Genomic DNA, 72,089 nt, shown 5'->3' on the forward strand with positions numbered 1-72,089 from the left:
AAGGGGAAAACGGACACACAAATGTCATAACGTTGTAGTGTTATTAAAGTTCACTTTGATCTATACAAAAAGATATTTAAAATTAAATTTTTCGATTTTTGCCGCTGATTTTCGGTCCGCGTCTTTAGCGCAACGCGCAAGATATCGCAAATAACGAAAAAAATCATCTATTCCCACACCCCGAATTTAACTCACCTGATCGCAACAATATACTTACACCGGGTATGTCATCTTATTTCTTAGATATCAAGGTATTTACAATTGGGATATTAAACAGAGAGGTACATCACAAAAATTAGACAATCAGTGTGTGTGTGATTTGCTTTTAATATACAATGCAGATGTTCGAAAGATTTTACTAAATTCACGATGACGAACGACTACACAACCAAACAACATTGCCTCACAAATTTACGTCATTTTGACGTCACATGCGTGGTTGCCACTAGAGGGGGCTATTTATAGAAACCATGCAGTAAGGAGTAATAATGTCTTATAGTTTATGTGTTCGACATTGATTTTTAATATACGCATTGTTTTATCGGAAACTGAAAATGTTTATTTTAATGAAATAAATGTTAATGATCGGTTAATTCATAAACAATTATAATTATTGGTACGTACCAGTATATTAAAATGCGTTAATGTTTACGCAGTTGATTATTTCTTTGAGAAAATTGTTTTTTAATCGTTCATTGAACGCATTAAGTGTACACTCATCATAATAATTGCGTATATCAAAATAAAATATAGGATAAATATTGTTAACCCTACATGCGCCAAAATTTTAGTGCAATATTTGTATGTTTTTCTTTTTGATCAAATATTTGACCGAGCTACAGTTTTGATCGGAATTTGGGGAATTAAATTTACAAAATTATGAAGTTTTATTCTGTGAAAGATTAGACATGTTGACTTTTGCGCTTAAAGGGCGGTAGTCGTCGCTCCATAACACAAATGTCGCACATGCGCGGCGCGACGACCACCGCCCTTTAAATTGGTTTGTTATCGTCAGCTTGCATTGACCATTTCCATGATTGGAATTACGAGACCCTTTATCATCATAATTATTTTTTGAATGTACGGTAATGTCAATTTATTTCCAATTATATGGTACCATCGCAGGTGCCATGGCAACGAATAGCACCAAAGGAACGACGTGATCCAGAATTTGATGTCTTGCAAAAAAGCGGCAGAATCAGAGTCAATGCGAATCGCTATTTACAAGATTCTGACCGATTGGCTATCCAACCCTAACACCTAAGAGGCAGACCAATAGAGAGACAGCTTGTTTCAGGCAAACAGGAGTATTAAATTCTGTATATGTCTCCACTCAACTGGAGAATCATAGAAATGACACAAACCACTTTTCCTCTTTACTCCAGATGACGGTGATGTCAATTGGATGACGAAATGACTGAACTTTTCGTTAAATGTTAATTGACTCCTCGTGGCCGTTACGCAGTGACCGTAGTATGTGTATGTGCGTCCGTGCGTGTGTATGTATTTAGCACGATTTCCAAATTTATGTAATTGTCGTTTATAAACGTAAAGTTATGTTTGATGTTACATATGATCGTATTTATTAATAGAATGAATTCGTCTCTGCTTAGTCAACTGTTCCGACAGAAACGATGATAAAAAAACGTACGTAAACAGCAATACCGTCACTAGGGGAGCGTCCTTTGAGAGCAATGATGTTCGGATTAATCCACATTCGTGCGTAAAACGACGCATCCTTATCTCCATCAATAACCCAGCAATTTAGTCCCTGTTTTGAATAAACTCACTATGTCGTGACGTCACTTAGCGGATGACGTCTGCGGGCCCTTTACTTGGGCGAGGAACGTATTCATATTCACGTCAAATCGCGAGGCGGGCAAACTCGAACAGGCTAGGGGGTCCGTCTAATTAATTGTGGGCGTGGAGCAAGCATGTCAACGGATTGACGAATGTGAAAGTGTATCTGTCCACTGCGTGTATATATATACGACTGTCTTCGCTACATCTCCATTCACTTGTCAGTCAGAAAGTCAGTGCACAACCCGCAACGCCGTCACCTCGGCACTCACCGTACCGGTCACCGGTTTTCCAATCACCTGCATTAATTGATTTTCTTCCGCCGCTGATCGTCGCTATACAACTTTCACTTAATATAGACTTCAGGCAACTGTGATAAAAAAAAAACGTTGACGATATGGACGTCGACGAATACAGGAGGAGAGGTAGGATCTTTCATTTAATTTTATTTTAACATCCGGGAAACTGTCGCATATTTAGTCGCATCACACGGTACCAATTCTTCATCGGCCGGGCAGCAATGACACAAGTCTGTCCAAAAAAAAAAACCCGTATGTATACGAGTTACAACAGGCGCTAGGATGACTGAAACCAATGTTATTGTTTTCGAACAATCGATCTGCTCAATTGTTGAAACCTGTCTCGAGTTATTCAATAGTTCGTCAATGACAACGGTATTGTGTCCGCGTGTTACGAGTGTGCTTTGTGCGAAGCTCGAAACCTTGCCAGCTTTGAGTGGGGAGTGGCATTGATCCGTTGCGTCTCCGTTGCTATCCAATTGCGCCTCCGTAAAAATAAAAAAAAGATATCTTTGATTCTCGTAGTAAGGCTTTATAAGTGCTGAAGCACGCGTACAACTCGCCATAACGTGCGGATACCTGGCAGCGACGGATATAACGGCGAATCACCGAGTCAGGATACAACTACAGTCACTCTGTGATACATCTAAACGGTGTCGTGAGAGCGATGACCACGAAATCAACCGTGACACTCGCGTGTTACAATCGGATAGCTCGCGCGCGGTTCGAATCTAAAAGTTGCGAATGTTTTCTTTTTTGTTTCCGGGAACTGAAGGCGTCGATATCCCATCAGTTGTAAGCCATGATTACAGCCTGAGTTATTCCAAGTGAGGTTTAGATATAACACGATCTAAATCCTATGTTAATCCACGTTAGTACCTTCCATGCTTAATCCAACAAATGTTTAGTGCTAAGCTCATTTGTTAAGGTAGAAGCCTACTCACAATTTTTTGACAAAATTGGTCATAAATCTCATGACAATGTTCATTAGTTTATTATGTACAATCATGAAGCTAATGTCTCATGGTACAATGAAATAGCATTATTTTGTGTGTTACAGTTAAGTTTTTAGACAAACGTGTTCTAATATTTCTTGAAAATCGCTATTTTTAGAACAATTCCATAGAACACAATGTTAAAGAAAAATTTGTTGACACTTTTTAAAACCCAGATTAAAAAAAAAAATCAGAACAACAAAAAGTACTCCTTCATTAACAATATATGATTTTTTCAGCCTATGTCACCAGGCTAGATTTTGAGATATTGCATAATATCTCTGCCATAGGAACCTATGGTAAAAGCATTATGATAATGCCAAAATGGCGACTTTCCACTAAAATAAAACCATCAATATCTCGAAAATAAGGCTGGTGACCCCCAACTTTTTTTTAAGTCAATATCCCTATATTGCCTTGGAGTACAGTTTGTTGCAAAATGAATAAATTCTGAGTAGGCTTCTACCTTAAGTACAACAACAAATATTTTGTTGGTATTTTTCAGCTCTCGTGTGATTGGTGGACAGGTCTTCCAATACTGTGTGTTACTCCCTATTAATTTGGGCCCGGTAGACAAGGGTTTTTCTCAGGGGTTGCGTGCAAAGGAATGTGAGAGAGTTATGATGAGCAGAGAAAAAACTTGCAATCATTTTTTTAAACACAACTGTTTGATATTTTTCGATAGAGGTTTCCTATGCAGGTCATTGAACGCCGGGAACCTACACAATGCGCTGTGGTGCCTGGAGATGGTAGGTTTAGCAGTTTATTTCAGTTCGGCGGATTATATAAAAAAATTAACTTAAATGACACAAATTTTCCCATGAAACAGTGCATTTATCACCGACAAATAAATAAACACAAAATCCGTTACATACTAGTATATATAACAATTTCGAATTCCTTTTTATAATACTCATGGTGAAATTCATTTAGATGTTGCTTTAATATATATTTTTGGAGGTAGTATCGACCGAATTCAATAAACAGATAAAATAAATAAATAAAACAGCAGCGAGATATGAAAATGAAAAGTGAGCTGAGGAAACAGCCGCTTTATAAAAATCAAAAATCTCAAACATTTCCATTCAAATTATTAAAAAAAGCTGGGTTGTTTAGTGACTCATTGTAAACTACTAGTGCTTGCTATATGAAGAAAAATATAAATACTCATCAAAACCCGCACCAAAATATGTCTGACCGCTTAACTGTGTGCAGAGAAATAAAGCGTCCTTCCCATAGGTAGAATATTTCCCACCCACTATTACTTATAGTATGCACCAAAACATCTTGTTGTGTTCGCTGAAATTGACAATAATTATGTCTAAGTACCGAGTACATGTACAAGTATACATCACATTAGTTAATGTTGTGTTAACAAAGTGTAGACCCATGTATATTTTCCTTTTCAGCCTAGATAAACAGCAATCTCGTCGCTATTTACTAACTAATGTAGACTCGACACAGCATCACCCGGTCCATCACGTGCGACTCTTTTTTTCGGAATGATTTAAAGCGCGGTGGTCGTCGCGCAGCGCGTGTTTGAATTTCATGTAAATAAACAATGTATTTTACACGCGTTGTACACGTCGCTATGAGTCCCATATCGAACAGGACGCGGCACGACGACTTTAAACTACAGTGCTTATCCACAGTCCTATTATTTTCTCCCAACTCCTATCGTTTTCCGTGCGCTTTATCTTGTTTCGCGTCCGCTTCGTTTTGTTCATGATCCCATCAATTAATCTAATCAATGCGTGAAAACAAATTCACGCAGTACAATTTAATTATTTTGATAGTTCAGCGGGAAATAAACGATAATTGAATCTAATTACGCAACGGGGACCTATGCAATTAAATCATAAAACAACTAAGTACCCCTGAGAACAGTAACCGCGTCACGTGGTATGTCCATAGTGTTGCCACGTGACGGTGGCAACATTGTGGTCGCGTTGTGTTCATTCAGCGCTGAGCAACAAAGACACTTATACAAATTACTGTAGAACACGTTGAAATAGCTGCATGCTATTTCAGCGGATTTGACTCATGGCATGAATTAACAAAATTCTAATTTAGCTAAAGTGTCAACTATCTTCCTGTGATAATATACTTTCTGTTAAATTAGCTACATCTTGAATTAGCGACATTACAGATTAGCTAAAATAGCTTAAATAACATGCTAGCTAAAAATACATGTTTTACAGTAGACACTGTATTCGTTGACGTGACAATGTAACGCTGTCAGGGTAAATAAGGAGCGGTATTGTCAGGCTGTTCTCGCTGCGACGAGTGGAATCATTTGTTTCTCGGCCCACAATCGTTACATGCCGAGATTTACAAGATTTGGCCTGATTGGCTACCCGAACCTAACATCTCTCAGTCAGACCAATCAGAGGACAGCTTGGTTGTTGACAATTTTATCGTTTTGTTTTTGGCGTATCAAATTCCGCCTTGTATATAAACTTCGACGTAATAATGATGACAATGATGTCACGGAAACAAAATTATATCTTGATCGACTCGATTTTCATCTAAAAAAGCGAGAATTGAATCCCAAGCGACGATAACAACGCGCGCTAAAGACGCAAAGACTCATGGGTAAACGCCTGTTTGTAAACAACGACACGCTATGGCAGACTGCCGCATGCGCAGGTGACGACTCCCCCGCTTTAATCATGAAGTCGCCATTCCACTTTCGTGGATCGTTATTTTCCCTGCGGTATTTTATTAGTAGTATCAACACACTCGGAGTTAAATGGCTAACCAATGTTCAGCCTGAGGCCGACACGATCAAACGCGTGATGTTGTAGGTGTAAATGACTCTCCCTTATTTGCATAAACCAAGAATGGCGTCATGGTGATTGTCATTGACCGGACCAGACCAGAGACGTATAATAAACCACAGTCCCTGATAGAGGGACTGTGAATAAACACAAGTCCCGTACCTCTCGCTCTCGGCGGCCATTTACATCTAAGGTACATTGTTACATCATGTCACCGGAACCGGAAATATTCAATACTCATCGCGCATGTCACAATAAGGAAATGTATACTAGTATTACACAAATATTGCCCCGTGAGTTGTGGATCCGTGACTGTGTATTATTTGTGTGCCAAAAATTGCTATTTAATTGTTATTATGAAAACAATCATAAGGAATGCGCCAAAAATAGTTTAAACACACCCCAATGTGTATTCTTGTTATTTGTATATTATTGGTATCATAAATATAATAACTCCTATAAATTGTACTTCAAAATCATGTACAAATATTGTTCGAAAGGGCTGATAAGCTAAGAAAATAACATTTGGTTTGGATAAACTTTCTAATTATTTAAATTGAACTTTGTGCGTAATTGTTTAATATAATATGGTTGCATTACGGGAGAACAATTATTACAAGGTGTACACGCCATCCCATAATTTAGGACGAAAAAGTCCCAAAAACTTTTGCTTTTACGTCCAATGCTCTTCTATTTTGAGTACGATTTCTTGACAGTAAAAAACTGAATTAATGTGGTCCAAAAGTTATCTTCAAATCTTCAAAATTGTACAAAATATTTAAAAAACTAGGTTGAACATATATTTTGGCGGGAATAAACTGAAGCTAACGGTGGTAAGAATATCACACGACCGAGCGTGTATAGAACACTGCGAAATCTCGTTCACGTGATCACTTTCATTAATAACATCATAAAGTAAATATAAAACCAATTGGAAATCTTCACAATTGATTCAATATTTACTTCATTATCTTTCCGAGTGTATATTTGTACTTTGTTAATCTACAAGAACCTAAGTGAATCTCCTTTTGTGGCTAAGTAAATACGTGCCGTTGTGTCGTCAGGCATGTTTTATTATTAGTTTATCAAATCTCGCGGTGTGCAAACCGATGTTTTTGTGTGAATGGATTGTACTCCGGGGACGCGTAACGCATACCAATGGTCGCGCCATTTACAGAATATTAATTTAAATATTCCCGTGAGATCACAATCCCACGAGATCTCGCGTGAGTTGAACGACTTACTTCTTTCTAATAAGCATCGAGTCAATATTCCGAGAATATAGACGTGCTATTCATTCATCAATTAAAGCATGTTATTTTTTTTTAATTCTCGGGAAAATACAGTATAATAATTTTCGCGATAGTTGACATAATATTCTATTCACAGGCTGTACAAATATTAAAACATGGCGACGATTTTCGTTATTTGTTTGAGATGATTTGATTCTGACATTATGTGAAATAGAACGACAATCAAGCCAATGCAAATCAATGAAAATGGTTCGTTTATATAGACACTTTTTTTCCTCCAGGCAAAACGATTAATTATTTTATTAGCGGAGAACGTTATTTTTATTTCTAAATGTAGGGCGAAGCCGCTAGAGACTGCTAAAGGGGAACCGCTCAATCCCATGGATTGTACCAAAGAATCATGGGACACTATTGTTTATGTTGTTTACAATGTTAATCTATCTTTTGTTATCCGTTGTTATTTTAATCCAGAAAGTAAATCTGTTGTGAGATTAGGCTTAACTGGAAGGTGCCCCTTTAAACAAAATCTGCACCTTTCTGACCGGAAACTATGTACTTAATTGTTCATCCTTCTCTCCCGGAAACTTATACCTTGAAAATTCAAGATGGCTAAGCAATATTCAGTGATTTTTTTTTAATTGTCCAGGTATCCTGGCTTCATATTCAACAAGATATCTCTCATAATTCATTTCTTCCATGACAATTTAGTCGAACATTCTTCTTTTCCCACGTGGATTCTTACTCGTGCCAACATAACACAGTGGAATGTTTGAAAGCTTCAGATCGCCACGCCTCTTCACGCATGCGCGAACCCGTTTTCCACGCTACTAGTTTGAATGCAAGGAAACAGTTGTATGATACTTCCGTATAAATATTTAAAAAAATATAGCGTTCAGTCGTTTTATATAAAGTACATCCGGTCTCCACTGGGGCGTACTTTCTACGCTAGAATAAATTATTCTGTGGACTTTGTTCTGTGGACTTTGCTCTTATAGTGTATGTTTGTTCGACCGTGATTTGTTTTCTCTACTCCGACAAATCAGTCTTCTCCGGGAACTCAGCCGTAGTTTTGATGGCATTATTAAAAAGGGGGTTATCCTTTTATAACTTGATCACGTGGTTAAAACGGGAAACGAAGATTCGCGTGGGCAAAACCGCTATCGTGCATTGTGATACTTTTTAGTGTCCATTGAAACAAAACGAAATGGCTAATTAATTCTCGCGATATTTTCATAATCATCCAATTCTCGCGATATTTCAAGAATTCGGTACAGTGACCGTGTACCGATGAATGAAACCATAGAGATAAAGGGTAATGCAATCGGGGGGGTGGCTGAAATTAATAGAAAAATCACAGGCTCAATAATAAAAAAAATATTCATTCAACATAAGTTTTTTTATTGAGATAGAATAATACATGTAGTATAAAAAATAGTCATGTCAACAGAAGTTTTTTTTTATTGTAAGAAGAATAATAGTATTAAAAAAAATCATGTCAACAGAAGTTTTTTTTTTATTGAAAAAGAGTAATGTTCACACATGCTCTCAGGAAAATCCCTGTCGCGGTAGTGTGAAATTTTGACCGATATCCCCCCCCCCATATATAAAATTGGTTATCCCTAAGTGTAGCTCGTTGTGGCTTGGTTAAACAGAAAATCTATTATGTATGAGCATAAATGAAAAAAATAAATAAAATAAACGTTTATTTTCCACTTAGTCTCAGGATGTTAAAGGAAATAACGCAAATGGCGAATATGAATAATTAATTATGACATAAAATCGTTGATTTTTTCCTTTGAATGTTTATATTGTAAATCATGCGAAGCATAAGTTGAGTGCAATCATGACATCCGGTACTCACCGCCTGTATGGTCACGTGACATCCGGTGCGTACGAGTGTTCGAGACATCGCAGGCGACGCTGACAAATAGCAATAATTCGAATAGTTTATGGATATTGTCCCCACCGATTACTGACAACCCGCTCACCCACACGCCACTCTCATGGTGGAGAAGCGTTCCTATCTTGTGTTAGTATATGACTAAGTATATCGACCCTAATTTAGGTCCTTTTAGGTCCACGTAATTTGGTGGCGAGCTGCCGAACCCACTTGTCTCCGACATCTATTCAACCACATTAATCCAGTTGACTCGAAGCATACATACAAGCACAGACCCTCTATCGGATAGAGAGACTGTGATACAAGGCACTATTTGGTTCGTCGAAAAAAAAAAGTCAAAATGTAAGCTTCTCTCGGATTGGCCTGATTGGTTAGGTGTTGGGATTGGGTAGCCAATCAGGCACAGTCCTAAAAGTAGCCATAAAATGACTCCATTAGTGATTATCCACAAATAAAGTGCGCGAGAGAAAAGCGTGCGAAGCAATATTCGTCGAGTTTCAATCGAAATCGATATATCAATTATAGCATAATATAATGAAAGCACAATGGCCGAGACGTGATGCTGGATGTTTCAGAAAGGTCTTTACTCGGCTTTTCATGGACATAAATCAGAGTAGACGTCTGCTGTATGTACAATTTCGGCGATGCTGGTACGCTGCTGATTCAAGAGGGAATTGACAGTGATCGTTCCAGCGTGGTGGTCACTGAGGCATCTGATTCAATGTCACGCCATTACATAATCACGCACAATACACCGACCCAAAAAGTAGTCATATTTTATTTAAAATGACACGATGGTCATTACGCTCAATAGCATTTACGGCTGTTTGTATTCACGCTCCAATGAATATATGAGAAATTGTGTTAACTGTGTCAATCAAACAACCGCTATCATGTGACGTCGCGAGGTCTCCGACACGAGAATTGTAACACATTTGTTTCTGACAAGGCCTCCGCACATGTGTAGCGACGTTTAGGAACAATGTTTTTGCAAGACGTTCATTTTATTTCTAATGTCGACAAATACTGCAATGAAGCAAGCCCGGACAATCGAAGGTTGTAAAGTTGCGTATGCAAATTAGCGACCTCGTTCGCTGCATCGTCAGTAATTTGATTGACAGATATGTATTAGAAGACGAATATTTGAGGCATACGTTAAATGTATTACGTAATCTGGAATTCTATTGCAGCGGCGCTGTGGGTTCTACTAGAATCAGCCAAACATTTACAGTCAAATACTAGTATTTGTCAATCACTGATAGTCAACGGTAACTAGCGGTAACATGTACGTTGAGACTCCCTAAGTCTGTCATAGTTAGTCTTCTCATTTTAACCAAATTACATGATATATTATCCAACAAATTGATGTTTTCATCGATAAAATAAATAAAATAAATTGCATCGAAACTCAACAAGTTTGATATATTTACATTTATTATCAGTAATCACTATTTGTACGTCACCATTTGTAGTCTGATATTCGTCATGGAGACTGATAAGCCTATTCGGTTAATCTTCGCGCCCGAGTTGGCAGTTGGCTCGTTTGTTTGTTTTTTTATCTTGTAAACTTACAATTTCATACTGAAGAAAATCTTTGCCAATATTGAAAGTTGAAAGTAGAATAGTTTTTTTTCCAGAAATTATTCGCACCGTGCAACTAAGATCTCATGCACTAAGGCTGGTTTGTTGGTTCTTTCCTCACCATCGTTCACACAAGGTTCATCAAGAGCACCGTTCTTTCATAGTAGCGACAGAGAAAGGCAATTGTTTTCACATATTACCCAACATTCCAATTGTGAAAGCCTTCCGTCGGTAGTCACTGTAGGTGTGGTTGCTAAGCTACAACAAATTTTGGAACGTTGGTCTGTAACTCAACAACAGAGATTCCGGCATATTTGTCAGCTTGACGGACGGCACTTCATTTTAATATAGATATCCATGTACTTCAGTTTAGTTATATATGTATTCGTATTTTGATTAGTCGAGTAGGTTTTGTCGTATTTTGCCACGCAAATGAAATCGGCGGCGCCCACTAAAAGAAGTAGTTTGAAGCAAAACTGAAGTGACGATGCAGATTTGCAGTTCAAACGAAAGTGACATCCAAACCATTACAACGCAATGATCGAGAATGACTTGGTGTGTTTTGCCGCCCAAGCGGAAGTGACAACACAGATTCACCATCCAAAAGCAAGTGACCTCCCACTAGAACGCTATTTTGTTATTTCCAAGGGTTTATTTTAATAATTGATCAATATAATATTTACTCATTTTAATGCCAAAATAACGCCCAAAACCCAAAACTTGATTATGTCATATTCTGAAAGACGGAGCTACCTCACGATCCCCCAAACGTCACGGTTACCAGGACCAATCACAAACAAGAATAGACAATGGATTTTAAGATTAACACCTCTGTTTCCCCCCCACGCTAATGAAAAAAATCTTCTGTCTTCTACCACGGTTACTTTTTAGTAACCGTGCTTCTACTGACCTGTTTCGGACCGTCTTTGCGAACTGTGTTATATCGCATAACCCGACACTTCAACGCCGGAAGTCACCGCAATCACGCGTTTGCGAATCTAACGGAAATCATTAACGCTTAAGAGCGTCTTCCGGTCTCGTTCAGTTTTCGAGTCTATGTTGACCCCGTCTTGATTATTCAGCGGAGGTCTTCGACCAGAGTGTTTCCGCCAAGGTCACAAGTGGGGTTGAAACTCAGCGCGTTCATTTGAGCGGCGCGAGACTCATACAGTAACGTCTCCTAACTGTTAACGGTTCAATATGATATCTCGCATATAATTTTTTTTTAAAAAAGGGGGGGTACTTTTTGGAAAACAAAGCTGGCGTTTGTTATTGAATTAAAGGTTAAATTGTTGTAATAACAATTTTTTGTCATCTCATGTCAGACGCACTTTAACCTTTTTACCATCAGTTCTTTTCATCACAAATTCACAAAATAGTCCCGTTTATAGTCTGCACTTTCCTTCAGAAGATTGCAACAAAAATAGCCAATTTTTTTGATTTAAAACTGAAGATTGACCCAATTTTTTTTGTTAAGAAAAAAGTTCAAAAAAAATGGGCGAGAAAGCCTGGTGGTGAAAAGATTAATGGTGAATAATCAGAGAAGATAACTTAATGACTAGAAAATTGAGATTTGCGCAATTGTTAGCGAGACATTGTGGCAGAATATATTAAAATATAGGTGTGCCCCAAATCACAAGCATGTCATGTCAGCCAATAGCTAGGTCTGTTACATACCGCGTTCGGCAAAACTGCTCAATGTTTAGTTTTTGAGTCAAGCGACAGGGATTTGAGCTCGGGGCCTTCCGATTAAATCCCGAGACTTTCCGATTAAAATTCGGGACCTTCCAACTTAAACAAAAATGGAACATCCCGATTATAACTTGAAAGCAACAACGACTGACCAGTCGGTGATCAGAAATAACGATTTTCTTGTTATTTTTTCAGGCTCGTGATACACTTCGGGCCTAAATAGCTTTCGAAGCCAGAGAAACTCAAACGTCTATTGAAATGCGCAATATTAATGACGTCACGGTGTCAATAAAACCTATTTATATGATTTTGAGTAAGTTTTGTTCAGAAACCACAAAAAATACGTTATGGTAAATAATAAGAAGATTTGAACACCTGATTTTCGACAGCGGACAATGTGTATATAATGATCGCTGTTCTTCAAGTACGGGATAATGAAGTCAACGACCAGAGTAAAAAATAGCCTCGGACTGCCTTCGAAGTACACGGTTGTCCTAACAATGTTGTTTCATGATTTAAATTCTGTACGCTATTCAACGTCATTCAATATTCAACTTGTCAGTTTTGATCAATTTTTATGAATTAAAAATGTCCCATTGATATCAAAATCAAATCATTTGACTTTTGAGGCAGACTTTTACACGGCACTATTCCAGATCTCACTGACAGTCACGTGGAGATGCCCTACCATTGTTAAACAAAATATGAAAAAAAAAAAACATATTTGTTATATTTTCGGTCACGATGTTTGGCTAACCATTGCTCATATCAGTGGATGAACGACCAAGTGTAATTTATTTCAATTTTCACCTCATCATGTTGTCTGATTACCAAGCATTAAAGCGCGTTCTGACATTGAACATGACAAAACATAGTTATTACAACAATTTAACCTATAATTTAATAACAAACGGCCAGCTTTTGTTTCCAAGAAATACCACTTAATTTAAAAAAAAGATATGCATTAATAAAATAACAATTAATAAGGAAAATTATAAGATTTCGATGTCACTGTCAATGACGTCACCCAAGTCTTTGTGTCTCTGAATTGAATTAAGAGAGAAAAGACGTACACTGGAATAAGAACTAATAACGGTAATACTATTTCGTGTTTGTCGTCTGACGTGCACTTGGAAATGTGATCAAATCGAGGGAGTCGTCACCTGCACATGCGGCAAACGGCCATAGCGTGTCATTGTTTACAAACAAGCGTCTACCCACAAACTTTTGTGTTTTAGCGTGTGTTGTTGTCGTTGCTTTGGACTCAATTCCCGCGCATGCGCAGGTGACGACCCCTCCGCTTTATTATGAGAGCACTAATATATTCACTGAGTGTTCCGAGTTGTACACACACAGAGTTACTCAGAAATATTATAAAGTGTTTATATTTGGATTTTTTGCATTTTATTTTTTTAAACAATAAACGATAGTCTGGCGTGATCATAGAATTTTTTTATTGAAACCTGAAATGACACCACATCGCGTGATCATCGTTGCGTTTTCTTTGAATCCGGAAACAAAGTTATCTTGCGGGAAACCGAAAAAACGGCGATGTTTATTTTTGTTGTTGAAGATTTACAAAATGATTGCTGTAGATGTTTGTGTCGATGCCGTGGGAGAGCACATTTCTGCCTGTCAAGCGAAACGACATTTATATTGGAGTAATTTTCTGATTTTAAAAGTTGATTTATTTATTGCAACTTTTACTGATTATTCGTGCACGAAGAATTGGCACGTCATCATGAATATCCTTAGATGGCAGGATCACTACTTTCCTTATAAGGCTCGCGTTAATGACGTACTGCGCATTATAGCTGCGCAATAGTTCATACTAGTAGGAAACTGTCAAAGAACCACTGTGACAAAAGTAGAAATCTGAGGTAAATGTCAAACGAGAATATGAATGAAATATAATTACCCTGGCAACCAGTGATTGTTGATTGAATGGAATTTAATGCCATAGCAACTGCCTCTCTCTTCATTTTGCCAAGGACTGTGGTAAAAGAACACCTCATCAAACTCAATTTTTGTAATCGTACATTGTTGAAACGTCATTCTCCTTCGTTCTTGGTGTACTCCAGTTCAATGGCGCCTCACTCACATCATTAAAATCCATACGCCCATGGGCGACACTGTCAATGAACTGGGTTGGGTGATCTATTAAGCGGAGGGATACAGGAGTTACTGATGTAACACGGTTGGACGTACAAGTCACATTAAGGGACGACGTCAAAAGATTGATGTCGGATGAAAAACTTAATTCCTTTAGTTTTTTTTCAACACCCCCCACCCCCACTGAAACTTAATTGATAAATATTGGTCATGGCGTCAGACTACATTCACCATTAAATACAAATTGATAACCGGACAGTAGTATGGCATAGCAGTAGGTTGTCGGTGGGTGTAAAAAGACTTTACAAATGCACCCCATTTGACGCACATATTTACACTCGGACCAAACCGTTTTCTCGTCTTGGATGTTTGTTTTTTTCATTTTCTGTTATTTCTGTCCATGATTGGATAGAAAAAAAAACGAACTACAAATACTCTAAGATTTTTTTTGACTTCATTAAAAAATAAAATCGTTTTTGTAGGTTGGAAACTTTTTGAGGTCCAAACCCCCCACCCCCAAACTAAAGCAAATAAGTTTTTTTTATCCGACATCGATCTTTTGACGTCGTCCTTTAAAACGATACCGGAAAACGACTCATAACATTACTGCGCGGTGGTCGTCGCGCAGCGCGTGTTCGAATTCCATGTAAACAAACATTGTATTTTACACGCGTTGTATACGTCGCTATGAGTCCAATATCGAACAGGACGCGGCGCGACGACTGCCGCCCTTTACGCTTTGGGACCCGGTTTGGAACTGCACAAGTAGGCCAGTTTGGGTGGTTCTCATCTCTTAAAACACGATCCTACCAATATTGTATGTAAATACCGTGACCATTGTTTACGGTTAGAAAGCAGGAAGTTGGAATATCTTGTAATAACGATTTTAATATTAATAAGGGGCCATTCACGATGTGTAATCAATTGAAATGTGAAAGTCAAGAGCTGTATAGGAAAACACCAAATTAAATGTTGATAACGAGCCTTAAATCTCCGTGATAAGAATGGGTCAGCAACTGGAAATTAATTTCTTTGACATTCAAACTACAGCTTTTAAAGTGACATTTCAGATAGTCTAAGTGTAGACAAAAATGCTCTAGAACTACTTCAACTATGTAACAAATTATAAGAGGCTCAATATTGAGAAAAAAACACCAACAGAGAGTCAACACAAATTTGGATGCAGAAAAATTATGTACATGTATCTTGATGAAAATTCGTCATATGATCAAAATATTACTCACTTATCCGAATCAGAAAATGCAAAAAAGAAAAATAATAAGAAACGCGGGACAGCCACTCTGGACAATATGTCCTTAAAGTTGTCTGGGCGAAACTCGCTTGCCGCTACCGATCTCTCGTATAGCTGTGTAAACGTCACATCTCCCTGGCCGACGTCAATTGCGTACTAGTCTACAACAATCCGTCCATTTTTTTCTCTGAACTATTATGCTCACGTGTTTTGGTGGCGTGGTCGCCATGTTGGAATTCCCGGCAACGCAATACGCATGTGCAGAAGATCATTTACAACAACATTTGCACGTTTTGAGGTAGTCCAAAACGAGTTTTACGACAAGCCAGCGCTTTGCGGCAATATGAGTCGGCAAGTTCCGGGCAGAAAACCGATCTGTGAAGACTCGTCGTTGGAGATTTTTTTTTGTGTGTGTTGAGAACAGGCGAAAACTAATGCGCGCGCGGATGTCACCCATAAAATTAAGTCGGTGTGGCCTAAAAAGGAAAAAAAAAGACACCTTTTTAAAAATAATTTTACTCGAGTTATTTTAACTCCCTGTGGTTTGCCGGATATAGGGTATTAAACTTACACCGTAGAAATACTGCATGACCCCCCCCCCCCTCCTCCCAAAACAAACAAACAAGTTTCCTCACATAGAGTGCAGCTTTATTTCTCCGTCTTTACCGTCGGGTGATTACAAGTCTTCAGATTTGAATAAAGAGTACACTGTGATCATGGAGGTAATTCTTATTACCTCCATGCTGTGACGAAGAAACGCGTCGATCATTGGCCGAAGACTGCAAGCCACGAACATGACCACGTGATCGCCAGATCTCGGTATTCATGGGAAAAACCTTGCAGAGTCGCTATGCAACTGCAGACGATATAGTAATGTAACACGATACAATACAGCATAATATTCATCGACAACATTCGTAATGTTGACAATAAGTGACTCCATAACACCGGAGTAACTATCGGGAATACGTGCTTACCGCGGTTTACCCACAAACCGCATACAATATGGTGAAAACATACTACAGTTATTGCCTATAAGGGCGGTGGTCGTCACGCCGCGTCCTGTTCGACATGGGACTCATAGCGACGTACACAACACGTGTAAAATACATGTGTGAAATTCGAGAACGCGCTGCGCGAAGACCACTTTCTCTTAGCATAAATTGTATATATATTGAAGGACCTTGATGTAAATGGCGCTCGACAAAGTGCACCAAGGCCATTCCATAGTGTAAACGAGATGCAGGTTGGAGGGAGAAGCACCACAAAGCGTGGTGGAGCAAGCTCAGGTCACCCACTGTGCGCAATCAAGGCCCTCTGACAGACAGTGAACTATTATTTCCGAGCTTGAACAACCTGACAGGATGAAACACAGTCAGTAGTAATGGTGCTAGTTATTTTTGTAGTCACCTACTAACTCGTATAAGTTCGTATAAGTTCGGAAAACCCCTCAAAGATGGCACGTCGTGTGCCGTACACAAAGATCTACTGAATGAAAGATCACTTTGATGGAAATCTTTAGGGAGTCGCACACACCTGCTACACACAGACAATCTCTGACAATAATAACATTCGATATTCGAGTTGAATTGAAGATTATATGCCATCTTCTACGTACTTTTATTATTTCGAGTTAATGCGTTTGGGATGTCAAAAAAGAAAAGAAAATTGGACATTTGACACAGAAATATTAATCCGAAATGTTATAGAAAAATGATCAAAATTTTAACCGGTCTTCTATAGCGAAATTATTTCTTCATAGCTCGAAATTCTGCACGGTGGTTTGGAATGAAAAAGTCGTATTATTATTTATATGAATTCTAATATTATGAAAGATCTACAAAAATTGACATTAAATTTATGGAGTTGTCAGTGACGGATTTTCATTACGTAAAACAGAAAGGTCTATCACATAATACATTGCAGGTATATGTGCAGTGACATGCTCGGAAGTGAAGTATTATTCACAACGCGTTAAGGGATGCGTGTCCCGCAAAGACTTATGGGTATGGAGCAGATGGTTTCTGTAGCCAATGAAAGGCTGATTGTTTTAACAATATTTGCACTGATTTCCATGAAAAACATTCACGCTTTTATGAAATTCACTGTATATACATGTAAATACATGTATGTAATTGTTTGGTTAATCGTCATGGGTGTATATTGTGCGGCAACGTCCGGCTCTTTCTGCGCATGCGCATTTGCTGATGTAATCATACATGATTAGACATGCGTGGCTGTTACATACACAGATCTTCCACTTTCCGATGGTAGGAAATGAAAATCCACTCTGCAAATACCAAATATATATATATATAATAAGTGGAGTTGAACTGTCAATAGAACGAGTAAATGTAATCATAATTAGTGCCTTATGATATCAACAAAAGCTACTTGCAAGCACAGGAGTCGCCGTGGGACGCCATTTTGGTCACGTGAACAATGCCTATTTCTGTCTTTCGCGTGCACGTAAAATGTCGACGATGGTCTCCACTGCGCGCGTGGGTTCTGGTTATGAATACTTGAATCCATATTCAGAGTGATACAAATTAATCGGCAAATACAAAATCGAATCGAATGAGTAGGCTGAAAATGTGAGAACCACCTTGACTGATGCAGCCACGATGATTGGTTCTACCAATAGTATCATTTTGCATAAAACGCTTGGATTGTCGAGATTCGATTTTACGTTAACTATTCGAGTCCCTTTCACAAAATTATTCTATGTACCATAAGTGCACATTGATTAGGTAATTTGCATATCATAATCGAGCGCGAACGTCATCTTTCAAGAATTTACTTCTTTCATGTTTTTTTTTTTTAATATTTGATCAGATTTATGACGATGGTAGTGAATACAGAAAAAATGTGAACTCGAAAACTCAAAATTATTCTATGTACCATATGTGTATATTAATTAGGTAATTTGCATATCCTCATTCACAGAATTAACTTACTTAATTATCTTAATTATGTTTTTTTGTGTGAATATTTGATCAAATCTATGGCCAATAAATAGTAAATATATAAACAATTGTGGAAAACTCTCCACCCAAATTTTGGCGATGAAATATATGGCATTAAAAACGTTAAAGGTGTGAGCTTAACTAGAACACATATATCGAAGACACATCGCATACAGTCAAGAACACCATTCAGCTAATTTGATTACACTGTGTCACTTGTCATCTACGTCACGTACCACGTGATGTTATGTTTCAATCACAGCGAAAACGTCAATCAATTTACAACAAAATACTGCGCAAAATATAATGTCATTTATTTATATATTTAAAACAATTTTGACGTCACGTGGTCTATAAATAGTTGGCAACATTTTAAGCATGCCCAGAATGGAGGGTGTGTCACGTGATCAGCCAAACGTGATACGGGGCTTCAAACCTGAAATTCCAACTTGAAACATAATAGTATTCTCAAGGAAAAGGCGCCCTCTCGTGTCATGTGTATGGTGCGTAGCTTTTATTTCTATCTCAAGCAAGACATATATCTTTTCAAATCGGTTGTATACTACACATGTTGTTTAAGTTCTAATGTTAACCATAATGAACTTACGTCACATACTGGGTCAACCTAATATTGCGGATCACGTGACTTAAAGTTAAATATCTGATTGGTTACCAGCTTACTAGATGGCGCCATTTTCACATTCAACGCACCATAACTGTGTGAGCGTGCAGATAAATTAAAAAAAAAAATAGAGAACCTATTTACCGCAAATTAAGGCGACATTTGCGACGACAACGAGTTACCACGTTTGTGATTTCGCACGATATCCATGATTATCGAATAAGGGGGCTAGAAATGTCGACAATTAAATATGAATGATGATAAGCGCACAATATTCATGAATTATATCGAATAAGGTGGCTAGAAACGTTCACTTTGAATTCTGATTGATGTAAGAGCACGATATCCATGAGTATCGAACTAGGGGCTAGAAATCATGAATGCCCACCTTAGTTTGTTAAAGTCACTGCATAACCCACCAAGAGCTCACATATCCGGGCATTTTCTGGGACTTGTTGCAAAGTAACAGCAATATTTTGTAATATTGTACATTTTCATGTTAAAACATTTAGAAACTTTCATTTATAGAGAATGTGTTTACCTTCAAAAAAGTACCCGGATGGATGACCTTATAGAATTCCTGCATGCTGTCTACGTAAATGTATTTACTGTGGAATACTTTATTTTCGATGGAATTTATTTTCGCTGAAAAGGCTTTTGGGGCGTTTTGCTTGGAATTTATTTTCACTGATTTTTAATGAGATTAATGTAAAATATAGGAAAAAATGTATATTCACCGGATTTTATTTTCATCCCTTCAGCGAAAATAGCGAAAATAAATTCCAAGCGAAAATAAAGTATTCTACAATATATGTAATGGTTTGTCGGAGCATGTAAAGCTGTCAAATTTGGTGTTTTATGCACGGCGGTGCAGAAAAACGTACAATGAAAAAAAAAAAAGCTTTCAATTCTTGCAGTTGTTAGAAACGACTTTACTGATTCGCCAATCCCGAAGCAATTGTCGCCGAACTCACTGAATAAACAAATAGAAGACCACGTTGTAAAATTACTTGAAACCAGCATAAACAATTCATGATATTTTAATGGAATCCCTCGGATGCAGACGCGACTTTGGCCAAGCAGCTAGCATAGGGAAATATTAAAAAATGAAATGTGCGTCGAATCGTTGTTTCCTGATCTCACCGCGATGAAACTCTCGCGCTGATTCAGCTTAGTATTCAACGGTTGCCTAGCAACACTTGATAATGGACCTGCGGTGAACATTCACCAGTGTTGCTAAGAAGAAACTGTCAAAGAAAGCGTTTTCCATTCATTAAAGATAAGCCTTGGGGAATTTAGTCATCTTTATTTAGAAAGAACCTTACATTGACATAATCTACAGTCAGAAATGTATATCTATTATAATCCCAAATACTAAATATTTAGTCTCCGAGAACTTACAAAATAATCTAACAAGCGCTCCCACGCGCCCCTCGCTTAGACGTTTGGTGTTATCCATTTGCGGAATGTCAAAACGTCTGACACCAATTATGCATATTATCTATTATGCAAATCAAAATATTTGTTTGTAAAATCTCACCTCGGCCAACCCGAAGCACACAGTCATATTGTCACGTGTACGCCTGTGTACCATTCACACCTTTGCCTAAGCACAATTTCAACGATTTTTATCTCCCACGCGCCCCTCGCTTAGACGTTTGGTGTTATCCATTTGCGGAATGTCAAAACGTCTGACACCAATTATGCATATTATCTATTATGCAAATCAAAATATTTGTTTGTAAAATCTCACCTCGGCCAACCCGAAGCACACAGTCATATTGTCACGTGTACGCCTGTGTACCATTCACACCTTTGCCTAAACACAATTTCAACGATTTTTATCTTCACTACATTAAGTAAAATGTTGTATTTATTTTAAATTATCGTTTTAATTTTGTGTGGGTCACACATCACAGTTTCCGACGGTAGTATCACATATAGTACGTCATGCGTACGCGATAATGTGAGATAACGAACACGCGAGATTTAATGAATATACAGATTTAACTACGAACAAAAACACCGAATCCCGCAGATGGTCTATAACAAATACAAGTTTCTGACGACTGCTTAGAAACACGTGTAACATACCACACTGCCCTCGATTTAAGGACAGGTGTGGAACACGTCAAACAGATAATGAGCAGACGACAGTTGCATGCGGTCACAATTTACAAAAGTAGAACATCTGTCGAATTTGTTAAATTGAGGAAATGCGTTGATTGAGCATCAATATTTAATAACACTCTTTCAAAAGTCATATTCATTCATTGTCTAGATATTCCTCACTGAACCTCGACGAACCTGCGTTAGTATCCGCCGCCATCTTGTATTCCATACACGACCGGAACTACGTCAATGAGGCGGCAAACGGAAGTAATTGTGTAGGCATGCTTTCACTCGAAAAAAACACGTGCAGTTCGGATATAAGGACTGAAAGTGCCCGACGGAAATAGTTACTTCTTATGAGCTTGAGTGTACACGGAAAGATACGATATGCCATTGTTTAGTGGTAATTCAGGCCCGTCGATGTGTGTTTTATTATAGATTGGACGACTACTCAAAGCTCGTCTGATTGCATTTATAATTAAATATATTTCACGGGTAAATATAAAGAAATCAATTCAAAAAATAATTTGTATAAACAGGTGAATCGGTGATTCGTGTTTTACAAACCTTTAGTGGTTACACACTGGTAACGATTTGGTTGTAACAATTTCTTTGCACGTGACAGGTTTTGTATGAAATGAATCTCGAAAATACTAGTACACCTTCCTTATAGTTCGCCCTCTATTGACAGCACGATACTAAGACGTAAGTGGGTGACACAAAGGCCATTCAAATCACATACAGTTGGCGCACAAGTGATAATAAAATAAAGGTGAGACTAGTATTTACTAAATGGGGCCGCCATCTTGAATACGACATGGAACTAAATAAACGGACAAGTTGTGAAACACGTTTTTTACATTCCCACAAATCGGAAAAAAAATACCAATCTTTCACAGGCAAACGACCCGTTGTGCGTAATATTAAGTCAACCGCTAACAAAATTAGATCGAATTCGTCGTTTTTGTGTGGAAAAATCCCTTGCATGCGAACACCTAATTACACGAAGAACATAGAACACATTCTCGGCTGTTGTTGAAACCGAAATCGTCATATAACTCAGGAACCAATCAGCGACGGTCTTACAGTTAGATATCATGGACAATTGAATCCATTCGTTTGCATTGGTTGGTTCTTACAGTGCGTCATGTTTTGTATGGGTCAGATGCGACGTGTACAACGCATTTTTTGTTTTCACTAGAAATTCGAAACCGTTTTAATATTTTTAACTGTAGATTTCTTCGCTATGATTACGTATAACCAATCAATTACAGGGATGGTAATTTGCATATACACATGTAAATAGTCAATGCTGTTTTCAAGACATAGCTCTCAAGTCGGTCTTAAAATTAGAAACTTCAGGTTAATCACATGACATTGATTCAATATTTTCACCTCATGCGGTTACATAAAGTTTACTAAAATAATGTACTGGGCATACCGTTGTAAATAATGACCTCGGTGACTGACCTGTTATCTATTTCACATGGCGTATACCATTCGCCTCAGCCTCAGCCCAGGCCGATACAACACAAATACATTAAATCAAAATCATTTGGTTTGCTTCAGGTAAAGAAATGGTGGACTATATAGCAGACTATCTTCAAACCATCAGGTTACGTAACGTCTTCCCTGACGTCCAGCCTGGATATATGCAAGATCTGATTCCCCAGGAAGCACCTATAGACGGGGAAAACTGGGAAGATATATTCAAAGACATTGAAAGAGTGATAATGCCAGGGGTATGTCTGTCTATATTATTTTTCCGGAATTTGATTATGGCCGCTGATACTGATTATGGCCGCTGATGCGAGTAACAGCCTGAATAAGATATATACTTGACTGTGTCTTTGAATGAGACAGATATTGGAGATTATATTTCGTTATTATTGACTGGATCAGGCGCTTTTCGGTTTTCTGGATATGAACTGAGCATACAGTCTTAACCTTTCCACCCTTAGACATTCTCAGCCAAATGTCGCTGCACTTGTTTTTATATTCTTTAATATTTCTGGAAATGAACTGTAATTTTGGAGCCATCAGACAAAATTTGAGTCAATTTTCAGTTTTTACTAAAAAAAATGTCCCAATCTTCTGTAGGAAAGGGCAGACTATAAACGGAACTATTTTGTGAATTTGTAATAAAAAGAGGGAACTGGTGGTGAAAAGGTTAATTAACTCACTATAAGTGCCAATTTGCCACCTTTGTCAGTTCACACTGCTCTAAAGCACCGGACTAAATTAATTATTCGAAATTCATCACCATCGTAATGAAACGTGAGGTAAATTAATTAATTTATGTGGACGCCCGTTGAGTTACTGGTATTCTTGTAATGCGCCTCGGCAACATACGAGTTTATATATCGGATTACACTCGTCACCTGCCTCGACATCACGAGAGTGTATATATTGAATTAACTCTTCCCATTGCTTCAAGATATCTCGCTCAATCTTCAGTGAATTTGTCCTTAGATGACCACGTGATTAAAAGGAACGTATCATAATTTCCGGATGATCGTTTAGTTTGATTTTGCCATTTTATTTACGAGTTTGCTTTTAACAAAGCCATGTTCTTTTTCCTGACAGATAACTCACTGGCAAAGCCCTCATATGCACGCCTATTTTCCTGCTCTGAATTCCTGTCCGTCGTTGCTAGGCGACATGCTAGCGGACGCCATTGGTTGCCTGGGATTTACCTGGGTAAGTAAAGGTTTCCATAGCAGCGCAATTTGCCTTATTGATAATACACATTCACCGTTATTCATAATTTTGTGTAATTTTTCTCAAAATATCTCCTCGCCGGAAGTCTCAAATATATCTCCATTTTTAAGTTCTAACGCATTGGGGAAATGTCATTTAGGTGAATATACAACCGGAAGTAGTTTATTCACAAGTGGTGAATGTCATAGAAATTCATCTAAATTACTGCCACCGGAGGCTAACAAATATATATATTTGTGTTGCTTGACAGCAAAGACGGTATCCGTTAGCAGGCATGACGCGAATCAAAGTGCCCATTCATTGCGAATTAGTGACCTTTTACGTTGCCCACGTATTTATAAATACTACTGAGAATTAATGCCCGGAGAAATCATCCCTCCTAACAATTGCCGATGATTCCTACATAGCTACTTTCAGAAAGAAAAAAAAACACCTACATTTATAAAAGTCGTAGTTCATTTCAAAACATCGTTGACCCAATAACACAATATATTATATATTATTTTACATCTGTCGCCGTAACGCCATAAGTTACAGCGTGCCGTAATTTTGCGGTATTTTACGGGGTATTTTCATACTACCATATTAGGAAATGCAAATACCAAATATTTAATGATTACGCGCGTAAGCGTCCTCTAATAATAAAAACAAACAAGACTGCCACCAGAGTTTGACTGAACTCCACACAAAGAAGTTCGCTGATTCTGTTCTAAACATTTCGGATTTCGGCATTCCCATGGGGTATCCTTGGAAAGAAAAGATGTAATATAATAAGGTTATTACGAGAATAGCTCAAAGTATGCACTCAGACAGTACGCCGCGCATCCAGATACTCCAGCTGTACTGTCTTCGTGCATACTTTAAGGTATTCTCGTAATAACCTCATATTATTACATATGTACTGCAGTTTATTTGGTTCTTCCCTTAAATCAAAACCCATATGCAAATGAGATCTGGGAGCAAACACAGTAGTCCTTTCAGAAGTACCGTTTTTCGAAATATAGCAGAAATCACAGTCACTCTACTAGGACTGTGCAGAAATAAACAATATTTATAGAAGTACGATGATTTTCTTTTGGGATACATGAATATATTTGCCGAGTGAAATGAAATTTGATGGTACTTTTAGGCAGTCACTTATTTTGACTAAAACTAATTTGCATATCACCCATGCAATAATGTTTTTGGTATTTTCTGGGTCGATATGGCAACCGAACTATTTTTATTTTGTAAACGCATTTTCGTCTGCTTTTTTTATCCGGTTCAAATCGTCCCATGTACCATCGCTAAGAGAATATAGTTCTGAAATTAACTTATGGGCATAAATAAGCTGACTACGATCATGAAGTCAATGACGAAAGCAGCGGACATAACTGGAAAACTGAGTAACCGCGGCGCACGTAAAACCTGCGTTCAACGTCTCCTTGACGCTGGTGCATCTACTGGTGATGCGATGTATCCTGCTTCACTCGTGAAAGTACGGCCGCGGGATACACCGCATCACTCGTGAAAATAACTTCCATACGCAACGAAAGCCACGGGGAGGGTGTAGGGCTCAGTCTCATTATGTTATGCCTTGTTTTAATTCAATGTGACGAATTTCCAAAATGTATTTTATAAATAATAAGTATATTGTTGATAAATTCCAGTCCATTGTTTCAATATTGTGTACCGGTACCACCTACCAGTGCGAACATGTATATTTTGATCAATGTTTGTGACATTTCGGAGACTTCTTTTTTGGAAGATTGTTCAGAGACGCAATCTTATTTTCATTTCCAGGTTTTTTTATGGAAGACCATAAAATAATGAAAGTAAAAAGAGGATGGCGTTTGACCTGTGACGACAATTAACATATTTAAATGTAACGAAAACATAGTTACACGTAATAGAAAACATGTATTGAAAAACTAGTAACATGGCGACCTAGTAAGTGTTACAAAAACGTGCAACAAAACCATAGTAACATGTAACAACTTCCTTGTAACATGCAACAAAAACGTGTAACGAAACAAACGATTACAATATGGCTGATATTTTCCGAATCAGAATCTCGCGAGACGAATATGTTTTATCGTGACATTGTTAGCTGAAATTATTAAAAAAATAATACGTTAAAGCGGCGTAGTCGTCACCTGTGCATGCTGCAACCGGCTATAGCTTCAAGTTGTCGATGTTTATAAGCAAGCGTCCAACCATTAGCCTTTGCGATTTAGCGTGCGTTGTTATCGTCGCTTGGGACTCAATTCCCGTGCACCCCTCGCCGCTTTAATCCAAATATGATCATTATAGAGCGACGTTGGTAAGGCTCGTGATTTACACGTCTCTGCGACACACAAGCGTGAAACCACGCGCTACAACGTAAAGGTGTGTTTTTTGGTTTGGAATTTCTAAAAAGCTTGCAATTGACATCGATTGTATCAATTACAATTCGCTATAGAAACCTCATTATTGATTCTGACTCAATCGGTTACTTGAAGCCTACTTTCGAAGTTTGTCCGCGGGAAAGGGTGCGTTTGTCTAGCTTATTACACTTAGACGCGCCAGTATTCGAGTGACTTATAGAGTGGTTTCTTGTTTCGTGTCGTGACGTTAGTTTCAGTTCAATACACATGGCGACCGATATGAGTGGATTTTGCGTCACGAGGGAAACATCGAATGACGTCATTCTTTCATTAAATTCAGTATCATCATCCTTCTCAGAAAGCATTAAGAAATCGACAAACTGAATATTATATTAAAATGTTTTTTTTTTCAATTAATTTCAAAACAAAATTGTTGATTTTAGGTTTCGACTTTAAAGATAGGTGGATTATTTATCGTATGTAGCTTGGCATTGTTTCATGTGCTGGTTAAGGCTGTCCTCGAACAAATTTACGGCAAGCAGAATTCCTCTAACACAAAAAATATCTTTTAGATAGTTTTCGACTACAACGTGTCGCAGTATCTAGCGCCAATAGCAGTACCTCAGGATACGGGCCGCATCCTTGTTAGACTCAATGTGAACCTACTTTACATTGTACCTGATTGGTTATGTGACCCTAACATTTTACCATCTGACCAATCAGAGGACAGCTTATTTATTGACAGTCCTGTTTCTAAAATGGCGACAGACGTATTTATAAGCATTGCAGTGTGGGTTGAAATTGTCGTTATCGTCTGCGCAATTTGACCAAATTTGACTTTGTTTTACGTGCCGAATGACGCTGTATTACAACACTTCTATTTTTGGTAATAAATCGTAATTTTAGTGTTCTCTTAGTACTATGTATTTTACTTATATGCTGATTTAACAAATACATGTTACATGTACGTCACCGGGTCGGAACGAAAGTGTGGCAAAACCGGTTGTTCGTATCTTGTTTTCATGTTGACATGTTTTGAATAACTGGAGGAAACAAAGAACGGTTTCGTGAAGAGAGGTTGCTATATATCCTGATACGGGGACGAGGCTTGAACGACACATATTTGGAAATCTGTTATTTTTGGCGTAATGTGGTACAAAGTAGTGGCGCCGTTTGTTTCAAAATTAATTGATTTGAATATAGAAATATATTGCCACAATATTGACAATATCACTGAATTTCATTTTAATTAGTATGAGATAAATGTTTTGTTGTTTCGGAGTCATTATTGATTTACATATTTTTCATATACAGGCTTCCAGTCCCGCGTGCACAGAATTAGAAGTCATAGTGATGGACTGGTTAGGTGAGCAGACGACATTATGAATCATTATTTTGTTGGGACCTAGGGGGTCTATCAAGTGGTAGTATGGCTGCCTTTTCACTATCAGCTGACACGAAACTTATAACAACGTGTCCAAGAATATATTCTCGGCTATTTTCGAGGCCGACCTAACCCTGTAACAACACACTAGAATTTATATTATGCTAACCATATCACCAATCCCCTTACAGCCAAAGCGATTGGTTTACCGGCATGTTTCCTTCATAACTCACCAGGCAGCCGAGGTGGCGGCGTTCTGCAGGTTAGTAGTTGTCTGTCAACAAGTCACACCTTCTCACCGTCGCGTAATGAAAATGTACATTCGCATAATGATAGTCATTTTATCCAATCAGAGAGCAGCTTGTTTGTAAACATATTTTTCCGACGAATCAAATTCTGCCTTATATATGTAAGCTTCGATTCAATTGACTCCTGCCGGACTATAATTTTCTGTTGGAAGATCTCGTGCTAGTTGTTGTAAATAACCTAGGCATGCACATACACATGTACTATTATACAGTAAACATATACACTTTTATTACACATGTTACAGGGCACTGCCAGTGAAGCTACTCTTATCGCCATGTTGGCAGCTAGAACAGACGCCATTGCTAGAATCAAGGAGGATTGTGGGAACCCTCAAGAATTTGACGAGGGCGCTGTTATATCACGACTGGTGGTATACTGCTCTGACCAGGTACAACTCTATCAATGTATAACGCTTCTTAGGCCAGTCAATAACCAAGTCGTGTTCATCGGATATTTCTTGAAGTTATTCTGTCATAAAGTTCAAAGCGAAAAGCAAAAAAAATACAAACATTGAGGTAGACGACCATCGGTAGTGAACAATGGCTAAAAATGAATAAGGTTAGGAAGACAACTGGGAATTCTCGGTCAGAGGTCTCAGCATTTGCGAGAATCTTCTAACCCGTCAACATTTTTTTTTGGCCTAATCTAAAAATAATCCAGATTGCCAGCGGATCCCATGAACACAGAATTGTTTATATGTTTGGCCTTTGGTCAGAATATGTTGTTTCTGAATGTTAAATGTACATGTAGTTAAAATATCTTTTGTGTTTCTTCGTTTTGTGAGCAAAAAATAATACTAGTACTGAACAGTGTACAGGAAAAACACGAATGTTAGTGTTACAAATGTTGCGCTTACGTTCTCGAACATTTGTATTGAGAATGTATAGATTGTTACACAACATGCAAACTAATTTCATTTCATTCGCTATGAGTGTGTACTTTGATATCGTACTTTCCATTGACCAGAACTGTTAAATCGGGGAGAGGATAAATTCATTTCCCAAAGTGTGGGTAGCCTTGACACGGTGTACATAGATATATATATAATAGCGTAGAATGGATAAACAGGAAAACAAATGTTTTAACGCGTGAATCGCAGGCGCGTGCGTGGGTGGTACGAATACTCAGACCTGTGCCAGGGTAACGTGTTCTAGTTCAGAAATTCGCGCAATGTGTAAATCGCACGGAGCAGACGTGAATTCAACAGCACGCGCGCAAAGAATCGACACATACGTATGAATGACGTGGGAATGTAATCACAAAACGTGTGTAGTTTATTGTTTATACGTGAAAGAGATTGATTCGACGAATTACCAAATTTGAAATGTCGTCTGACAGTAAAGCTAACGACAACACGTATAACACTTTCAGCGCCATATTTTTTTCCCGCAAAAATGTTTATGCATATTTTTCCCCTATTACTATGTATTCTTTTATAATTTTGGACGTAATGTAGATAATTTCATATTTGCTGCAGGTCTTGATTACATTTTGCCACAAGTCTGGATTTTAAGAATTCGAGATTCGGATTTAACTAAAAATGTACATTCTGTTTAATACCATGTACAGTGTGAAACAACACACTGGAATTTAGTGGAAATTGGGTCCTCAAACCACAACCCCTCTATCAAAAGGACTGTGTCCTTACTATATACGTTAGTACTTTGAAGTCGCCACGCAATCGCGTTTGAATTTCACGAAAATAAACAACTTAGGAGTGTTGTATACGTCGCGTGGGACCCATGTCTATAGCACTGCGGGAACTGGTTTCAACCAGTCTTTACTAGTCAGAAGCGAACATAGCCCAACTGTATCAGGTAGAGACGCCAATGTTTTGAGAGTAGATTTTTTTTTCCTTTGCGCTACTGTAACAATCCTCGGGCGGAGCTACGTCACAGACGTTCTACGTTGCTAAGACGCGCACCACTATGCATGCATTTCTATGGGCTCTGTGCGCGCTGCTGTGGAACGCCGGTCGAGCCGGTGAAAATTCGAGAAAACAACACAAACTCAACTTTGAAGTAATCCTGAACAGCCATATTGATATATGTCACACATGTAGAGGGCTAATCTTGTTACACTGTTCAGGGGAGTCTCCACAACCAAGCCCAAAGTACAGTTCCCTGAGAGTTTTCGGGGTTTGTTTACACTAGTGATGGTTGCCAGGCGGTGGAAATGCCCGGATGTCCGCCCGAGAATAGCCACGCGACTTAAGTCTTGACACTAATATTGGCTTAACCTCACCCTGTAAAATGGCGATTGTTTCAATCCGAGAATCTTCAGATTTCCGCTTTTATTGGCATTCACGCCACGCTCTTACTGTGACACTAACTGGAGTGACGTGTGTGACCCTGCAGTGACGTCATCATTCTGGTGAGGGATTTTGTAAAGCCGGTCTCATGAGAACGAGGTTGTGTTCTCGACATCTTTTCGCATTTTGATATGTTGAATTATTTATCAACTGGATTCACTCTCTGTTGACTTCGATATAGATCAACCAGATAGCGTACAAGTTTTGAATACGTCACGTGGGTTGGTATTCACTGACCAAATCACAGGAAATTAGGATAGATCGAATTGCGTAAAACCATATTGTTTCCATGAATTTTCCACATATGGAATTCTATGTATAGCACCAATTCTACTTGGACGCTGAATTGCTTTATGACGTCATAATCGCGCGACACAAAGAAGTTAGCATTGAGAACAAACGATTTGACACACCTACGTAACTGGAACAAATGTTTAAAACGTAAAAAAAAAACCAGATTAATCATCGTCAAATCATCGTAGGTCGTCAGCTCACATCAGGAAAAGCATGATCACATACCGGAAACAGCGCCGTAGCTAACGGAAATGACGGATTAAACGAATCACCTACTTCTGAATTGGCTTTTAGAGGATTTGTGGACGTGATCTCCATGTGTATGCAATTGGTCGCATGGGAGACACCGTTGACATCTCGTTCGAATTGAAAGCATCGTTAGCCAATTGCGTCATTGCATGAATTACAATACTGAGTCATCATTGGTTTAGAAACCTGAAACAAGTGCACGTGACATGCGTATTGCATCAGATCAACGCGACCCTCTCAACTTAGCTGTGAATATTTTATTGTTGGTATCAATTCGGGAAAAAGCCTCCTTTCTTTTCGTATTAGATAGGCTATGAACTAAGTCGACTTGAAGAGACTATGCGGATATATTTTTGAAATATGCCTTCCTTATAAGTCGCTCGTTCCACGAAAATCTCGTCCAGAGCGAGAGTATGCGACTATTTTTTTGCCCGCGGACAGTGTTACATCTCCAACGTTGTCGTATTTACTGTCCCCTTGTAAACCATTACATTTGGAACAGAATACTTGTGCATTAATTTAAAGTTGAAGTCGAATATGTTCGATATGTAGTTATGCTTAAGTAACCCGGTTACTTTATTCAATTTAATTGAACGTGTTGTGCCCACTAAATCTGAAAGATATGTTCGGTTAACGCAAGGGAAGAGCTGCCCATTCAAAGTTATAAAGTCATTAGATCATACAATAAATGACTAACTTTATAAACTACTAGAACCTTTGCGTTCTATGACTGTTAGACGCGGAGAATCGAATCCGTTCCAGCAAGAAATTGTATTGAAATATTCACCAGAAAACAAGATGAACGGAGATGTTAGGAAAAGGGTGGTGGTCGCTGCGCGCGGCGTACGCGAATTTCATGTAAGCAAACATGTATTCTACACGCGTTGTATGCGTCGCTATGAGTCCCATATCGAACAGAACGCGGCGCGACGACCGCCGTCCTTCAATAATTATTTCCCAATTATATACGTTAACACATAGGAAGGGTTGCAGTTATCGCCAATGTTTTAGCATAGGAGAAAATTAACTGAACGAATCGTGTTTTACTTTTTCCATGTGTACGCAGAGACTTCTGTTCCAGTTTTACACACACAGTGTAAAATGTATCAATCCGCGGAGTCATGTAGGCAACCAGTAATTCTCTCTATTTTGAAAGCGGCTTTTTGCAAAAGATGGCACGTTTGTATTTAAAACTTTTTTTTTTTATTCCATATGCTATCAGAATAAACAATCATTCGATTTGTGATTAACATTTTAGCGGGAAACGGCAAGTTTTGAAATGGCGGACTAATATATTTAAAGGGAGTAGTCAGCTGAGTCAACTTCCAAATAAGGCTAATTTCGCTGGAGTTGAATCGGTTTAATTTTTTGGACTTTCAACATCTGTGATGGCGCTGTTTACAGAAAGAGTTTATTTTGCCCCTCACGTCTAATTCTAACTCCAACCCTCAACCCAAGCCTCGTAAGTCAATTGCACATACCCTCTAGTATACATAACTATAGATGTATAGATACAGGAGATGGCATATACTATTCAATTGGAGAGCGTTGGAGGGTACGGATAGGGCTAATGTAGTGTTGGAGTTCGTGTACAATACTAACTTTTTCCGTAATTACTATTTGTTTTCATTGAACAAAAAGAACATTTAAAAAAAAACAAATATTGGCTATAGGAACATTTTCACACTGTCGTCTGCGAAGGATGATTATTGTACGACACCTGTGTTCGAAAAAACAACAACTTAATATTCCAACATATTCTTCTAGATTAACTATGACTGCACGCTATAATCTTCGCATCAATATTTATGTTTCGCTCGTCACTTCGTGATACTCATACATTTGTAGTCAAACACGTCAAAATAGCAAATCTCCAAGACAGTTGATAAACTATCTTACGTGGACAGACTGAGAACAAGTTGTAGCTTAGAACAAATGCAGTACGTATCTGCTGCGCATTCTCGAGGACGAAGCTACGTCACAGAACTAACCACGTTGCTAAGACGCGCACCACTGTACCACGCGAGCTGCTGTGGAACGCCGGTCGGTGAAAACAGCACAAACTCAGTTATGAAACAGTCCTGAATAATCAAATTGTTGAAGTAATCGTGTTACACTGTTCAGGGGAGTCTCAACAACTATCACAAAGTACATTTTTTAGAGAGTTTTCGACCGTTGTTATCGCCGGTCGTGGTTGCTAGGCGGCGAAAATGCCCGGATGTTTTCTCTCAAGAATATGCTTATGTCACAGAAAGTATGTTCGATACACTTCGACGTTTGTGATGTACGTATCGAGGGTTTGTAGATTTTCATGACACGACTGGTTGAAATAATCATATAATTTGCATAAATTAATATTCATGAGCAAAGAAAAACTCGTCTTTACGGAAAAAGTTTGCCAAAATTCTTTCAGATAGCTATCATGGCAGTCCTAAATTGACTGATTCTATTGATACGAGCTAACAAAAAAAATAATCGAAAAACTGATGTAATAGTGTTTTTTAGACATGTTTTTAATCAGAGTCCAGCAAACTGCTGAAAGTAACATTCGGTGTATTCTTTAACGTGATCACAGTAAGTTACAAAAATGGCGACTTTGACTTTTGCGCAGATCAACAAATACAAACTGAGACGTTACCAAGCTGTAATTAGGTGATTTTTAAGATGATTAGAAGGTATCGAAGGAGTCACAGGCGGTAAATAATGCAAGCCGCGCACTGGATTGTGGGAAAATCAACGTGTATCAACTAAAATCGCCATTCCGACGACCTGGAAGTCAGTTTCACGATACCCATTTCCAATCCGACGCATGGCAGAGATTATTATACGTGTGTGCATTCTGTATTTCATACATACAAACATTTTCTTACACTAAAACAAAAAACAAAAACACACACACACACAAAAAAACGCATTCCCAAAGTTATTTGCACCCGGGCCGAAATGACCTAACACTGCTGCTACAGTAAACCACGTGGCAAAATATTGACCACACTGGCACATTAACGGCGATTCTGATGGTCTCGTACGCACGGAATCAACTTCAAATAAGTACGCGTCGCCGTACACATGATACACCTAATGTACACCCAAGGACGTGTACATTTTGCATTTGAGCGTCCCCGTAGTCAGTAATGGTTATATCACCCATATTTCCTGAGTAGATATATAATTGGTATACCACAGACAGGACCACTCAATATCTCCACGTACACAGAGTCAATGCTAAGGTCGAGCGCCTCTGGGAACTTAAAGTTATTAACATCCAAATTCAATGTCATTTTCACTTTCAGGCACATTCCTCAGTGGAGAAAGCTTGTTTAATTGCCATGGTCAAAATACACACTATTCCCAGTGATGCTAATTTAAGCTTGAGAGGCGATGCGCTACAAAAAGCCATCGACGAAGACAAACAGAAAGGATTGGTACCCTTCTATGTAAGTTACCCACAATGCAATACGGTCACGTGACGTAAAACCGTCCCAGATTTCATTGAAGTACGATTATACTATTCTAGTAATTACAGTTGTTGAAGTTTCATTTTTCCCGCTTCACAGGACTTAGTTTGCGGAAATGATTATCTTGGTGACTTCATAAACTGAAAAGAAATACAGATACATTTTTTTTAAATATTTGGCTTCGACGTTGCTCGTTAGTATGTTATGATTTTCAAGAACTGCGATGTCGATTTTGCAGCAAGCTAACATCACAGTTGTGTTTGTTTGTTTGTAATATTAAATTTCGGCTTAAAGGCAGGTGTTTAGAAAAAACGTCGGCATGTTCATTTAATAAATGGTATGTACCAAAAATTATATGCGCATGTGGATTTAATCAGTTAAACATTTCATCAAACTTCATGATACAACTAACCAGCGACATTTATTTTCTTCAATCCTTTGCTTTCTTTGTATTCGAAAAACAAGTACGTACGGTCACAGTAACAAAAAAATCGCATTTTGTTTATTAGAGCGCAGCGGTAGCATGCACATAACGTACACTAACCACGTGCCTTCGACATCTCGCGAGATTTGAAAAGCAATTCCCGTGTTTTGCAACGCTCCATCTGAGCAGGTCGAAGGTCACGTGGTTGTGTCAATACTAATGTAGTGCGATGCGTCGGGTAGATGGATCGCATGAATCCTTAGCGATTCCCCGGATGTATTACCTTGTTTTCCTTGGGACTTCGGCGGAAACTGTGTATTTTAAAACATCGATAGTAATCGCATGGCGTCCTGGGAGCGAATATTCAACAATCTGTCAATGCTTATCTGTGTATTTATTCTTTCATTTGTTAACAGCTCTGTGCAACTCTGGGGACCACTGGCGCCTGCGCATTCGATGACATGGCCGAACTCGGTCCAATTTGTAAGTCTATGCGTATACTAGTAGTATCAGTGTGCCGCGATTATGTAAATAAATTAGCGAAGTGGATGAGTGACGTCACCAATACTTGACATTCTGTTTTTGTGAACAAATCCACAGCAATACTAAAGTGCAGTCTACATATTTTGACGTCACACACTTTTTTAATACATTTACATATTCTAAGCTGTATGTCATGTTTTATTGCATGTCGGGATACCTCCGGCGCTTACAATAATAAAAGTTGAAAAGTGTGACAATGCCAGATTCCTATAAATCGCGCCCTCTAGTGACGGAGCGCTTCTGTGGAGTCAAAATGGCGTATGTGGGTGAAGGCATTGTCGGTCAAATCGACAACCTCGATTGGTTGTTTAGTCGTCTGTCGTCTAGAATATAGTAACATCTCTCTTACGCCACAGAAGAGCTTTGTCATCTAGCTGTCACAAGAAAGTAGTAAACAGAAAAATAATATTACTTACCAAATCAAATCCGAACCAGAGCTTACAAATCTCGAGAAACATATAGTCACGTGGGTATTATGTCATTTCAGGCGAGAAAGAGAAGATCTGGATGCATATTGACGCAGCGTATGCTGGGACGGCTTTCCTCTGTCCCGAGTATCGCGGTTATCTGAAAGGCGTCGAGTACGCTGGATCATTTGCATTCAACCCCAGCAAGTGGCTGATGGTACACTTCGATTGTACCGCTATGTGGTAAGTAAACAAATGTAACACAGATGTAAGACTATCGTTTATTGGCTGATCAACGCATGAAGTTGACCGGTAATCCAACCACGGAGCTCGTTTCGTGCTTGTCGGTCTACGAGAAACAGTTGAGCCATTACTGCATATGTACAATTGATGAGCCTCCCCCACTCAACAAGTCTCACAATAATCAGTGAATTTGAGTGAAATGAAGGTAGCCATGACGATACCGGTGGAGTTGACATGGAGCTCATGGGTCAAAACAGGTGGAAGTACACATTACCAGTTTTACCATAGACGAATTGGCGTATAACTAATATAATTACTCCTTTCCCCCCACAATGCAGGGTGAAAAATAGTGCTTCCCTTCACCGTACGTTTAACGTGAACCCACTGTACCTAAAACACGATAAAACAGGTAAGTAGAATAGTCATGCCAAACAGAGCGCCTACAGAAAATTGATTCATGGATCACATGACTGGAAATTACGGCGCAGTAGTTCACACCATCACGTCACTGTACGTAGCTCGGTGCATGGTAGTCGGCTAGTAAAATGGCGGCAGTCAGCGTCGCGCTGCGCATGTGCGACATTTGTGTTGATAAACATTGATTTTCACACAATCCAATGCGCTCTTCTAATGAAAGATTACATTAATTACCACCGACTGTTGCGCAGATCAAACTAAGACTTGGTAACGTCTTAGTTTGATCTGCGCAACAGTCAAAGTCGCCATCTTTGTTTATATGAGACTCGTATATCTCGAGCATGCGTGGTTCGACGACAACCACCCTTTAACATTACCAGGAGTCTTTTGGTGTGAACCTTCCTTTGTATAGCATGTAAACTAGAACATGAGAATATAGATGGAAATTACATTAAATAGGTGGGAAATAAATCGTTTCGCCATACAATCACAACCGGAAGTTGTGAACTTGTGTTGCGGTGACCCATTTAAGAAAGTGAACTTCATAAATACTGGAACAAAAACAAAACATCAAAAATAGAGAGCAAATTAGACGGGCTTGTTTCTGTCTCTGTTCGTTAACATATATTTTGCATATCACGATTTACTAATTTGTTTTTGTTTTGTTTCTCTCATTTCAGGCCTCGCAATTGATTACATGGTAAGTAAATATTTACTGTGCGTGTTTCGTATTATATCAATTCACTACCATATTTGGTGTTACATCAATCCACTACCATATTTGGTGTTACATCAATCCACTGCCATATTTGGTGTTACATCAATCCACTGCCATATTTTGTGTTACATCAACTTACTTCCATATTTGGTGTTACATCAAATCACTACTATATTTGGTGTTACATCAGTTCACTGCCATATTTGGTGTTACATCAATTCACTGCCATATTTGACATTACACAAACTTACTACCATATTTGGTGTTATTTTACAGCATTGGCAGATACCACTTAGCAGACGATTCAGAGCGTTGAAATTGTGGTTCGTTATCAGATCGTTTGGAATCAAAGGTCTTCAAAGTCACGTGCGCAAGGTAGGTCAATAAATAATGTTCTCAAATTTCCCACAATGCACAATGGCTTTCATAAAAACAAAATGCGATTAAGTGGCTGTTTTAGTGACACAACTATTTGCACAACTGACCTCCAAAACATATTTATAAATAAGAATTAAATATATTTTTTAAGAAGCTGAAAAAATACTACTTCACACATGCAGGGCTTTCATTTGAAGATAACACCTAACGTCAGCCATCATTTCTTTTGCATGCCGCTTGCAGCGTGCTGATTGGTGGACCAGTCCGCTTTGTTTATTGGCTGCCCATTTGTTGTCTGTCTGTCCATTCAATTTGCTGATTGGGTGTTCCCCTCAACACTAATCTTGGTAGACTCTATTCAGTTAGTATGTATATAAGACCGCCCGCTTTGGCGATTCCAAATTTCACCATTTTGCATGTTGCCCGTAACTCGAAGTTCGGGTTATTGTTAATTAAACTTTGTGTTACTAAATGTTGACGTTTAACAACACTAACAATTTATTTCTGTTATTATTTTGGCCTGGTTCGATAAAAGTGAGCGTGGTTTCTGAAATATGGGCGTGGTCATTTTTGTAACTCTGTGTTTTCGTAACTCGTAATTCAGCAGTTCATAATTACATCAAGTTCACGTGCTACTTGAACAATAGAATGACGTAAACCAATTACACACACGCATGCGCACAGAACCCAGTCAAGTGCGCTATCACAGCTAAATCCAGGACCATATTCACCACGTTTTAAAAATACTAGTACAAGCCTTTCTCTAAAAATCATATACCAAAATATTGCTTTACATAGGGTATACGCTTGGCAAAGTTGTTTGAAGGATTGGTGAGACGTGAACCAGGATTCGAGGTAGCAGCAGAGAGAATTCTGGGATTAGTGGTCTTCAGATTAAACGTAAGAGAATTACTTCGATATATTCTTAAAATTGATGCATATGACGTCATATCATTTTATGTCGATAGAGATAAAGAAGTGACTGTCACATCCGCAGTACAAAGCTCAGTTGCCGGAGACCCATATCAGTTTCGTTTACCGATTTCAAAAATGATAAAAGCACGTGTCTGTTTATAAACTGTACATTCCATGTAACGCTCACAACGTACTGTAAAAGGTTAATTATTCACTGGGTTTTAATTTAGCTTATTTCGCTGACTGGAAAATGCACTAAATTAAAACCTAGTGAATATGTAAATTTGGCATAGAACACATTATCTAAATGATAAAACCGTGAATTTAAAACCAACTGAATATGCCTGAAATGCTAAATGAGTGAAATTTAAACCCAGTGAAAATTAGTCATTTTACAGTATGTACATTACACTCGAAGACAAAAGGTGGATGCGGTGATTTTACTGTGACTTGATTCTAATGTTCTTTTTCACACTTTTCCACAGGGACCCAATGAGTTGAATGAACATCTTCTGAGCGCTCTGAACCATACCGGTAAAATCTACGTCGTACCGGCCTCACTCAAGGGCAAATACGTCATTCGTTTCACTGTGACGTCACGCTCCACCACCGAAGACGATATCCGACTAGACTGGAATCTGATCCGCCAGAAAGCCCGAGACGTGCGAGTGAAGTTTGCCGAATGCGGGATCGGACAGCCAATGGAAAATGGCCATAGTGTTACTCGCAACCAACACGATGACGACGATGACGACGACTGTGGGGAGGGCCACCACGGTGGAATGCCGAACGCGAGTGACGCAACAGTTCGAAAATATGACATCGTCACCAAAAACGATGACGTCAATGTACGGGCTAGTTTCCAGAAAGAGCAAGACGAAAATTCCCCAAGCCTGGATTTTTTCGTCAATAGTGATTATTTTGTTGAGAATGGCGACAAGGGCGAGTTTGGCAGTGTTGTAAAATACCGCAAATGCGACAGAAACGGAAAGGCAATCCGTGACCCGTCCTTAGAATTAGACGACACAGAGGGCGCTACGGGGTGCCTCGGTAAAGGCGCCGACAAACCGGCCTTAGGATACTGCGGGGTTCTGAAAATCTGTCAGCACGTCAACATAATGGAGGAGAAACAGAACGAGAAGTTGGGCGGGGTGTACGTACGCGCAAACTGTTGCGAATGCAACACGAACGTTTTGAGCGGGAAGGAGAAAAAACGGCTCACAAAGGAGGCTTCTCTCAATGGTCAGCGTAAATAAATCGCCTCAGTGATCAGTGTTAATACCCCGTAGAGGGCGGCATATAGCGCTGTGTTCTAGGCGGGGTTATGTTATGCTGTATTTGTCATTCCTTACCGTGGGACGTTTTTTTATTTGCCTGATTCGAAACAGTGTAGACTTGCAGTCACGTGAGGTGGTGTTTAAAACGTCCATTCTTCCACTATCAGTGTCTTAGTAGTCAGGGTGCGTAGAGCGCATGCGTTGACGTCATGCGCAACATAATGCGCAGTGTGAAAACATGCGCCAACTATAATGGGCGACAATATTTATTTTCAAATTGCATTTTGTGTGTAATGTTCACAATGTTTGACATGATATACACATTATCATAGTTCTTTCATTGTCCCAACACAACTGAAATAACTGTGTATCCGAACAAAGATGTTTCGATCTCCCCAGAGTATATGTATTATATTTTTAACCTGTATAAGAAATGTTGTATTTTTGAATTGAGAGTCGTGAAATTCAAATTATGATTTATTTGTCTAGATCGTCCGTTCTGGGTGACGTTTGCAGAAATTACAACGAAAAAATACAACGAAAAATACAACGAAAAAAACCAAAAAAACATGGGTTTAAGAATTCTACGTCGTCGTCGTTCTATCTAGATGTTTTCCCGCCTAAACTGTGGTTGAGTTGTAGTTCGCCACTTTGTTAGTAGCTAATAAATGAGTATATTCACTCGGGCTTCGTAAAAATGTATATATTTGGATAGTTTGTGACAAATTGACCAACATCCCCAGTTGCGGTGGCTGAAAACTATAATTGCCCTGGTTTATGTTGACGTCGCCCAGACCGACAAAATTAGACTGTACAGCAAATATTAGACAATTGCATGTTTGAGGGCGCTGTTGTACCCGGCGCCATGTTTAATCTTGCGTATTTTTATCTGAAAATGTATAAATTATGTAGATATTGTATCTCAATTCCATTTACAAACGAGTTCGTCAGCACTCTACTGCGCATGTCATTATTACAGACTCTCCAATCACGCCGAGTCAGAGTATGACATCATGTAGTAAGAAAATGAAACACGATTGCACAGAGCGCATGCGTTGACGTCATGCGCAACATGATGCGCAGTGTGAAAACATGCGCCACATATTATGCGCAGTGCACATAATAAACGACTCGTATTGTTGAAATAATTTTAGGAAACAGAAAATGAGACAGATATTCTATCCACTCAATGAGGAAGTAAAAAATGAATATTTGAAGAGAAATTTTAATTATATCGAATTCAAGTGTGACTTTTTTGTTTGATTCAGAGTGTTTAAAATGAGACAAATTACCCAATATACCAGAATGAATCATATTTACCGTTTGTTGTGTACAATGCATGCAAAACGGTATATGTGCAATATATAAATAAAGATTATGAAGTGGAAAAGAAATGCTACATAAATGTGTCATTTATTCATAATTCAGTAGCCTAGTGTTTGGTGTTCTGATTGATATGCTGTCCTGCATTGCGACATTGTACAAACATGGTGAGTTTGTATTGAGTCTGTATCTATATTGACTTCGGAGGTTTACCAAACGGTTGTGTATATATTAAATCTAATAGCCACTGGCAAAATATAAATTGATGATATTTCGGATTCTGAACGTTGTAACAAGATATATCTGAGACAAATTCATCAAGTAAAATTGTTAGGCATACCGCCGAAGCTATTTTATTGAGTTTATTGGGCTGTCGAAGAACGGACCTCTTTCACTTCCCAGAATACATTGCGGTTAAAACACTGAAAGTACATGTGCCAACACACACCGCCATTTTGTTGTGAAGCACCACAAGAATTTTACTACGCGTGTCCCTGGCGTGTTTTTGTTATTAGAATATATAACGCACTTGTGACATGGTCGTTGTTGACACGTGACAGGGCCGTTGTTGACACGTGACGGGGCCGTTGTTGACACGTGACAGGGCCGTTGTTGACACGTGACGGGGCCGTGTCTCGTTTGAAAATTTGTTATCGATCGTGATGGCTGATAATCATTTTTATTTTGAACGGAACGCAACCAAATGGGTAAAATGAAAGTTTATAATTTACAAAAGAAAATAATTTTAATGCGGAATAACGGTTACTAAAGTGTTACTCGGTTCTTCATGCTGGCACTGCCAAGATTTGAACGTATCGTTTCAACATGAAAGTGATTTGGAGTTATACAAGTACAAAATGAGCTTCTCACACGTGACAAATTTACACTTCACATGCCTGACAGCTCATAAATTTAATATTCGTGAGATTGCTAAAATTTTAATAATATACATGCCATCTTAGTGTTTAAAGTAGACAATTTCACCTTGACGTTGGCTTTTCCTTTTACAGTCCATCTACTGAATACTCAAAAATGTAATAATAAATTCAGTCTATATTCATGGGTCAGTTTATTTATCCTTCTTTGCATTTTATTTGAGAGTATTCATGTGAGCTACGACAGTTGCTTGAGATCTTCCATAAAATTGTGAACGTGCCTGGCAATGCATTATCTTTAGAACGGCAGAAGATTTAATCTAACTCATTGGTGACGTAAATATAGTAACTGATTCTATGTATTACCTTTAATTATGGGGTGAAAATGAGAACATTTCTTAAACCTTTAAATTTGTGTTTGACCTTACAACAAGAGGAAATATTTTCTGGTATTTTAGTAAATTAAATATGTATTTTTTTTTCTGAAAACACTTTTTTCATTGTCCCTATTTGCATTTTGTTTTCTAGCAAATGTGTTGTTCTTCCAAAATGTTCATACCCACCCAAAATTTCAAATGGTCCGTCCCTGAAAATATATAACAATACTTCGCTATAATTATTATACCTATTATATTTTCGCATATATATATATATATAATCTGACACAGTGGAGAAAAGAAAACACTAAACGAGTCACGTAATCCAAACTAGACCACTCACGATACAAATCCGATAATACAGTTTAAATATGGAAGCTGATTTTGATATCAACTATTCGTGTCACTGCGTTGACACTAATTATACACAAATTCTGAGAACGGATTATACGTCTCCCACAATCAGTACTTCCCGCCAAATTTACTAGCATTTCACGAATTTATCTCCAATCCCTTGTCAATTATGGAGTAGACGTGCATAATTTCTAACATATTTGATTAATTTTGGGAAAGTTTTTCATCTGGGAAGAAAATCTCGTTAAATTCATGCATGCACATGCACAGATTTTAACATATTTGATTAATTTTGGGAAAGTTTTTCATCTGGGAAGAAAATCTCGTTAAATTCATGCATGCACATGCACAGATTTTAACATATTTGATTAATTTTGGGAAAGTTTTTCATCTGGGAAGAAAATCTCGTTAAATTCATGCATGCACATGCACAGATTTTAACATATTTGATTAATTTTGGGAAAGTTTTGCATCTGGGAAGAAAATCTCGTTAAATTCATGCATGCACATGCACATATTTTAACATATTTGATTAATTTTTGAAATATTTTTTATGTAGGAAAAAAATCTCGTCAATTTTGAAGCAGACAGGCATAATTGTTAACATATTCGATTAATTTTGGAAAAGATTTTCATCTTGGGAAAAAATAGCCTGGAGGTATTGTACTCGATATAGTCATGGCAACGCGACAATGGCGGCAATGACTGGAGTCAACATTCTGCCCCTGCAGATTCATCAAAACGATTCACAAGGTCCTTTCAGACAAGGAGATCTTGACCTGGTTTACTAAGAAGATGGCGCTTAACCATAATGAGGGCCCATGTGTCCGCAGGCTATGTTGCTTCCGGCTACAGTGTAGGTGGGTGCCGCCATCTTACAATACACAGTTGAAAGTTCTTCTCTGGTAAACCACAGATTATGCTACCAGACAAGGAAGATTTGTGTCAATTCTTCGAGTTCTCATAATATGATTACAAAAAAATCACGCAGCTTTGGTTGGTTGTTTGCTGTTTCATTACTCTAGTATTTTAAATCGATTGCGTAGCCTACGTCATATAACAATATGGCTGCCATATTTCGACTCATTTAACAGCCTTCTGAATTATCCACAGTTGTCTGTTCCTCCCCTTTCTAAAGTCTGTGGTTTTACGCTTTTAAATTCTAATATTTTAAAAACAAACATATAACAATAAACTAGAAGTGCTTCCGGCTGTATTTGCACAACATATCATCGCGCACCCCACGATCTCCCATTTGTGCATCTCGCAACAGCACCACCAACGGTCAATTTCAAAAAAAATGTTATTCCGCGAGCTCGTATTTCAGAGTTTCTTTATCACACAACAGCGCCACTGACGCCCGATTTTATAAAAATGTCACCCGACGACCTCCCAAGCATAAGAAAATCCATTTGGAAATTTGTCATGCGACAAATAAAAAGACAATGTTTTGGGCGGTACATAGATGAGGTCAAAGGAACCATAATTATACAACATAGCTAAGACGAAATCATTGAAGTGGGAGTGGAGAGGTCACATGGGAAGGATGGCAGGCAAAACAGTGCATGGAATGAACACCACATGTAAGGAAGCGTGGGGGAGGAAGCCCGAAAATGAGATGGAGAGACGAAACAAATGAAAAAGGAGGAGGGTCACGAATTTGATGAGATGAAATGACCATAGATTATCTGAACTGAAAATATCAGTTGCTGAAACATAACATACAGAATTAAAGCATTTTTTTTGAAAGATTCTTATTTAGTATCAATATTTGTTATCCATAATATGGGGCCTAGTTTTGATAACAATAGCCAATGGGATAGTAATCCACTATGGCTTGCATAAATTATAATAATATATTCGTGACACTTGTATAATATATATTATGAGATAATTCGTCGTCAACTTTTGTTGTTTCCAAGTAAAAATAAAAAGATTGTTAGTTTTTGGGTTTGACTTCACTAAATCATTCCTATGGCACTCTACCCAGGGTATGCTGTCGATTTCATTTCCGTTGGCAAACTGATCATGTGCCTATGTTCCCACAAACAACTTTACGGATTGGATACGGCTTTAGCGGCCTCAGTCGTAATGCTAACACACCCCCGCAAGCTCAGGCGCTTCCGCCGTATGACCCCGAAATACGAAATACTAACTTATCTACGTACAATCGCGACTTCTGTGGCAGAGAACTGCTCCGCAATTTTTTTTCTTACTTTTTCAAATTTTACGAATGCTTTATCTTTTTGTTGCATACAACTGTGAATATTTGTAGAAAACGATTTTGACGTTAGGCTCAGCAAGATTTAAGCGAAGTTCTCATCTGATCATTGACGAAAAGATATTTTTTTGTCAAATCCAATTTTTAGTGACAGTACGTTATTTCATAACCATCCATGTACGTAAGATGCTAGCTTATAACTCGGCTGACGTTTGTATACACAACAAACAAACGCACTGGTGAAGTCACGAGAATTGCGGAGCCGCGTTTTTATCGCGAGAAAATGTGTTAGGTTTAATAGACCATACTCATGAATGGCCGTCGGGATCTCGTTAAGAGCGAAGGCCACGTGACTTGTTTACATTCTCTACTGTCATCGCGTCCACAGTTCTACTGACCTATGTAACCAGTATTTTGAAACTGAATTTTGTTAAAACTTCCTAGAAAATGTTTTACATTGTTAAAAGTGTCTGTCTCATTAAGTGCAATCCTTCCCATAATTCACCAGATTCTCTCCCAGGTGCATTTTCTAAGTCACTGTGAGGTGAGAGCTCATGGCATGTCATGGCTTCCTTTACACTAGCATCTTGAATAGGTTTATCTACATAATATACAAATGCTAATATATGCTAATAAGGTATAACGTCTAAGACTATTACCAATGCATTGTATTTGTCAGAAAAATTACCCTTCTATACCTAAAATAATTAAAGCGGGGAGTCATTAGCTGCGCATGCGTCAAATGGCCATAGCGTGTCATTGTTTACAGACAAGCGTTTACCCATGAGCCTTTCCGATTTTAGCGTATGTTGTTATCGTCGCTTGGGACTCAATTCCCGCGCGTGCGCATTAATTAAATTACCTTAATACCATAATGTTACGTAATATACCAATCACTAATGCGAAATTAGGATACATATGCAGGTTGGTGGCACTTTTTTACAAAGCAGTTCTGGATTCGCATGGTTTTATGACAAATAATTAAACAAATTGCTCAAATTAATAAACAATGTGAAAAAAGCATCTCAACACTGTATAATTTGAGTATAAATACAGTTTTTAAAAAAAAATTGATGTAGTCTGAATAGTGTTCCTTTCGTCTGCACATTTTAAAAGGTGTAGTATAACCAATGCTGCTTCCGGTTCAAAACTTCATCTGGTGTCTATTTTAAAGAATTGTTTGGTTCAAAGCTTTGTTCAGTGTTCTTCAAGCCTGTTAAAAAAAAACGTCGCTTGGTGTCCTAGTTTGTTCAAGGCGTTGCATGGTTTTCAAATTTGTTCAAATCTTTGTTTGGTTTTCAAAACTATTCATGCTCATAGTTCATTGTTTAAGTCTGTTCAAAGCTGAAGTTGGTGTTCAAGTCTTTTCAAAACTTTATTCATTCTTTGTGTGGGGTTAAATTATGTTCAACACTTTATTCAGTGTTCAAGTCTGTCATGTCTCCACTCACTAGATGGTAATGATTCCTGGATGGTGTTGAAATCTGAGCTTATCCAAACACTTCATTCAATGAATGTCCACAAGCCTGGCTTTGAATGACTGAATGAACTACTAGTAATACATTGTGCAAAGTGCCCACGAACCTGCATCTTACTTAAAACGGGGGATTCGTCACCTGCGCATGCATCAGATGACCATAACGTGTCATTTGTTTACAAACAAGCATCTACCCATGAACCTTTGCGTTTTTAGCGTGTGTTGTTATCGTCGCTTTGGACTCAATTCCCGCGCGTGCGCAGGTGACGACCCTCTCGCTTTAAACAAAGTTTAAACCTGTTCTCAACGTTACAATTATAATATTTAGTATGAACTGAAGCAAACACGTATTGTTAGTTTCCACATCACGTGACGTGTAGATGCGGACCATTTCCGGTATCTACAGATCTGCTGTATGAGCATACCAGATATCAGAAGTGCAGTCTCCACCTGGATAATGAATTTCGCCAGCCAAAGATGGTCCTTCGGGTTCATTTCCAAAATCTACCAGGAAGTCCTTGTTAAGAGCAAGACCCCCTGATATAGTATTGACATGCACCAGAAGCATTACGCTGCCTCGTCTACAATAAAATAAACAAATTACTCAGTCAAATAAAATATGGTATTTTTTAAATGATACAAATGGTAAGCGCTATCCAAAGACACCACAGAAAGGATTCAGCTTCATGCCTCGATCTGTTACACACTAAACTGTATGATAAGCGGGATGATTTAAATTGAAAAATTCTCATTTCCTCGTATCTTTAAAATAACATTACCTCAGCTCCAGCTTATAGTGTATACGTCATATAACGATTTTCACTAGATGCAAAGCTAGTTAAGCAAGTTTACTCGAGAAATAGGCTGGTTAAGACTTCCAATGAGGTTTTTGGAAGACGGCATTTCTAATTACTCAATATACCACTTATGACTTTTCACAATTACCTGGCATGTATGATATGGAGCCAATCATAATAGGTATGACTAGGCAGCGAGCTATGCTTACTCATTTCGGATACCTCACCGAGACGCCAGTGGTTTACAATGGTCAATTCTCTATTTTGTTCACAGTGATCTATGCCACATGGATCTAACAACCTTCTGTTACTTGGTAAGACATCGGAAACTGTTGCTGTTGTGAAACGTTTACTCATATACTGACAGGATGTGACGTAACTAAAAATGCTATCCCATAATTCATATACTGACAGGATATGATGTAATTCATATACTGACAGGAAATGATGTAAATAAAGTATGCTATGCCATAATTCACATACTGGCAGGATTCGACGTAAATAAAAATGCTATCCCATAATTCATATACTGGCAGGATATGATGTAATTCATATACTGACAGGAAATGATGTAAATAAAGTATGCTATGCCATAATTCACATACTGGCAGGATTCGATGTAAATAAAAATGCTATCCCATAATTCATATACTGACAGAAAATGATGTAAACGGAATATATTATCCCATAATTCATATACTGGCAGGATATGATGTAATTCATATACTGACAGGAAATGATGTAAATAAAGTATGCTATGCCATAATTCACATACTGACAGGATTCGATGTAAATAAAATGCTATCCCTTAATTCATAAACTGACAGGATATGATGTAAATAAAGTATGCTATGCCATAATTCACATACTGGCAGGATTCGATGTAAATAAAATGCTATCCCTTAATTCATAAACTGACAGGATATGATGTAAATAAAGTATGCTATGCCATAATTCACATACTGACAGGATTCGATGTAAATAAAATGCTATCCCTTAATTCATAAACTGACAGGATATGATGTAAATAAAGTATGCTATGCCATAATTCACATACTGACAGGATTCGATGTAAATAAAATGCTATCCCTTAATTCATAAACTGACAGGATATGATGTAAATAAAGTATGCTATGCCATAATTCACATACTGACAGGATTCGATGTAAATAAAATGCTATCCCTTAATTCATAAACCGACAGGAAATGATGTAAACGGAATATATTATCCCATAATTCATATACTGGCAGGATATGATGTAATTCATATACTGACAGGAAATGATGTAAATAAAGTATGCTATGCCATAATTCACATACTGGCAGGATTCGATGTAAATAAAAATGCTATCCCATAATTCATATACTGACAGGATATGATGTAAATGGAATATGCTATCCCATAATTTATATACTGACAGAATATGATGTAAATGCAATATGCTATCCCATAATTTATATACTGACAGAATATGATGTAAATGTAATATGCTATCCCATAATTTATATACTGACAGGAAATGATGTAAATAAAATATGCTATCCCATAATTCATATACTAATATGATATGATGTAAATAAAATATGCTATCCCATAATTCATATACTGACAGGATATGATGTAAATAAAATATGCTATCCCATAATTCATATACTAATATGATATGATGTAAATAAAATATGCTATCCCATAATTCATACACTGACAGGATATGATGTAAATAAAAATGCTATCCCATAATTCACATACTGACAGGATATGATGTAAATAAAAATGCTATCCCATAATTCATATACTGACAGGATATGATGTAAATGGAATATGCTATCCCATAATTCATACACTGACAGGATATGATGTAAATGGAATATGCTATCCCTTAATTCATACACTGACAGGATATGATGTGAATAACAATGCTATCCCATAATCCATATACTGACAGGATTTAGAATGGAACTGTTTGTCCCATCCACTACAGAAACAAGGTGCATGCTTACTTAACCATGTTGGGATAGAACTGTTTGTCCCATGTGCTGTACAACGATGTAGTGACATACAGTCGTTTACCATCCAAACTCAGTTGTATTCTTTGTGGACCTCCTTCAAAACGTTTACCGTTCATGTACAGTGGTTCTGGCTGTGACGTCAACTCTTTGTCTTCAACGACTTTTACACCACTGTCTGTCGTTATACTGCCGCCCAGGAAAATCTGAAGAAACAAATATACCTTTGTTATATTATCGCATGGAAAACAGAATTCCAAAGGGAAGTAATGCATTCATGCAGCTCAATAAAATACGGAGCAGTAACAAAATCAAAAGAGGAATTAAACTCATTGGTGTTGTCATTGTTGTTATATTGGTCTGAAACTTGGAAGATGGAAAAAGGTGACAAAAAAAAACTCAATACTTTTCAAACAAAGTGCTTAAGGAGGATATTGAAGGTAAAATGGCATGACCATGTTAGGAATGAGGAACTATTAACCAGGATTGGAATGGAGAAACTGGGCGCTATAGTAATTAAGAGGAGATAGAAATTTATTGGGAACACCTTAATAAAAGAGGATTCTACAAGTATATGTAACACAGCATTGATATGGTCCCCTGAAAGGAAAAGGATAAAGTAGACCCAAAACAACTTGGCGACACTTGTTGAGAAGGAATGAAACAAGACCGGATGGAAGTCATGGGCATTAGATTATTAGCTGATAGGACAGAATGGAGACGTTCAGTGAAGGCCCTATGTGCCACAATGCATCTGGAGAATAGATAGATAGATATAATCGCTCTGAGCAGGGCTCTTTATGACATGAGTTATTTTTGCAGTGGACATAACCGAGAGTGTAATTAATATGCATCTGTCCAACTAAACGAGGACTGCTGGTATCTGTGATGTCATACTGACGTATATCTCCATGGAGTCAGTTGTTAATATACATATATTTGTCATCCAGTGAAAGCACTATGATGGTGATTAGACCTAGAAAACAAGAACTAATAAGTCAGGTAAATACTATTTCTAAGTTAGAGCAGAATTCACTTTCGTGTACTGAATAAAATGCCGATAATGTGGATATGCAACTTATCAGTAAGTGGCCCCCAAATCTCTAAAACAGGAAAAAAATGTGTACAATACAGACAATACACTCATTCATATTTCAGCAGATATTCGAAGAAATGTTACTTTGAGGGAGAGTTATATCTTGCATTAAGGGTAGTTTTTTTCTTGCATTGGGGGTGGGTCCCATCAATGTAAAAAATGTACGTTGCGAATCTGAGAAAGCTAGGGGTATTGATAATCCGAAAGAGCTAGTAAAACTGCAAATATAGGACAGCTCGGGGCATTGCAAATCCGAAACAGCTAGGGGCACTGCAAATCCGAAACCGCCAGGGGTAAATATGACACAGCTAGGGGGCACTACAGATATGAGACAGCTAGGGGTACTGCAAATCTGAGACACCTAAAGACACTGTAAATCTGAGACAGCTAGGGGGACTGCAAATCTTAGACAGTTAGGGCATTGCAAATCTGAGACAACTAGTGGCACTGCAAATCTAAGACACCTAACGACACTGGAAATCTGAGACACCTAGGTGCACTACAAATACAAGACATCTATAGGTACTGCATATCTGAGACGCCTGAAGACACTGCAAATCTGAGGAAGCTAGCTGCACTACTAATCTGAAAAAGCTAGGGGCGCTGCAGATATCGGACAGATGGGGAAACTGCAAATAGGAGACAACTATGGGGCACTGCAAATCCGAGAAAGCTAGAGAAACTACAAATATGAGAAAGCTAGGGACACTACAAATCATGAGTAATCTATAAGCACTACAAATTTTAGGAAGCTAGGTACGCTCCAAATCTGAGGAAGCTAAGGGTACTACAAATCTGAGGAAGCTAGAGGCATTACAAATTTGAGGAATCTATGTGCTCTCCAAATCGGAGAAAGCTAGGTGCTCTCCAAATCGGAGAAAGCTAGGTGCACTACAATTCTGAGGAAGCTGGGGGTACTAGAAATCTGAGGAAGCTAGGTGAATTACAAATCTGGGTAAAATGAGACACATAGGGACAGCTATGGACACTGCGAACCTGAGATATATACAGGCATTGCAAATCTGTGGCAGCTAGGAGTATTGACACTTTTAGTCAGCTAGAAGTATTGCGAATCTGAATCAGCTAAGGGTAGTGAGAAACTGAGGCAGCTAGGGATAGTACGAATCTGAGTCATCTAGGAGTATTGTTACTCGAGTCAGTTAGCTAGGAGGTTTGCGAACCTGAGGCAGCTGGGAGTATTTCAAATCTGAGTCAGCTAGGGGGTAGAGCAAATCTGAGTCAGCTAGGGGGTAGAGCAATTTTGAGTCATCTAGGTGTGTTGTAAATCTGAGGCAGTTCGAAGGTGGTGCAATTCTGAGTCGGCTTGGAGTACTGCAAATCTCGGGCAGAGGGGGGGGGGCATTGCAAATCCGAGGAAGCCAGAGGAACTGCAAATATGAGAAAGCTAGAGGCATGGTAAATTTGAGGTAGCTAGGAGTAGTACAAATCTGAAGCAGCTAAGGGGTGCAAATTTTGGACAGTTACAAATTTATTTCCATTATCCTGACGACACAATTTGACGACTGTTTTATCTTTTATGTTCAAAATATCATAACTGATTTGTTAATACACACCTGGCATTTCCGGCAAAAACCAGTTCTCCACCTTCTTGGCAGGCACGTCAATCACTTTTTCGGTAGCAACTTTACCATCCTGAAATGAATTCAAAGTAAACATAATTGGGTTTGCGTCCATGAAAAAAACCCGGATGAGATGTTCGTACCTCGCAAATGAAAATGCAGCATTTGTAACTAAATGTTGATACGCCATAGTAGACTGTGAGAGCGTTATGCGTGAGGTTCATAATTACCGCAGTTACCCACATATACGTTGATTACATAAAGATGAGGGCGTTTCAAGCATTATTTAAAGTTCATGAATATACACAATTAAAATATATAATTCAAGTGCTACAGGGCATATCACGTGACCAAATTACGCCAATCACATTCTTGAGTGGTTGGATGATATAATAAGCGTCTCATATAATAATAAGGTTATTACGAGGATACCGGAAAGTATGCACTCAAGACAGTACGCCGTCGCATCGACCTCCGTTGCGCGTCGGTTGATACTGTACTGTATGCGTGCATACTTTCCGGTATCCTCGTAATAACCTTATTGTTATACATCTTTTCCTCCCAATAATACATCATGGGAATGCCGAAATCCACAAATTTTAAAACAGAATCAGCAAACCTCTTTGTGTGGGGTCTAGTCAAACCTTGGTGGCAGCCATGTTTGTTTTTATTATTAGAGGACGCTTACACGCGTAATTATTCCATATTTGGAATTCGCATTCCCTAATATTGTAGGATGAAAATACTCCGTAAAATTCCGCACTATTACGTCACAAATATTATAGTGAATGAATGACACACATTGGAATAGCACCCAGTGGACCTATTCGCAGTAGTGCTTTGTCATTAGAGGGCGTAACATTTTTATATAAAAAATTCATTATATTTTACTAACATCTGTTTTCCAAAAACGTATTACGTTACTGGCAAAAGCGGAGCAGACGAAACCTTCTGTGGCCTTTGGATCATGTAACATTTTAATCTCCATTGTCACAGCACCATCAGACCCAAGGTCAATGTCCTGTATTCGTATATGCGTGGTCCAATCCCATACGTGCAATGACTGACTGTACTCGCCTAACACAAAAAACCGGCAGTAGGTGTTAATAATTAATTAATAAAATTAGTATTATTATTCTCTAATGAAACATTGAGATAGGTATGTTCAATAAAGAACGTAGTAAGTTAATTAAAAAAAAAACGATAATTGGATTGTTTAATTGAAAAAAGTGTAGGTTTGAAAAATCAAACAATTATTAAGTTTGTTTAAAGCGGGGGGGAGCGTCTTAACCTGCGCTACCTGTTAACAACTTTATCATTATATACTTTTTTGAACAGGATTTACAAACAAAGAAATTGTCAGAAAAACTAGCGATTTTGAAGTTCGCAGTAAGTGTTGAATGATCACGAACCTGCATCTGTACTTTTAATGGAGGATCCTATAATGTGAGATAGTTGTGCTCTTTGATATAACATCAAATGGATCCACAGTATTACAATCGATACTATAGAAAACTATATTTAATTACATTATGAAAAGGGAATATATTTTATATTACTGTGAAATACTTTATTTTAACAGGAATTAATTTTCACTGAAAAAATGTTGAGTGTTTTGTATGGAATTTATTTTTACTCCTTGTTGAATGTAATTTATAGGACAAAAAGATATGTTCGCTGGATTTTATTTTCACTGAATATAGCGAAAATTAATTCCAAACAAAAATAAAGTATTTTACAGTATACCAGTGACATATTTGAAATTCCAAGTTATTCATAATTTATTCATAACTAGGAATAGTATCTCAGAACTAGACAAAACTAACATACACACATATATCATCATTTTAAGTGATTCATGACTTTTATCTACTCGGAAATTTGCTAATTTATGCATATCAAGTGTAAAAGCAGAAATACATACACACATACGATGTGATAACACCGTATGTGTGTTTGTATGTATATGTGTGTATTGAATGTATACACGCTTCGACGCTCACAGAATCTTAAAAGAAGTCATTATTAGCGATTCATTGTAAGCTTCAGTCGAAAAAATACTTAGATTTCAGTGGACAACTTAAAAAAAAGATAATGACTTGATGCGCAAAGTCATTGGAATCTCACCTTTTCCAATGTCCTCGAAGTCCAATCCAGTAAGTCAGGCCTTGAGTGCACCCCAACCAATGCTAACCAGTAGATTATGGTATGGTTGGTACCAGAAATCTAAACCGAATGGAGTTTCATCTCCGTTGTTTTGCCAGGTACCATTCACTTTCGGTTTGTTTTCGTCGCCACTAATAATACTAAAACCGCCTGAAAGACATATTCATTATTTCTAGTACAATTTTTCAAATAAAGCACCAACACAATAATAACCATGACACAAGTTTTAACACGTATTTACACTCGAATCCAAGACTCGTGAATCGCGAGATTTGTGATACATGTATGCGAGATTTGTTATTATTCAATAAATATGGTTTTATATTTCTTATACTCTATTGAACTTAAGACCCACATTACCTTTTCCGCCGCCTTTCCCGCCTCCTAGACCGGTTATCATGATATCTCCGTTACCAAGGCAATGAGAGGAATGGGGATTACTCAAACCTGTTTTCGCAAACACAACATCTGGTTCGACAACCTGAAAAAAATGAAAGATTGAAATCATACACTGTTATATCAATGACGTGATCCTGTACTTTATCACAATAAATATTAAATTGGTTTGTTGATGACTGCTTGTGTATCGGGAATTATTGACTGCATTGACCTAAGTTTGTAGTTTTCTGTGTGATATTTGATGACTCTTGGCAGACTGAAAAATATTTCGTCTAGCGTGGAGTAAGATATTTAGTTATTCAATTTACAAGGTTAAAAAATACTTGTAGCAGCTGATGTTATAAAAGTCATGTATGTGGAATTTAAAATTTAAAAACAATGTAATAACAATAAATAAATAAATAAATAAATAAATAAATAAATAAATAAATAAATAAATAAATAAATAAATAAATAAATAAATAAATAAATAAATACATTTCAAGTTTTACAATGTACGAAACGAAGGTGCACTGTAATTTCAATATTGTACGCAATATGTAGTTTAATTTACGACGATAATAGCACGCCCTCTATCGCCCGCTATCAACGCTAAAACGCCCTCAGTTGTACATTTGCAGCAATTGGTGTTCCTGTGCAAGCAAGACTCCTGTATTTCTTCGTCGTCGTGTTGCGGAAGCCATTGACTGTCATTCATTTCTGCATCCTGGAACTGTGAGTTATCACAAATGTACACTTCCCTAAGCAATCCCCTATTTTAGTGAATTTATTCATTGTATTTTTCAGTGCTTTATTTCTTGTAATTATTTTGAGAGGTATTAAATCCAGGAGCTTTAACTCGATATTTTGATGTGTGTGTATTTCATTTCCAGTACAATTGTCTTGTCTATCCCATTCCAGCAGTGAAAGAACCCCTTGTCCAGCGTGAGTTCTGTGGGTGGCCCTCTCAATTGCAATACGCAAGCCTTACACTGTGATAGTGTTGAAGCAAGAACTTGAATTGAATGGAATTCTTGTTCAATCCCGGACAGCAAAATTTAAATTATCCCCCACTCAACAGCAGTCACATAGTCACGTGACCTTACTTTTGCAATGGATGGACTCCTTGGTTTGGTTTCCATGTCAACCAAATATACTCGACCCGAACACAGAGCTGGCATCACCAAACGGTTTCGTTTTCTGCAGCAGTTGTCATAGCAACTACTGCATGCATTCCAGCCTGTACGATGCAGCTCATCTCCAACAAAATGCATGGGTAAGCGATGGATGACCTGGTATATTGTGAGTAATGATATTAGTCACGTGATAGATGTATGTGATGTGCGATATTCAAAATAGAAAACTTTCGGTGTCGTACACTAAAACACATTCAGGAGCCAATGACCGTGACTGTGAAACTATTTCATTCACTGTGGAGAGTTATGTGCTTTACAGTTGCTGCAAATCTACTGGTATTGGCAGCGCTACAAAATAATAACAATAAAAAACGACCCGCCAACTCATGATAATTGGAAGATCACTTTGTGCGACATATATGTTCGAGGCGAGATTTTAGTCGACGACATTACCTTGCGTAAGAGCGGTTTTTGTAGTAGATTGACTTCTATTTGACAAATAAGAATATTTTGTGATGCGATTTGTTTATTTGTGCATTGTGAACCTTGTCTAGCTATAAGTGTGAATATATCCGTAAACTGAATATTCAATATAAAATTAAATTCAGATATGAGAATCGATGTTGTTGCCAATCTACGTCTATAGAGGGCGCGCAACTTGTGTTTCTGACGAACTTTCAACTAGTATTTCTTACATACCTTGCTGTAGCTGCTTGACCTGAGGTCAACATCAACAGTTGCTAGGTAGTCTGGTTTCTTCGTGTCGGTATTGTTGTAGACGCACACCACGTAAGCAATCTCTTCTCTGATGCCCGAATTAAACGCCGCCAACGGTGTGGCATATCCGGGTTCACGTCCTGGTATATTAGCAGCTGAAATGCATAGAAAGGAGAGCTAGCTCGCCCTCAACGATTCATTAAGGGTTTAACACAATCAATTTATTCCAGCTAAGAACAAGCTTCATACATTTATTTGCTGGCAAATTTTGTTTTATTCGTATGTAGCTGATATTTCACAATCATTAGTTTAGAACAAGCCATGCATGGAACATTCCCCGTTAGTTATCGAATTTAAGATATTACATTATGTATGTACAAAGTTTGAACAAAATACATCAATATATGTTCGATATTTTATGATTTTTCAGCACAAAAATGTCCGCCATTTGCCTAATTTGAATCAGAGCGTGAAACAAATCGATGAGCATATGCATAATATTTTGCATGGGGTACGTGTAAACTTTGAATGTAATTGGAAAATGCATATCTAAGATATACTAGTAGGTCCGGTCGCGCGCACGCACGTACGGAAATACGGACACATGGATACATGGACGCACATAAGTCAATCCATAAATCCCCGTTTTCTGATAAGAAAATGTGTTACCTTGCTGTCCAATTGAATTCTTTATTTGTATGAAGTTGATATTTTACAGAAGTTAGTTTAAAACATACAGTATAACGAAGCTTAATAATTTATTATAGAATTCAGATATGTTAATATTGTACTTTCCATTAAGATTCTAAGATTTATTGATAGTTCAATTACTTTTTTTAGTACATTTTTTTTTCAAAATATTTATGATCTCGTTTGATTATTGTTAACATATTACTGCCGATACAACACGGTTTTACAACGATACAACACTGTTGAATGACAGTCGTTGTCACAAAATCGGATAAAATGTACCTATAATAATATTTTCGTCAAGAATACAAATCTGAAATATACTTACAAAGATTACTTACTATAAAAATATATGTTTTTTTACAAAAAAAATCACAGAGAGTTCATGCAGTGACACGAACTCAACATAAAAGCCTTACATTGTATTTTTAATAAAGGCTAAATTTGAACAAAATTATTTTGGTTGTATTTATAATTATTTTTTCTTCATCTTATGGGGTCTTTTTGAAAACTGTAACACTTTCAATCAAATAGATATATTTAGACTGTACCTGGAACATTTCCTGTTGCATGGTATGTCCATGGCAACTGCTACCACGACCATAGTAACCATCCATAGATATGTGGCTTTTAAAATCACCAAATTACGTATAAACATGTAATGAATTGAAGATTAATTGTTTTGCATTTTCACACCAACATACAGTAATAATTATTGACATTAATTATTATAACTAATTTTATAAGAAATAATATATGACTAAAATGAGAGTGAGATCACGTGACTAGTGACGGAGTTTGTGTGGGTGATTCTGTTGTGAGAAGTCATTGTATTAAAATTAGTGCTACCTATCCCTTGTTTGATGAGATTGTCTGATCTCGTCACTGTTATCCGTACGCAACCACCCATACTACAACTTGACTGTTCACACAATTTCTCTCAACAGAGAATTATATTCATTGAAGCGTCAAGGGATGGGGAGCGACTCGACTCTGAGCTCGATATATGCAGAGGCATGTCATTCGATGTACTGGTATCATTTATCATCAGTGGTAGGAAAAAGTTGAAACATTAAACACATAATAAATTGTCATGCTCTTAAAATCTTAAAATACGTATACTATACTCGTTAAATCAATAATCTATTTTCTATGCAATATGTGCCCAACTCTTATTAGACAGGTTACTGTAATTCAAAATACATAAAACCTGTACTTCATTGAAAGCACTTATAATCAGTATTCAAAGATGCCGGGTTAGCTTAGATATTTACTTAAAGTTAGTTAAAGGAGGCACTGCATGCTGAGATAACACATGCCATTAATTGAGATTGAGACAAGATGTGTAGGAATTTCACGTGGAAATGATATTTTTTTTTTGGTGATATTGCATATTCCAGTAATTAGTACTGTTTAAGGGAAGATATCTCTCGCTCCTCGGTGTTGTAAGAGTTGGTAATATCTACATCCAGTCGTCGCCAGCTTCCCATTTTTCATGTTACTTCAAAGCTAAAAACATATTTTCTATCTAACAATTTTAGAAGACGGAAAATGATAACAAACTTTCATCTATTGTATTGTTCGCACGCTGTACAGCAAAACATGAAAAAAGCACTAGTAGATTTTACAGTTACAGATGAATGAACCATGTTATAACAAAGAAGTGAAAGTCTTGTAAATGAGGACTTACCCATATTAAACCGATCTCTCAATAATTGTGCTATGTGCTGTAAACTGAACTGAAGAGCAGTATCCTATCCGGTGTGACATTACAGCTACTGTGTATTACCTATGGCAATGGTTACTGTATACTGGTAGCATTTAACAATGCAGTTTTAAAATAGACATAGACACACCCTAGAATATGTAAAACATTCCTGTCCAATGTCGTTAACGGGTTAAGAAAATGGTGGAACTTTGTGGTAAGAACGACTTATACAAAAATGATTCAGGCAGACATTCGGAATCGGAGTTCGAATGAGAGAGTGCGTTTTGTGATATTGTGGAACTAGTTAACTGAGACGTATTTGAGAATTTGTGATATTCGAATATATATATATGCAAGTAGTCAGTTTTGTATGAGGAAAGTAAACTTGACTTTGCAACATGGCTAATATTCTGAAGTTAGCCCTCGACCGATGGTATACGAGTGGGCAACATTCAGTCACAAGCTTCATACTCACACACGGTTTTTGTTATAGCTAAACGAGTAATCAATCAATTATTTGCACGACCACTGTAACTTGATCATCCTGTTCTAGTACTCTATAAATAGACGCATCGCGAATACCCTGGAGTGTGTTTGCATAGCCACATCGGGCCTCGCGGGGCGTGTCGAGCCTACTGCTATGTGACGTCATGAACTAGGGCATCCCGGGTAAGGTTTTACAGCCCCTGCTCACAGCGCCGGGCCGTTTGGTAAAAAAGATAGCGAACGACGAAATCATTAGGTAAAACGGTGCTAAAACGGTGCTTGGTGTGATTTTAAAATAAATTTAACACAAGTTTCGTTTGCAACAGAAACGAACCAATACGATCACATAATACTACTTCCTTACATTCTAGAAGAAAACTGTCGTTGCCACGGGTCACTACTGTCACTATGCTCGCAATAGCAGCGCAATGTATTGGAAATTGATGTTTGGCAGCGTGTGGAGGACAGCATGAGATAATGAGCTTGACTCTGAGCTCGATGCAAGCATAAGTGGTATGGTCCAGTATACCGGTTACTTCCTCCTGTTACCATTGAAGGGCGGTAGTTGTCGCGCCGCGTGCTGTTCGATATGGGACTCATAGCAACGTATACAACGTGTGTAAAATACATTGTTTGTTTACATGAAATTCGAACACGCGTTGCGCGACGACCACCGCCCTTTAACCAAACGTTTTAAAATATACATCAACATAGAAGGTTTACAGAGTGTCGCATACGACTTGTTTACCACTTCCGTGTGACTGAGAATGTTCTAGAACCGTACTGTGTCTGGGTGGAATTTTTAGAAACTGGTTGAATAGGTAATAGAACACTGTAGGAGGCAAAAGAAGGTAATGGAACATTCTAGAAATTTGTAGTAAGTTCCAGACTCATTATGTATGCTGATGTAATGGTCTATTTATAGACAGTGTGGGTATATATATATATATATATATATATACATCAACATAGAAGGTTTACAGAGTGTCGCATACGACTTGTTTACCACTTCCGTGTGACTGAGAATGTTCTAGAACCGTACTGTGTCTGGGTGGAATTTTTAGAAACTGGTTGAATAGGTAATAGAACACTGTAGGAGGCAAAAGAAGGTAATGGAACATTCTAGAAATTTGTAGTAAGTTCCAGACTCATTATGTATGGTGATGTAATGGTCTATTTATAGACAGTGTGGGTATATATAGGGGAGTTGTTCAGCACTGAGATCAGATCGGAGATCTCGTTGAATTGTATTGGAGTTTAAGTATCTAGTTATTGGAGTAGTGGAGTTTTGCCGCGTTATTGTACTTGATGTTTGCAGAGTATAATAATACCAGTACCAGTTGAAACCTCATCTGTTGGCTCCGTATTCGTATTTTATCATCGCCGCCAGGGAAGTCTTTTTCTTACTGTTGCCATTTTGGTATTTGAACCATCACACCTGTACTATACCAATTACGGTAATATTACGTTGCGTGTGACATCTGGGGGCTCGTCCGGGAACAGTGAAGACATATATAAGACAACATGGCCAGCGAGATAAAATATATGTCGAAACAAGAGTTGATGGAATGAGCGGATGAACTGGGAATAACTGGAGAAGACAAAAGGAAATTTATTTTGGAGCAACTGAGTTCTCAGCGGGCTGACAGACAAGCCGCGAGGGAAGAGAGAAGGGCAAAAATGGAAATAGAAGCAGAGGTGAGGAAAATGGAGACTGAGGAAAGAAAGGAAAAGTTACGGCTGGAAGTGGAAAGGGAGATTGAGGAAAGAAAGGAAAAGTTACGGCTGGAAGCGGAAGCAGGCGAAAGAGAGAAATTGCGAATGGAAGCAGAACAGCGAGAAAAGGAAAGAGAATTTGAGTTGAGGAAATTAGAGCTGCAAGCAGCAGTGCCAGGGCTCCAACAGGCTGATTTTGGCGGTCAACGAAATGTGGTCAGTGATGCACAGTCACCAAAGTTGCCTGCATTTGTTGATGGTAAGGATGAACTTGATAGTTATTTATTGCGGTTTGAGAGGTTTGCAACAAATGCGAGTTGGCATAGAAATGGATGGGCCACAAAATTGAGTGCGCTGTTGACTGGCAGAGCACTGGAAGTATATTCCAGGATGTCCGACACTGATGCAGTTGACTATGATCGTGTGAAGGTGGCGCTGTTGACAAGATACGATTTCACAGAGGATGGGTACAGGAAGCGATTCCGTGAAATTAAACCTGAAAGTTCCGAGAGTCCTGACCAGTTAATTGTGCGGCTTAAGAATTATTTTGTTAAATGGGTTGAGTTGTCAGGCACTGCAGCAACATATGATGGTGTTACCGACTTGATGGTAAAGGAGCAGTTTATTGGTGCCTGTACAAAAGATCTTGCAGTTTATCTTAAAGAAAGAGCACCCAAAGATTTAGATAAGTTGGCAGTAATAGCAAAGCAGTACCTAGTGGCACATGGTCGACAGTTATCCACAAAGGACCAGGTGAGGCGTAACGATAATAAGACTGCCATTAGAAATACTGATGTGGGACAGAGTAGTAGTATCCGGTGTTATGTATGTCAGGATGTTGGTCATTGAGCAGCACAATGTCCATCCCGCGTTACTGATGTCAACAATGACAAAGGTGAACAGTGCCTTCAGTGTGGTGCCGTAGGACATGTGGCTAAGTTCTGCCGTAGTGGACAACACAAGGGTCAAGAAAGAAAGAGTGTCAAACCCAGCACTACTACTGGTGCAGCTGCAGTGGTTAAAGAGGAGTCTAATATCAGTGCTAGCTGTGCTGTTCAAATTACCAGTGATGTGCCTAAAATGATTGAGAAGGACCATTTGTTGTTAGCATCGGGGGAGCAGTTAAAGGTTGTGAATGGTGCATGTATGGAACGGAGTGGCGTTGTGGAGGACAGGACTTTGCTTGTGGGTCAAGGGAAGGTTGGTGACACAGTTGTGACCATGTTGAGAGACACTGGGTGTAATGGCATTATAGTCAAGAAGAGCTTAGTACCAGATGACCAGTATACAAAAAAGATGGGTCATATATTGATGGTTGATCGTACTGTAAGAAGGGTTCCAGTGGCCATGGTGGAAATTGATACGCCATATTTGAGAGGCACGGTTGAAGCATTATGTGTGCAGGACCCAATCTATGATTTAATTGTTGGGAATGTGCCCGGAGCAAGACCACCAGATGACCCGGATCCAGTGTGGAATGTGAGTGGAGCAGTAACAACCAGAGCGCAAGCGAAGAAATCTGGTAAGGTGAAGCCGCTCAAAGTGTGTGATGTAAAGACTGGAGCACATGTAACAAAAAACAAATTAATCGAGATGCAGCAAGCAGACACATCATTGGAGAAATATTATAATAAGAGAGAACCAGAAGTGAGAGGGCACCATACAACCGAGTTCCAGGTATATGGAGGCTTGCTTTATCGTGTGTATCGGGATCGTTCAGTTTCAGGAGGCAAGACAAGTGGTTGTGCCGAAACTGTTGAGGACTCGTGTTATGGAGATTGCCCATGATTCAATATTTGGTGGACACATGGGGATAAAGAAGACAGAAGACCGGGTTGTGACTAGCTTTTATTGGCCTGGGCTACATCAAGATGTTACCAGTTTTTGTAGATCGCGTGATGTGTGCCAGAAGACTGTTTCAAAGGGATCAGTTGTGAAGGCCCTGTTAGGTAAGATGCCTTTAATTGATATGCCATTCAAGCGTGTGGCTATAGATTTGGTTGGACCAATTACACCAGCCAGTGACGGGGGTCATCGATACATCTTAACTATGGTGGACTATGCTACACGGTATCCAGAGGCCGTTCCACTTAAAAATATAGATACGGAGACTGTAGCCGAGGCGTTGATTGACTTTTATAGCCGATTGGGGGTTCCAGAAAAAGTACTAAGTGACATGGGGACACTTAGAATGTGTCAGAATGCATGCAAGAAGTATCAAGATTGCTCAGCATTAAGAGACTGACGTCTACGCCCTATCACCCCATTTGTAATGGACTGGTGGAAAAGTTTAATGGTACTTTGAAGAAGATGTTAGAGGCCCAATGAAGATCCTTAAACAGTTATGGACCGAAGAGAGCGATACTCCTGAGATAGTTAATAGTTACCAGTATGTGTTTGAGTTGAGAGATTGGTTAGAACAGACTTTAGAGATTGCTCGAGAGGAATTACAAAAGGCACAGAACCGATACAAGTGTTACTATGATCGTAAAACGAAGAAGCGAGTGCTTAAGGAAGGAGATAAGGTGTTAATTTTGCTGCCAACTGACAACAACAAGCTATTGATGCAGTGGAAGGGTCCTTATGTGGTGGAGCAGGTAATAGGCGAAAACGATTATCGAGTGAGTTGACAAAGTGAAGACGTATCATGTAAATATGTTAAAGTTGTATGTTGAGCGGGAGACGTCATCTACCTGACTACCTGAACTTTTGAACAGTATAGTAGAATGTTATTCGTTTATGATTATATTTCATATTTTATTATATTCTACTGTATGTGATTTTCGAATTTATGTACTCAGAGCTTTATTCAGTTCGATTTGATATATTGTATTGTTGTTTTATTTGAAATTGTTATCGTATTCGTATTATTGACGTCGTTGCTAGTCATGTAATATTATATGTTATAATATTCTTGAGAGGGGAGGCATGTCGCATACGACTTGTTTACCACCTCCGTGTGACTGAGAATGTTCTAGAACCGTACTGTGTCTGGGTGGAATTTTTAGAAACTGGTTGAATAGGTAATGGAACACTGTAGGAGGCAATAGACGGTAATGGAACATTCTAGAAATTTATAGTAAGTTCCAGACTCATTATGTATGCTGATGTAATGGTCTATTTATAGACAATGTGGGTATATATAGGGGCGTTGTTCAGCACTGAGATTAGATCGGAGATGTCGTTGAATTGTATTGGAGTTTAAGTATCTAGTTATTGGAGTAGTGGAGTTTTACCGCGTTATTGTACTTGATGTTTGCAGAGTATAATAATAATACCAGTACCAGTTGAAACCTCATCTGTTGGCTCCGTATTCGTATTTTATCATCGCCGCCAGGGAAGTCTTTCTGTTACTGTTGCCATTTTGGTATTTGAACCATCACACCTGTACTATACCAATTACGGTAATATTACGTTGCGTGTGACACAGAGTTTCTGGCTGCCTCAGATGATTTGTATGCATGTTTATAGTATTCGTTCCTCTTCAGTGTGGTGTTTTGTGTTAATACGTTGATCCCAGAAAAACCCAGGACTGTATGTGAGTGTGTTTAATTGAATCGAATTGACTAATCGAGTTATCGAATACAAGTAAATAATACTATAATATGCAGGGGTGACATTTTTACAAATACTTTTTTTAATTTTGGACAAATTTAACATTGTGTGTGACACAATGATAAAAATAGTTATTTAATCATTTACAAAACTTCTAGACTCTTTTCTCAATTTCTGACAACAGATTCTATGATGTCATACTTTACCCATAATCCTTTGCTTGAGAATCAAGATGGCTGACTACTTATTAACGATGAAAAGTTGAATATCTAGAGAATGGAAACTGTTATGAAAAAAGTGTAAATTGCATTCTCCTACATTTGTGGAGCTTTTTCTTTAGGGTCATTATGTTGTTTGGATTGGATTGTTCACCCACCAACAGGGAACGTGAGGTGGGATTAGACCGTCGTGAGACAGGTTAGTTTTACCCTACTGATAAGTACAACTACTAGGAAGGAATTTCTCACTCATCAGTTCTCTAACCGTTTTCCCGCTCACGAGTGATGGCAGATGACCCTCAACAAATGGTGGAACTTGCGGCAAGATGTCAATGTGGTTTCACTTTTCCGACGTTTGACAAGCATACACTGTGTTATGTGGCAGAGCTTGTTCTACAGAGAATACTATACTCGTGTTTGTGAGAACTGGTCAACGGACGAGTGGTATTTGAGCCTTCGTGCATCGACGGATTGGGAGAACCAGCCTAGGAAATGTACTTTGCCGATGGGGAATGGTGATTCTGGATTGCCTCTAGCGGAGACGTTTTTCGATGTGAAGAGAGCTAGGAAGATCCCATGGCGGTGATGTCACAGTTTATGCAACAATGGGCGTCTACTTTTGGGGGAGAGAGTACAACGGCTTAGTTGGTAGCTCAATTCAAACAGGGCGAAGCCTTGGCTAACACGTCATACTCACAGCGAATCGCAGGCGTCAGTCGAACAGCGATCCAACCATAACTTAAAACAACGATCCGTTCATAGAGACAAAAAGATCAAGGACGGCGCTATCGTGGTCAAGTAGTAATTTAATATTCCCGACCCTCCCATGCCGAGTTTTGCTACCATGAATGCGTAGAATCAGAGCAATAAGCCATTCAAGTTTTACCATGGTCTGCAAGGGTACTTCAGTCGGCTTCTATCGCACAGTGAGTGGTTGAAGGGAACTCGTGGGGGTAATCGGCAGTCCAAAGGTAATTCGGACACGGGCTGTTACTCACAATATGATTTGCTGTACCCAATGAGATATTGGGGTCATAACCGTTACGCAGTCGCCGATCTTACAGACGATGAGAAACGCATTCCATCAAACGTCTCTTCGTCTCAGGTTATACAGCCATTCAGTATCGATCCATCTTTATGGGACCACGATACCAGGGATTTCGTACCACGGAATAGATGATAGATGGGTTCATTCTGGGCAACAGAACCATCATTTTGTACCGTTTGATCTACACTGTAGGACACTGATACGTATGGATGACATATGTTCTATTCACCGTTCCACGCTGGCGCCCTCTTATCGGGATTGGTTCACATTATCGTTGGATATGTCAGTCAAGGAACTGATCAGCGGCGATGACATAAGTGCGGAAGCCCATGCCCTGACCGTGGACAATATTAGAAAGCTCACGATAGCTAGGAATGTAGCTGACCAGGATTTGTTGCAAGCAAATTTAGCGATGCGTTCAACTTTTTTCACTTTGGAAACGCCAGGGTGTTTGGAAAGAAATGGACTTTGCTAGTATCGATTTATCCACTACTAAAGCCAAGCTAAGCAGAGCGGATTTTAGAGCTGACGGGAAGATGCCAGGGACTGTCGCCAATTTGAATTTCAAAACATCAAACCAACTTACCTTGTTTTCCGGCGCACCGAACAAGAGCAGAGCTTTACAGAACAGTAACTCTTTCAAATATGATTCTGTTGAGAAATCTGCCAGCAGAAAAATGCGTATTATCACCAAAGGGGTGATTCTAGGGGTAATCAAAGTAATTACCGGCCTAGAGGTCGAGGTAAGGGTGCCGGTGGCAATTCCGAGAAAAGATATACCGACTCAAAAGCATCACGGGCTAATACAGAATCATCCTGACTAAATGTTTTACGAATTATTAAGAATAAATTCAGGAAACGATCATATTGTTTATTGTGTAAATCATTTATGTGTAACAGGGTTAAATGTACCTCAAAAGCCCTTTTCAGGGCTATTTCCAGGCATAAAATCTGTCAGAGCGGAAGATTATTTCCAAGGCGATCTTATGTCAATGTCCCACAATTGATAAAACAAAATCAATTGGGTGGGACATTCAGAAATTCACCAAGAATCGGCGCACTCTCACAGGCGGGATGGACGCGTTCCCACAGAATCCTCGGTGCAGACCCTATTGCTGTCGCCTTGATTGAACAAAAAGATGGCGGACTTGCAAAAAAGAAATTAATCCCGTTGGGGGGGGCGGGGCGACGAATACGGTAACAGCGTATTCGACGCTGATTGGCCAATCGTTGAGTACGCTAATGAGCCCAAGATTGCCGATGGGGGCGCTGTTAGCAAAACAGTCAATATTTCAGAAACCGATTGCTTTCCGCCTAAGGGAGAGATTCTCAGTGTGGAAAACATTAATGAAGGACGAGTGGGTTTTAAACACATTCCATTTCGATAACAAAATACTATTGACCAGGCAACCCAAATTAATTCCAAGTCATGGCTTGTGTACCCCTCTCCCCAGGGACAAGGTCAAATAGGAAGCTCTGTTACAGTTGGTAATCGAGCTTGTGTTGACAGGTGCGGTGTTTTCAGTAAAGAAGCTATCGGAGCCCGGTTTCCACTCCAGAGTATTTCTAGTCGAGAAATCTTCAGGTGGTTATCGGTTGGTGATGAACTTAAAACCACTCAACAGGTTTGTAATAGTTCAGAATGATAACACCAGCTGCCATACGAGTGAATCTAAGCATGGGTGAATGGCTAACTTTCGTTGGACCTGAGAAATGCATATCACCATATAAGGATCCTCAGAGTCAGAACCTGTTAAGGTTCACAATAGGAGGGACAACTTATCAGTGCAGATCTCTCCCATTCGGTCTCAAATCGGCTCCATATGTATTCACTCAAATCCTAGGAACAGTAGTGTCAGTATTACACCGACAGTGGATCTGAGCCCCTACCTAGACGATTGGCTAGTAGCTTGGGGTTTTTGATCAACTGGGAGAAGTCCGAATTGACGCAAACTCAGAAAATGATATTTCTGGGCATGGAAATAGACACGGCAAAAGCCATGTACAAGCCATGTACAAGCCATCTCCCAGACGGTGCAAAGCTATAGTAAAGATGATAGCATTAGTTCTGAGGGGGTCGCATACCTCAGTCAGGGACTTAATGAAACTGATTGGGAGGATGGCGTCAATGAGGGGGCTGGTACCACAGGCAGCACTGCGATCCAGACCTATTCAGAGACTGTTGCTGGACACAATGCGAAAATACCGCGGAATTCACGCAACAGCGCCACCACTCGGCCACCAAGTGAAGATGTCCCCTGCGTGTCGAACGGCCCTACCGTGGTGGGGATTGGAAGAAAACCTAATGATAGGTGTTTTGTTCGAGGCGATGAAACCGAAGATGACGATAATAAAAGATGCGTCGGGAACAGGGTGTGGTGCACATCTGATGGATATAACTGTACAGGGCCTATGGTCATCGCACCAGTACAGTCAGCATATAAATTGGCAAGAAATGACTGCCGTCAAGTTAGCACTCCAGCATTTACTCCCCAAGGTGAGAGGCAAGTCGGTCATGATCAGATGCGACAACATGGCCACAGTGACTTACCTCAACAAGGAGGGAGGAACAAGGTCGTCATCGCTGAATGCATTAGAAGTGTAAATACTGATGTGGTGTGTGGAAAAGGAAATTATATTGATAGCCTTACACCTTCCAGGCATTCAGAACAGTGTAGCGTTGCTTTCATGAAGGTCTTAACTAGGGAGCAGGGTCCACGGTGCCCAAGAACCCAGCCACACTTTATCCAAGGTGCTGGACTCTTTGAGACATGCCCCTTAAGAACCGATGAGTAAAGCATCATTGGAGGTGTGGTCTAGAAAGACTCTATTTCTATTGGCTTTAGCCTCGGGAAGGAGGGTAAGTGAGCTTGCAGCTCTCTCCTTTAATGACAGGCTAACTCGGATCCTTCCAGGCAAAATCATACTGAGAACGGTGCCGGAATGCAGGGCCAAGAATCAACCATAGCATAATAAGGCTACTGATATTATCATACCTTCCTTCACGAGACAGGTTGAACTCAATAATACACTGGAGATTGCTTTGTGTTCGGTAAGAGCCATTTTGCGTTTTAATCATAGGGCTATGTTTGTGTGTCATTATACGGGCAAAACTAGCACGGCAGCCACTCCTAACACCTTATCTCGTTGGTTTAAGGAAACAGTATACAGAGCCTACAACGAAGATAAAACTGACTGAGATAGTAGGATTCAAGCAGTCGGAATCCATCAACTGAGGGGGCTAAGTAACTCCGTGGCATTCTCGTACGGGGCTACTTTGGCCAATGTATTGGAGTCAGGATATTGGAAAAGTCCCAATACATTCGTTAATCACTACCTGAAAGACCTCTCCTACCAGTCTGAAGGATTATTTAGACTGGGTAGGTTTGTGGCTGGACAACGTTTAATTGATGATCCATAGTGACAATATAGTTAAGTGATTAATTGTTCTGAGTTATTTTATGTACGAGCTTTCTACCTATACGTTATTAGGCCAGTATTGTATTTCTTGCTGTTTAAATACTCTAAGTAGTCATATGGAGCTGCTAGGATGTTCGTTCCGTCATTAAAGTGTTCACGATTTCATGTTACGGGTGGAAAATTTCGTTCCATTTCTTTTGCCTAATTTAGCTCGGGACACTAACCAGTTGTTCGATAACTTTTAGTTATCATAACAATACGGTAGTATGATCCTATATGACATAGTTTGTAAGAACTGGCGGCAAAGCCGCCTATTAGTTTTTCTAACTATGGAATATAGGATGATACTTACGTCCGCACCCGCCTCCCCAAAAGAAAAGACCTATATCAACGATGGTCGGATTTATAAAGGGAGTGATTGCGCGAGCGTACACACGCTATTCCAGGGATGGAGGACCCTCCCTATGGAGTAATCCCCCATCCAAAAGATTTTAATCCTAGTTGGGATTACTGACAAGTCAATAACCAATAACTTATAGTTCTCATAACAGTACGTAAGTATCATCTTTTATGACACAGTTAGAAGAACTAATAGACGGCTTCGCCGCCAGTTCTAACAATTTATGTCATCTGCCATAATCTATAACAAAATATAAGAAACAAATACATTACATACATTTGTATTATGATAAACACGATTAATAAATACTGTAGGTCCATGCTTTACACCCCACCAGAATAATGGTACGGTCAAAATGGACGTCATTAACGTGTGAGTATCAATTCCACACGGCCAATAAAACGCAGAAAAACGCAAACAGTGAGAAAAATTTTGCAGATTTTTAGCTGAGTATAGTTTTAATCAGTCGAATTCATGAATAGTTGAATATCGGTCCTGGACAGTTCCATTGCGCCCGGACAGTCCCATCGCGCCCGGGCTGTCCTATATGCCGCCCCCGGGCAGTCCTCGGGCAGTCTCTGTCAGTAATTAGTAACACCGGGCGAGACCTGCTCATCGGCAAAAAATGGAATCTACACCCTCTGAAACGCTATTTCCTACATTTTGAGGGCCAAGACATTCTTCTTCAACTGTGTCGCATCGACACAAATACACAAAAGGTTTCAGAGCTCGATTGGGGGGGGGGAGGTGGGGGGCGACGCCCGCGGTCACGCCGCCACAATGTTTTTTTTTGCGATAGAATTTTAAAAAGGAAGATATCCTGACATGAATGTGAATAGCCATGTATTGTTGGTCGTATATTCCAACAAAATATGTTAATAACCATATATTTTTCGATAGCTTACTAAATTGCTGATAGCAGTAGACAGGTAAATATTTAGTGTTTGTTTATGCCTATTTTAAAACACAATTTTGTTTGATGATACCAGTACATATTCAACGGTCACATTGGGTGACACGCTTCCTGCAGACATCTAGGTCAGCAAGGGGGCCTTCCCTATAATATTCTCTTTTCTGCACTCTCCCATGCAACACCCTGTATCTAGGTCACATGCTTATTATATTATGTATCTAGGTCACATGCTTATTCACATGCCACATGCTTATTTACATGTTACATTCTTATTCACATATCACATGCTTAGTCACACATGTCACATATCATCACAATAATGTAATTATAAAGCATCTCTGCGTTTTGGGAGAATTGCAAAAAAGACGAAATCCCAACAAAAAAGTCTACTAGTTGTATTTTATTCATGAAGTCTTCTTTGAGTCGAAATTGTCAGAAAACCAAACCATACAGAACAACACTCAGACCCGTTTTATTCCCGGTCTTCTGAAATGTAGACAAGAATTCAGTCAATATTTTTCTATGTCTATTTTAAACTGCACTGTGGATTGCTGGTACCAGTAAACATCACATCAAGTGACATGCTTCTTACATATATTTAGTTCTTTTTATATAATTTACTAAAAATAATAAAAACTGCAGACAGGAATTTATTAATGACACGCTTCACATATATGTGGAGCTAAAAGACGAGCCGTTCACCGCCCTCAGCTGTCTGCTGCACCCTCCGAACCAATACCCTCTAATATTGCGACAACACACATTTTTCTATTTTACAATGGATTAAGCTTCCATCATGAGCTTACTGTTGGATCAAGCACGGATGCGAGAACGCTAACTGTAGTCAGCAGGCCTTTTGGGGGGCGAGGTTCTGGTAAACGCCCATAAAAAACAAATATATCTCAATTGCTTACTTTATTATATGTAATTTTCAAAACCATATATTCCAGAAATAAACATGAAAACGTTGTAAAACAAAAGACTTTTGGCACACTGTACGCATTATTTGTCTCAACAGTAATGTGACCAACAAGTTACTACTCTTTCTAATTAGTGGACTGCAAAACACAAACCCACATGCCTAAAGATATGTATTTGAACTGATAAACATGCAGTGAATAAAACCTTTTACTGGGACTGAAAGTAAAATACTTCCGCTAGTAGATATATTCACCGAAAACTGTTTAGCATCTATTCCCATCTATTCATCTTGTGATGAATTACATACAAAACGAAGTTGAAGCGGTGAAAAGAACATCTAACTGAAGTTACTAATTACCCTACTTATGAAATATGAGACACGCCACCAAACAAACTGTCCGCACATAGTTTGTCCGTGTATAGTTCAAGTATAATGTATATTGGTCAAGAACTTATTAATATATCTAATTTTGAACGAGTTGCAATGTGTTGCTAGGTGTCAAAACACGTATTTTATATTCAGTATAGCGGCAACTCTATTAACATTTTTCAGAAATCCTATTTTCGGGTGAGTTGTTATAGGCATCGGCTTGGTTGCTAGAGGAACGCCCTAGCATAGCTAGTATAGTTGTGCCTGGAATAGCTATTTTAAAATGACATACACCAACATTTGAAAATTAGTTACGCGCCCTCTATCGACGTATGACTTAGTTGTCTCGTAAGATGAAGCGTGTACAAGCCGATATTATTTAG

At 38.6% G+C, this 72,089-nt stretch overlaps 1 protein-coding gene and 1 pseudogene across 1 annotated transcript; one reads left to right on the top strand and one right to left on the bottom strand.

Annotated features, from left to right (window-relative positions):
* Positions 1 to 2,177: 2,177 nt before the first annotated feature.
* On the top strand, positions 2,178 to 41,151 carry LOC100313635 (histidine decarboxylase). The gene is made up of 14 exons (NM_001168096.1): positions 2,178 to 2,225; positions 22,934 to 23,106; positions 23,951 to 24,064; positions 27,745 to 27,796; positions 28,006 to 28,076; positions 28,368 to 28,511; positions 34,271 to 34,414; positions 35,276 to 35,342; positions 35,890 to 36,052; positions 36,391 to 36,461; positions 37,150 to 37,169; positions 37,464 to 37,562; positions 38,364 to 38,465; positions 38,966 to 41,151. The coding sequence occupies exons 1-14, from the start codon at positions 2,198 to 2,200 to the stop codon at positions 39,734 to 39,736; spliced, it is 2,019 nt and encodes a 672-aa protein (NP_001161568.1). The 5' UTR covers positions 2,178 to 2,197; the 3' UTR covers positions 39,737 to 41,151.
* A 5,633-nt stretch (positions 41,152 to 46,784) lies between these two features.
* LOC100375091 (methanethiol oxidase-like) lies at positions 46,785 to 58,645 on the bottom strand (annotated as a pseudogene).
* Positions 58,646 to 72,089: the final 13,444 nt, after the last annotated feature.

The sequence above is a fragment of the Saccoglossus kowalevskii genome, chromosome 20 (genome assembly GCF_978046115.1).
Source record: "Saccoglossus kowalevskii chromosome 20, keSacKowa6.1, whole genome shotgun sequence".
Taxonomy (NCBI): domain Eukaryota; kingdom Metazoa; phylum Hemichordata; class Enteropneusta; family Harrimaniidae; genus Saccoglossus; species Saccoglossus kowalevskii.

What these genes read in the sequence shown, in the direction of transcription:
- LOC100313635 (NM_001168096.1), top strand. Translation starts at nt 2,198, where the DNA reads ATGGACGTCGACGAATACAGGAGGAGAG. An exon ending in CGACGAATACAGGAGGAGAG is followed by an intron (nt 2,226 to 22,933) that starts GTAGGATCTTTC and finishes GGTTTGCTTCAG; the next exon opens with GTAAAGAAATGGTGGACTAT. An exon ending in TTCGATTGTACCGCTATGTG is followed by an intron (nt 36,053 to 36,390) that starts GTAAGTAAACAA and finishes CCCACAATGCAG; the next exon opens with GGTGAAAAATAGTGCTTCCC.